Consider the following 72,089-nt stretch of genomic DNA (forward strand, 5'->3'; position numbering starts at 1 on the left):
TTTTGCTTGTACAATCTATGCTGCTGGCACTTTTGCAGAATGAACCAGAAGATGAGAGTCCAGTTAAGGGAAGGAGGAAGAGAGGATGGGAGTGTGTGAGAAGAAATACAGGGATAGGCTCCAGGTCAGAGTAAGGGCTGTGGATTGAAAGTTTATAACTGTGTTTGTTGAGCATCTATTATCTTATTAAATCTTTATCATAAATGCTATGGAAAAAACCCACTATTTATTATTCCTGTTATCAGAGAAACCAAGCTCCCATCATGCTTGGATCTGGAAGCCCTTGGTTGTTTGTTCAAAGGCTGACAGGGAAACCTGTGCTAGAACCCATACTACTCACACAGAGAAACAAAGCTGGTGAGTTCCTTTACAACATAAACGAAGAAATTCCATTTCCTACACCAAATCTATTACATAAATTAAATAAAAATATAATGTTTCCACGTACTTACCCCAGAGTAAGAGTCTCATAGGAAGAGTCTTTTTTTGACTATTGTAAAACATAGTTTCTTTTCTCCTTCAGTTCAGTTCAGTTCAGTCGCTCAGTCCTGTCTGACTCTTTGCAACCCCATGAATCGCAGCAAGTCAGGCCTCCCTGTCTATCACCAACTCCCAGAGTTCACTCAAACCCCATGTCCATCGAGTCAGTCACGCCATCCAGCCATCTCATCCTCTGTCGTCCCCTTCTCCTCCTGCCCCCAATCCCTCCCAGCATCAGGGTATTTTCCAATGAGTCAACTCTTCACATGAGGTGGCCAAAGTACTGGAGTTTCAGGCTCAGCATCAGTCCTTCCAATGAACACCCAGGACTAGGCTCCTTTAGGATGGACTGGTTGGATTTCCTTGCAGACCAAGGGACTCTCACAACAATCTTCTCCAACACCACAATTCAAAAGCATCAATTCTTCAGCACTCAGCTTTTTTCATAGTCCAACTCTCACATCCATACATGACCACTGGAAAAACCATAGCCTTGACTAGATGGACCTTTGTTGGCAAAGTAATGTTTCTGCTTTTGAATATGCTATCTAGGTTGGTCATAACTTTCCTTCCAAGGAGTAAGCTGAATCAAGTTTTCTGTTTCTTAAGTTCTGTTTCCTCACCACTTTACATATAAGAATATTATAGCTTAGAGAGGGAGCATCTACACAAGTTCACATAGATCTAAATTGCCAGGTCAGAACTTGAAGCAAGGTCTATCTGATTCCCAGTCCCCTGCCCTGACCTTCCATATTACTCTATATCTTAGCTAGCAGAGCAGCTAAGGCAACCGGAAGTTCAATGTAAATAAGAAGTGCCAAGGGGCCAGCAGTCTGTATATATTTACACATGGGAGATGACTTTTTAGATTCAAAGCTTTGTGTGGTTTCCAGTATGGATGGGGGGGTGGGGGGTGGGGCATGGTTGTATTGGGAGTTTGGGACTAGAAGATGCAAACTATTGTATATAGAATAGATAAACAACAGGGTCCTACTATAGAGCACAGGGAACTATAGTCAATAGCCTGTAATAAATTATAATGGAAAAGAATAGGAAAAAGATAAATACATAAAACAGAGTCAATTTGCTACACACCTGAAATTAACACAACATTATAAACCAACTATGCTTCAATTAAAAAAGAAAAAATGCTTTGGTAAACAAAGGAAGTTGAACAGGATCTGTTTCTGACCCTGTTTTTGTACCCAAAATGTGCCTTACATATTTAAGCAACTGCGCAAAAACACCAAAGACACGAGAAAGCTGTGCCCCTATGTTCAATCTGAAAAGGCCAATTCCCTAATAAAATAGTCAGGGCACATCAAGCACCAAGTTATCAGAAATGAACCAATGATGACTCTATTGGTGCCCTCTAGAGGGAGCACTGTGTGATGGTTGTGAAGACAAGTTTCAAAGTCAAACTACCTGAAGGAGAATTCCTGATCCACCTCTTTATACTTGTGTGTCATTGGCCAAATTGCCTAAGTTCTTCAACCTCAGTTTCCTCATTTATAAGTATATTATCTATTTCACAGGTTTATGGTGAGGATAAAATAAGTTCATATACATATAATATAAAATTACATAAAGTATGCTCACATCTTAGTATCAGTTCAGTTCAGCTCAGTCGCTCATTCATGTCCAACTTTTTGCTACCCCGTAGACTGCAGCACATGAGTCCTACCTGTCCAACACCAACTTCCAGAGTTTACTCAAACTCATATCCATTGAGTCAGTGATGCCATTCAACCATCTCATTCTTGTGTTCCCTTCTCCTCCAACCTTCAATCTTTCCCAGCATAAGTGTCTTTTCAAATGAGTCAGCTCTTCGCATCAGGTGGCCAAAGCACTAGAGTTTCAGCTTTAGCATCAGTCCTTCCAATGAATATTCAGGACTGATTTTCTTTAGTATGGACTGGTTGGATCTCCTTGCAGTCCAAGAGACTCTCAAGAGTCTTCTCCAACACCACAGTTCAAAAGCATCAATTCTTCAGCCCTTAGCTTTCTTTGCAGTCCAACTCTCACATCCATACATGACTACTGGAGAAACCATAGCTTTGACTAGGCTGACAATTTTTGATAAAGTAATGTCTCTGCTTTTTAATATGCTAAGTTGGTCACAGCTTTTCTTCCAAGGAGCCAGCATCTTTTAATTTCATGGCTGCAGTCACCATCTGCAGTGATTTTGGAGCCCCCCAAATAGTCTGTCATTGTTTCCACTCTTTCCCCATCTATTTGCCATGAACTGATGGGACCGGATTCCATGATCTTTGTTTTATGAATGTTGAGCTTTAAGCCAACTTTTTCACTCTCCTCTTTCACTTTCATCAAGAGGTTCTTCAGTTCTTTGCTTTCTGCCATAAGTATGGTGTCACCTGCTTACCTGAGGTTATTGATATTTCTCCCGGCAATCTTGACTCCAGCTTGTTTTTCATCCAGTCCAGCATTTCTCATGATGAAACACTCAGTAAGTAACTTTATCTTCAATGGGTAAAATGGAGATGAGAAGCCAAAGGCATCCTCCCTCCACCATCTGCTCTTATCATCTTAGGTTGGCAAGTTTGAGACCCTTAAAGCACAATGAATGACCAAAAGCAGTTAACAAAGACAGGTTGTTTTCAAAAACACACGAGCTACTTTTCCATGTGGGTTAAGTACACAAAGACTGCTGGCCACACTGGACTCCTTTATTAAAAGTCTAGCAGACCTGACAGATGGTCTGTATATTTCAATGGAAGAATCCAGCCAGTGGCCAGAGGAATGTATTATTGGCAAGGATAAGGGTCAGATTGTGGCTTGGTACACACATTGGTGCTTATATTGGTCATGTTGAATGCTTGGGTTAGGGGCATCAAGATTTGTCCAAATAGACTGACTACTGAGGGGTGCTGAGAGTCAGGAAGTCTGGTTTAGGATTTTCTTAATTCAGTGAAGATTTGTTACTTGCCAACCAAGCATTTATCTGTTCTTTAGGGTACCATACTTTAGACAAGATTTCTCTAAGACTCTCTAGAGAATCATCCCTTACTAACTCTGTCTGTCTCCAACAATGATCCAATCTCAAAAATAAATTAATAAATAAAAGGAGCATAACCCCTGCTCTACTAGTCCTTTAGTTCATGGTTAGGCATGTAACCCAAACTGCTCCATCAAAATGAATGCCAGCATTTGATGGGAGTTCCCAGAGAAAGTTTTCAGTTCTACTGTGTTTACGTAGGATGACGTAGGCTTAGATCTTCTAAGTGACGTTCTCTTTCATGTAGAGATGAAGAATGAAGGCAACAGAACAGAAGATAAGAAGGAAAGAGGAGGATGAAGTCCTGATGACACTGTTTGATCCCCTGACCAAACCACACTTAAAATGAAACTATTCTCTGGATTTTCAAGCTATGGGAGCTAATAAATTTCTCTCTTTTTTTTTTTTTTTTTTTTTTGCAAGTTGGAAAACAGCTTTATTAATCATTCACCAGAATCCATAGAAGAATCTTACAACCCAAGTCACAGCAACTTCAGGCTTCAATGTGAAACCATCAAACCATCTTGAACAGGTTTTCTTTCTGAAAGCAGCATTCCTGTCCAGAAGATGCTTAAGGCACACCAACCTTTCTTCTTCCAACTACCCAGTAATAGTTAAATGCCTCAGATGCCCTCAGAGGTCCCGATATTTAGTCAAAGCAAGTATGAAACAGGGTGCATGCTACCTTCTAGGTGTAATGAATTATCAGTTTTGAGAAAGACATTGAAATCATCATGGAATCCTTAGAGGACTGAGATACCAAAGCACCAGTGCAGAGAGTCTCATGCAATAGGAGGTCCGGAAGCAGGGCTTCCTTCTTCAGTACCAGGCCCTTCTAGACTCTGGTCTAGAAGAAGGTGATTTTTTTGTGCTTTGAGTTGGGAATTTGCCCCTTCGACTTTAACCTCCGAACAGCCTCCCTCATGTGTCTGGGTTGCAGCGGTGGCATTTCTCCCCACTTCTCACACACACCCAGTGCTTCTTCTACCACCTCCCCGACGAAAACTTTGGAAATACCAGACATAGCAATAACAACATTCTGAGACACAGAGGTGCCTGTGATGGACTGGATCAGCCTCTTAATGGCTGCCTTAGGGAAAGCTGACCGGCGATACATTTCATAATGGTTCAGCTGCTCCTCAGAAAAAGAAACCAGGATTTGCATCTTTTGAATCTCATCTTCATCCACTTTCTGCTTCTTCTCTTTCTTCTCTTTGGTATCTATTTTCAGTTTTTTGGCTGCAGGAGTAAGTAATGAGTCTTCTCTTTCAACTGCTGTTAAATCTGCAATATCCTGACTCTTGAGCTCGCCTTCTTCAGCGGAGGCCTCTTTCAATTCCCCGTCTCCGTCACCGTCGGTTTCCTCCGGGATTCCTTCCGTATCCGTAACCCTGGGGCCTCCAGGAGCCACCGTCGTCTCCTCTGATTCCCCGGTCTCTCCACCTTTTTCCGTGAGCAATTCGCAGGCATTATCCACCGCGGCTAGAACCTGGGAGAGGAGAACGCGCCGCTGTCAGACTCCCGAGCTCAGGACGCCGCGCAGACCCGCGGCTCCGCAGCTTACTTCCCAATTTCTCTTATTTTTTAAGCCAGTTAGGATTGATTTTCTGTCACATGCAACAGAATCTTAACTGATATACTTAGGGAACTGAGAAAGACTAAATCTGCTGCTTGAAAGCATCATTTCTATAGCAGGCAAAAACCGAAATAGTCGAATCTGACAGATTCATAGCAAGCTTAATGGCTCTCTTCAATGTCTTTGATTGGCTTTGTATATCCTTACTCATGTTTTTGATTAGCCTACATCTGATTTTGGCAGTGTCTTTTTTCCCAAATATTCCAAAATAACCTTTCCAACAGAAGGAATAAGATATCTTTAGCTTTACACATGTGGATGCCACGTCTCCATTTGCTTTTAAGTATCTCTATAAGGCTCACAGATCAAAACTGTTGTTTTACGACAAGTCTTAAGCAAAAACAAAACCAAAAAACCCATAAATATCTAATCTGGAATACTACCCAGATTGAAAGTAAACACAACAATTTTATGGCCAAGAATTAAATAGTGAAAGTTCTTTCTGAATTTTCTCTAGGCTCCAATATATTTTGATAAACAAACAAATGTGGGGATCTAGTTTTAGGTATGCCACTTAGGCTAACCTGTCAAAGGTATGCCGCAAAACAGATTGCAGCAGTCTGAATGCAAGGAAGATGTAGAAACCACACAGAAGGTTTAAAGGGGGAAGATGAACATAAAGAAGCTTTAAATATGAGAAAAGAGTAACCATAAGATACAAGGAAAATGCTCTATGGCACCCTAGGGCAGAAGGAGAGCACCAAGGAAGCCCAAACTTGGAAGGCATTCAGACTTGGAGGAGGTATGTTTTGGCCACTGGATAATAAAGAATTTCACTGGTTCCATCAGTCCTGGGCTGGGCTGGAGTTGCTGGGCAAGAAACAGGCAACTTCCGTAATACAGGTGGGGAATGGGTGAATAGCAACCAGTGACATGGGAGTCTGAGTTGCTGGTGGGAGGAAGAGGCCTTCAGAGATACAGGCACATAGTAGCTCTGGCTTCCATGCCAAGATGACTATGGAAAGCTGGTGGCCCCACCAAGGCTGTAAGAACCGTGTTTGGGGCCTATGGCTGGGTCAAGAGGCACCCAGTGTTCTGATACCCACACCACCAAGCCCCACTGCCACCCAAGAAACTGCAAGATAGCTTCTTCCTCCTGCAGTGTATGTCCAGTGTTCTTTCCTGGGTGGGAGCTTAACATTATACTCACTTTAAAGGAGATATAGGGAAGGAATTTCCTTAATACAAAGGATATGTTGAAAGGTGCATGAAGAGCCGAGAGGCAATAAATTAATAACTGATAGTCAAAAGCTAAGTCAACTCTTCTCTAGCCTGTGAATCCTTCTTTTTCTATTTTTCTTGCCGTCTTCATTTTTTACATTCTTTCAAAAAGCAATATTTATTGAGTATCTACTATTAATCAAGAAAAGATGGAAAAATACAATCTGTATCCTCAAGGGACGATCAAGGACACAAAACAAGGAAACAAACAATTGAAATGTAATGTGATGAGATTGTAACAGAGGTCTGTTCGCCAAATCAAGCTCTGCCCAAGGATCTCAAGGAAGGCTTCTAGCAGGCAGATTAACTGGACTATGCTGTAGCATAGCAGTATTGTGAGGCTTATAGCAAGTAACTTATTGCTAAGAATGATCAAAGTATTGTTTGGAATGATTTTTTTTTTAAATTTCAGTGCAGTGATATTGCCTATAATAACATCACTTTCATTTTCTTGAACACTGATAGGCTTTCTCAATAAGATGAAAACTTCAGAAACTATACAAAACTCAAGTCTATGTGATTTATGCTGCTGTGCACAATCTTGATGTGTCCATAGGAAGATGTTATACTCACAAGACCATTTCCCTGACAGGCTACAGTCCATGGGGTTGCAAAGAGTCAGACACAACTGAGCAACCAACACATATAACACACAAATAGTATATGAAGCTTTCAGTTGACCTCAGACTTCTATGATCCTAAAATTTCTAATTCACTGCAATTAAAAAATACCAAAATATAATCTCTCCCAGTGAAAAGAGGTAGTCCTTAATTTAAAAAAAATCTAAAAAAGTAGTCAGTTGTCCTTCTCAGTCTGGAATTTAGACAAGAGATATGAGTGGGAGAATATTAGTTTGAAAGGCAGTATATTGGCTTTTATTGAAGTCACAGGATTGCTTAGAGAAGAGCTCTATGGAGAGACTAAAATGACTGTCTCAGGTTGGGTTTCCTAGGAACAGTCCAAGATAGGAATTCTTGTTCAAAGTATTTACTGAAGAATATTCTCAGGAAAAGGGGAGTAGAAGAAGCAGGCTGTGCAGGGGGGGAAAGCTAAGGAGGATATAGTCTCAGATGGAGCCAAGCTTCATCTTAATCCTACAGTAAAGTCTGAACCACCAAAGTATTACAGAGTTGGCCCCATTTTGAGGCAAGAGTCAGTTTTATGGAGTCCTTCTCCCATCAGAGATGTTAGGTACAGGCTACTCTGGGAAGGGAGCAAATCATGACTTCCAAGACAGGTAGCTCTATGCAGACAAGTCTTCAGAGAAGAGGGTCAATTGTGAGCCATTGGTAACCAAGACAAACAACAGCTGAGAAACTGGATGACCTGCAGGTAAAAGGGATCTGAGTAGAGCAGCAACTGTGTCCAACATAAAGATCAAGAAATGAACCCTAAGAAGTCAAAATAGAGGAAGAAGCCCTTGAGGGAAACCAAGGAGAATTCTAAGATGAAAATAATCCAAAGAGAATGGTTACATGAACAACAAGGTCCTACTGTATAGCACAGGGAGCTATATTCAATATCCTGGGCGGGGGTGGGGAGGGAGGAAACAGAGACTAGCAACAGCAGCAGCCAGAGTGGTGGGTTTGAACATCACCGCAGAAACTGCAAGACTGAAAATACAGCAGAGTGGAGCAATTGAAAATAATTCTCCGTCGTCAGCTCATTGTCGGGTCCTCAGATTAGCACTCTAAATAGAATACTTTTTAAAGATTACACATATTTTGTGTGGCTTTCATTCATTTTTCTACGATTTGTATAAAATAAAGCAAAATTAAAGTCTACACCAGGAGCAAGTACAACGTCTACCATCTTGTTCTTGCAAGATGCCAGTCTCAAGAGAGTATGACTCAATAATTAAGCAATTCAACTGGAATGCAACATATCACATGGGGAAGATCTTGGCAGTGACTTGGCTTCAGGGTCTACTGGCTTCCCCACTTGCTGTCACTGAAAGGTTTGGGGGATTAATAAAAAAAAAAGTCTTCTTATGTTTAAAAATGATATGCTAACTTACACTACAATAAAATAAAATGGAACCTTGATAATACAAAATTAAGTAAGAAAGTGCTAGATTTATGATTATTCCATCTTGAAAAAATGTATACTATAGGTAGTTTTGTTTAGATTATGTTCCTTTATTATATGAAGTCAATTAAAATTCATACCAGTTAAACATTTAAAATTTTTGATTTCTAGTTGTTTAAGCATTGCTTCCTTAAAACAGCTGAAGCAGTAATAATTAACTCCTGATTAATTAAGCAAGTCTTAGGAGTTATGCATATGATTTTTTACCAAGTAAGACCAATGGAATTTAATAGGAATACAATGTCATGCCTTTGTCTCCCACCACCATTTACTGGATTCATTGGGCTACTTTATTCTCTGCCCTTGGCTGAAAACAGCCAACTCAATGATTTCCCTAGCACTTGTTGACTGCATGGTCCTGAACTGGCTTCATCCTCTCTTGATACAACAAATGTTTACATCTGACTGTCTCTAATGGAGCCAATCTGTGGATTCTTTGGAGATGTCCAGCACTAGAGTGGACACTTAGAGGTGATTTCTTGTTCCAGGTGAATCTAACCTCTTCCAGGGTTTCTACCCTTCTCAGTCTCTAACTTAGCAGTCACTTCTAACTTCCCTCTGGGCTGCCCTAGAGGTAGTATTAGGAACACTCCATTCTAGCTCCCTTTAGCTTGTGGCCCACTCCAGTCCAGGAAAACACTGCCTCAGCCTTTACATCCACAACTGAACCTAGTGGACCTAATGTCCTCTTTGTTTCATTTGCCGACAGATATCCAATCAAGCTTTCCTGATAATCTCCTTGAATCCCTTCTCTCGTAACATAAAAAGAAGAGGGGCATGCCCCATGGGAAGAGAAACATTCTGAAGGTTTGTAAATTTCATTTTAAACTTCCTACAGCGTCCTCTGTTTCATGACCCACTTGGATATCTTGCAGATATATCTATGCCACCATTAAAATCTCCAGTTTAACATCATTTTTTACATTCAAAAGTCAGTGGGAAATAAGCCCCATGTCTTATCTAAAAGCTTCAGGTACTTGCAATAGTGAGAACACCTCAATTCTAGTCAACAAAGCGGGGAAGAAAATGGGCAAAGTTCAGGCATAAAGCCTGGCTCCTGGGAACAGTTCCATAATGGTCTTCAGGAGATCCCCAAAGTCCTGGCAGCCCCATCATGCAGGAGAACTTATGCCACATGAAAGAAACCTGCTTCAGAGGCTCGTGTGGGAAATTGGGGGCATAAGTAGCTGGTATTCTAACTAGAATGTTACCTTTTCTCTAATTCTTTGTCTAGTATTCCCTGTTAAAGGCCTCATTTCTTCTTTTTCAAAAATTGCACTGAATACTGAATTTGGTTGGCCATGAAGGGCTGATGAAGAAAGAGTGGCTCAGCAGTCACTTAAACAACTTTTTAGCCTCATTAAACTGGATATTTAAGGAGAAGCACTTTTTCCGTTGAAGTATTCAGGTAATTATTTTAATTCTCTGTTTCCCTCTACCAGTATGGAACTATCCCAAGCCAACTACCAAGAAAGAAATCTGTAATAGAAATACATCCAGTCTTAATAAGATGTGGATAATTAGCTTACAGGATGGAGCCAACATGCTTCCCAAATTAACTAATTTTTGCATTCAGCCACAACTCATAATGCTTCTTTATAATTAGCATTTTCTTGTTTTTAAAATGCCAACAATATACTCAAAGCTGTACAGTTTATAAACCAAGAGGCTGAACTAATGTTTTAAGTTCTTTCTTTGGTAGAAAAGACTACCTTGGGAACTCATAAGGATATTAAATCTTTCTTCCAAAGTAATAAGTTTATAGTATTACACAAGATGGGTAAAATATCACAACCATACATATCACAATTCACCAAAGTCCATGTATGCCTGAAAAGGCCTTCACTTTCATCTACTATAGTTACAAAAATCAATAGAATCACTTTGCATAAATATTCAGTCCTCAATACTTTTTCTTTAGCTAATTATCATTTTAAAAGAATTAGAGGAAAATCTAATCCTTCAATCTAGTGTAAGAGAAGATTATAGGGCTTATCAAAAATGACCCTTTAATTTATTAGCAAACTGATGGAGAAATTGGTTGGCCATGCCTTCATCACATGAACAGACCATGCAGTTTGAAAATGCAATTAATCTCAGCCACTATAAAGGTTTAGATGAAAAAACAATCAAGTTTCAGGCAGATTTAAACATTCCCTTTTCTCAAAAAGAAATAATTAGTGTTCTGTTATACTCAGAATTCAATAAGCAATCAAACTGCTTGGAAATCACATTTGAAGCATTTACAGAAGGATAATTTCATTGAGGTAGCAGTAACCAATTCTAGTTTTTGAGAATACTATCAAAAGTAAAATAAATATGTAAAACTTTTATAAAAGATTTTTTCCCAAATAACCTTTTGCATAATCACAAAAGTAATGAAAGCAGAGCTCAATTTTCAGGGAGAAAAATTTTATAGGGAAAGAGGCAGGGTGATGAAAGATGTGCAAGATAGGAAAGAAAAAGGACAGGAAGAAGAATAATTAAATTTTTATTGACATTCTCGTGGAAAATTCTGAAAGAGATGGGAATACCAGACCACCTGACCTGCCTCTTGAGAAATCTGTATGCAGGTCAGGAAGCAACAGTTAGAACTGGACATGGAACAACAGACTGGTTCCAGATAGGAAGAGGAGTATGTCAAGGCTATATACTGTAACCCTGCTTATTTAACTTATATGCAGAGTACATCATGAGAAACGCTAGACTGGAAGAAACATAAGCTGGAATCAAGATTGCCGGGAGAAATATCAATGACCTCAGATATGCAAATGACACCACCCTTATGGCAGAAAGTGAAGAGGAACTAAAAAGCCTCTTGATGAAAGTGAAAGAGGAGAGTGAAAAAGTTGGCTTAAATCTCAATATTCAGAAAACGAAGATCATGGCATCCGGTCCCATCATTTCATGGGAAATAGATGGGGAAACAGCGGAAACAGTGTCAGACTTTATTTTTGGGGGGGCCTCCAGAATCACTGCAGATGGTGACTGCAGCCATGAAATTAAAAGACGCTTACTGCTTGGAAGAAAAGTTATGACTAACCTAGACAGCATATTCAAAAGCAGAGACATTACTTTGCTGACTAAGGTCCGTCTAGTCAAGGCTATGGTTTTTCCTGTGGTCATGTATGGATGTAAGAGTTGGACTGTGAAAAAGGCTGGGCCCTGAAGAATTGATGGTTTTGAACTGTGGTGTTGGAGATGATTCTTGAAGAGTCCCTTGGACTGCAAGGAGATCCAACCAGTCCATTCTGAAGGAGATCAGCCCTGGGATTTCTTTGGAAGGAATGATGCTAAAGCTGAAACTACTTTGGCCACCTCATGCGAAGAGTTGACTCATTGGAAAAGACTCTGATGCTGGGAGGGATTGAGGGGAGGAGGAGAAGGGGATGACAGAGGATGAGATGGCTGGATGGCATCACCGACTCGATGGACGTGAGTCTGAGTGAACTCCGGGAGTTGGTGATGGACATGGAGGCCTGGTATGCTGCGATTCATGGGGTCGCAAAAGTCGGACACAACTGAGCAAATGAACTGAACTAACCTGAACTGAACTGAGTGCTGTCATTGAAAGAAGCTAAGCATTCAGCATTGTCATGTTTTGTTTTGTTTTGTTTTCACAGCGTAAGGAGAATGTAGAAAACAGTAACATATTCACCTTAACCTGTTGTTTGCCTTCTGAAAGCAGTCCTCAGAATATCTTCCAGCTTCATTTTTCTAGCTTCAACACTTAACACTGGTATTCCAAAAAGGATGTATACCTAAAATCAGAAAAATGTATTACTTTTAAGTTTGTATTTCTCTACAGCAATGTATCTCAAGTATTAAAGTATATAAAACTCATCATGTAAATTTGTTAAAAATTATAGGATTTAGCACAAAGATCATCACCACAATCATTACCAAAGATTCTTAATCAATACGTCTACATTTTAATAAATATGTAATTTTTTCCAAGTTGGAAAAACACTGATCAAATAATTTGAGGTTCTCATTCACATCTAGAAAGAAAGCTGAGTGCCAAAGAATTGATGCTTTTGAACTGCGGTGTTGGAGAAGACTCTTGAGAGTCCCTTAGATAGCAAGATCAAACCAGTCCATCCTAAAGGATATCAGTCCTGGATATTCATTGGAGGGACTGATGCTGAAGCTGAAACTCCAATACTTTGGCCACCTGCTGCAAAGAACTGACTCATTGGAAAAGACCCTGATGTTGGGAATGACTGAAGGCAGGAGGAAGAGGGGATGAGGATAAGATAGTTGGATGGCATCACTGACTCGATAGATATGAGTTTGAGTAAACTCTGGGAGTGGGTGATAGACAGGGAGGCCTGTCATGCTGCAGTCCAGGGGGTTGCAAAGAGGTGGATATGACTGAGTGACTGAACTGAACTGAACTGAACTGAACTCACATTCTCAAGAAGCTATTGTTATGAAGAAACATAACATCTTGAAGGAATTGATATAAGAATTAAACTCAAAGGGAGAAGAAAATGGCAAACCACTCCAGTATTCTTGCCTGGAGAATTCCATGGACAGAGGGTCCTGGTGGGCTACTGTCCATGGGGTCACAAAGAGTCAGACAAACTGGGCAAATTTCACTTTCACTTTCAAAACACATAAAGTTGAAGAACAAGAAGGAGAAAGATAGATATATTCACAGACAGACTGGAATCCAATGGGAAGAAATGCAAAGGCAGATGGGAAGTGAGAAAGGAAACTGAAAAGAAGAGAAAATGGAAAATTTTTAATACATAAAAGTCAGACATGACTGAGCGATTGAACTGAATTGAACTGAACTGAATGTTAAATCCCAAAAATGAAAAACAATAATTTAACTTTCACATGAAATTGTTTGGTAACATATAGACACTGCCTTTGGCTACTATACAACAATACACAGTCCTTTACGATCTATTTTTTATTCTCTTTATCTCTCTCTCATAATCAGTTCACCTGTCTTTCCTCAGCTTTCTTTTCCTTTTTGGATTTTGTTCACCCTTTCCAGTCATTTTCTCCTGGTCACATTATAAATTTCCTATTTTATTATATCTTGCTCCTGTGTCCACCAGAAGTACAGGTAGTCACTTTATAGTGTGATTAAAAGGACTTCTGTCCATATTGGCTTCCCTTCTCCCTCTAGCAGAAATTTTAGAGCTTCTTTCTTTTAGGTTAAGTATTGCTTTATCCCTATCAAGTTTCCTTTTAAAAATCTATATGCTTCTAGAAGGGATATATATTACCAGATGATCAAGTCACTATCAGCTAGAAAGCCTTTTTCCCTGACAGTCAGGAACTAGGAGGCTTGAAAGAATTTGAGCTTCCAACAGACATAAAGGGAAGACATCTTGGCCTAATTTAAAATTTGGAGACATGTCACACTAGGTATAAAATACGTACTGAGTAATAGATTTTCCATGTTCCATCAATTGTTTTGGACACACTTTTGATTGGTTGGAACAACAAACTTTAACAAGACATTTTCCCAGATTTTTTCCCCTAGACTCGTGGACTCAGAAAAGCTGAAGAAAGAAGTTGAGGAGAACAACAATCCACGAATTAATGAAATTAAACAATGAACTGAAAAATATCTTAGAAAATAGTTTAAAATACACACACACACACACACACACACTAAGGCTAAGGACCCTCAGAATTATATACCCCTATCTCCCTTCTTTATCACTTAAAGAATGTTCCCAAACCTACCTTAATAAAAGTCCAATGCAGGGTCATATTAGGCGATAATCATTGTTGGGAAATCTTTCCAAGTATCAACTAAAAATTCTTCATGTCATGACTTAATTGCTTTTCTGTTCATTTTCTGCACAGTGAAAATGAATAGCTAATCACGATCTGTCATTTAACACTTTTCTTTAGTCTGTACTTAGGTACAGAGTCTATCCTTGTGTTTGTTTCCTATTGAAAGGCTGTTGCTGAACCATGAAAGACACTGGGATTCTTAGCCTCCAGAGGAGAAGAATTCAATCCGGGCCAGAGACAAGGCTTGATCACTCAGAGCTTTTGTGTAATAAAGTTTATTAAAGTATAAAAGTCTAGTCAAGGCTATGGTTTTTCCAGTGGTCATGTATGGATGTGAGAGTTGGATTGTGAAGAAAGCTGAGCGCTGAAGAACTGATGCTGTTGAACTGTGGTGTTGGAGAGGACTCTTGAGAGTCCCTTGGACTGCAAGAAGATCCAACCAGTCCATTCTAAAGGAGATCGGTCCTGGGTGTTCTTTGGAAGGAATGATGCTAAAACTGAAACTCCAGTACTTTGGCCACCTCATGCGAAGAGTTGACTCATAGGAAAAGACCCTGATGCTGGCAGGCATTGGGGGCAGGAGGAGAAGGGGACAACAGAGGATGAGATGGCTGGTTGCCATCACCGACTTGATGACTGTGAGTTTGAGTGAACTCCGGGGGTTGGTGATGGACAGGAAGGCCTGACGTGTTGCGATTCATGGGGTCTCAAAGAGTCGGACATGACTGAGTGACTGAACTGAACTGAACTGAAGGAATGTAGACAAAAAAAATTTGTCCTTTCCTCCTCCTTGAGAATTCCAGACCCCTATCTCCACTTTGAAAGTCCTAGACCCCTTTCTCCTCCTTGGGGACCCTGGACTTCTTTTCAATCTGCCTAGGAATTGACTCATTATTTGGTGATTTATGCAATGACTCAGCAAAAGTCCTCCTAAGAATTTTCATTGCTTCTCCTACCTTACAACCATTCACAACCAGAATCATTATTAAAGCTCATCTTCATATACTGCTTATATTTTCAGGAAAACTTCAGCATTTAAAAAATATTTTTAATACTTGGCACTTAAGAAACAACATTTTTCAATATAACTATAGAAACAGAAAATGATTAAAGTTTAAATTCATTAGACATTCAATAAATGCTTATTGAATTCAGCTGAAGTGTCATGAATTTTTCTATTTTTAATCTTCACTATGATTTATTTTCACTTATTATGAGAAAACATTTCCATATTCCAATAGTTAGATGTAATTTTTTCCTCTCTTGGATAATTTTTTATTCCCTGTTATGTGTAATGTTTCAAACTAAAGTGTTCTTATTGCAAGTCGCTTGTCTCCATGTATCTTTTTTCTTGCAATGAATAAACATATTAAATTTCTTCTCCTCTTAATAGAAACTCTTACCTCCTAAGTGACTTACAGGAACATTGTGAAGATTGATAAGGCCATGAATAAAACACTTGAAATTCCTTGCTTTTGGTTTTAAAAGATGACTGTATAATGAAAGGTAGTAGGGTTGCATTTGTTTTTCTCTTTTTCTAAACATCCTACGATAATCCCTTGAAGAATTATTTTCTCTCTTTTGTCCTTGTAATAAAATTAGGAGTAAGCATGAGCTTGATAGAATACACATGCCTTTTAATAAGAGTCTGTTCATTTCTATTCAGTACAAAAGATAGGCTCACCATTGTCCATTCAGATACCAACTAAATGGGGCATGACCAGACCAACTGATTTCAAATTCAGATAGAGCAGTTTAATGGTATATCTCAGCAGTTGGCTTTTTCATAACTAGCCCATCAACCAACGGAACAGAGTAAATGCTCTCTTTTTAAAATCAGAATTATGAAACTTTCTTGCTAGGAAATCAGAGATTTTCAGGTTAAGTTTTTGTATTCTTCTCTGTGTTGCCTCCCCACTTACACAATTTCCAATGGGTATTTCTCTGTCATTTGCATGTGTGATATAACAAGACTAAACTTGACATCAGTAACCTGGGTCCAGATCTTTCCACACCACTTACCAACTGAGTAATCTTGAGCAAGTGTTCCTAAATCTAAATTCCCTTGTATGAAGTAGAATAGGTTTTTGAGAGAATGGAATTAGAAAATGTATGTAAAGACACTGTATACATTTTATATTGCTTTATATGTTTAAGATATTGTGATACTAGCCTATCTAGATTTATTGACACTTTACAATTTTATTTTTCAATTACCTCATAATTCTCATATAACAAACAAGTGCAGGAAGAAAGTCATTGTCAAACTGAATATTTTGTTTGGTAAATATTCTCATTTACCCAGCCTTGATCTGCAAGTAGATCTAAAGACACTGTGATTTTACAATGGGTTTATAATACCTCTTAATATCTCACATATTCCTTCCAATGCATTAAACAACTGCCCTGTGTCTGTTGACCCCTCCACTGGCCAGCCCTGGTCCTTCCACCTAGAGTGTCTTTCCAGGCCTATTGAAATCCTACTAATTTTTCAAAGACTAGAATAAAAGTCACCTCCTCTATTAAATGATCCTCAATTCCTCAATTAAATTTTTCAAATTTCTTTTGGTTCTTCTAGCATACCTCTCTTTGTATTACTTGTACTCCAGTCTCCTCTTAAAAGACTGTGACCAAAGTGAATTGAAGAAAGAAATTATCTTGTATTCATTGCTGCGTCTTAGTGCCAAATAGAGGAACTTGAATGTGAAATTTATTGAACAATTCTCTGTTACTCTTATCATCTGTGTCACACAAATTAGTCTTTAATTTGTTTTCACTGCAGCTGCTACACAGAAACATGTAAGCATATAATTTTCCACTGCCTGTAAATCCAATTTAAATGCTTCAGTCTTTTACTCAAGACTTTGCATTATTAGCCATTGTTCCCTCCCATCTTTCTTAGCTCCTGATATGTAACTCATCCCAGTGTTCCTCCTTCTTGACATCCCGGAGTTTTTATATTCCAGTCTTTACTTTCTCATATCTTGCATCCCATGTAGTATCCTTCTTTACCAATGGTTTCAGGATCTAATGTAAAAGTTTCCTCCTCCAAGAAGTGTGGAGAAAAAGGGAACCCTCCTACACTGTTGGTGGGGATGTAAACTGGTGCAGCTACTAGGGAGAAGTTGGAGTTTTCTTCAGAACTGAAAACAGAGTTACCATATGATCCAGCAACACCACTCCTGGGTGTATATCCCAAGAAAACTCTAATTTGAAAAGATGCATGCACCTTGAAGTTCATTGCAGCACTATTTACAGTAGCCAAGACATGGAAGCAACCTAAATGTCCATTGACAGAAGAATGGATAAAGAACACGTGGCACAGATATACAGTGGAATAGTACTCGGCCTTTCAAAGAATGAAATAAACGTCACTCGCAGCAACATGGATGGACCTAGAGATTATTGTACTAAGTGAAGCAGTTTTAGGGAAAGACAGATATCATATGATATCACTTATATGTGGTATTTAAAAATAATGACACAATAAACTTATTTAAAAAACAGAAACAGATTTACAGACAGAAAGCAAACATGATGACCAAAGGGGAAAGGGAGGATGCAGGGATAAATTAGGGATTTGGGATTAGCAGATATAAACTATATGTAGAGAACTGATTTAAAAAACAAGGTTTTACTATATAGCATAAGGAACTATATTTAATATCCTGTAATAAACTATAAAGGAATAGAATCTGAACCACTTTGCTGTATACCAGAAACTAATATAGTAAATCAACTATACATCCATTAAAAAAAAAAAAAAGTTTGCTCCTCCAAGAAGCCTTATCTGATTAATCTTTCCATGTAGTTCCAAGCTCTCAGACACTAGGGCAGTATCCTCACGAAGTGAAGGAGAATGCATGACTCCACACTAGAAATGAATTAGGATATACTGCCGAAAAGAAAAACTGCCTTAAGGCAATTTATCACTACCTTTCAGGGTTTGTTTCTAAAGCATAAAACTAACAACTGCAGAGACTTATTTTTTTAACAGTATATATACACAAACATTTTTCATCCTTACATTTGTGTGTGTGTGAATAGTGTGTCTTAAGAGCAGACAGTTTTGCATGATGCCAAGGGTTACACCATGAAGACAAAATGTACAAGCAACTCTTGTTTACTTATCATAATGTCTTCCTGGAAATTATTTTGTAAACTAGATTGCCATAATGTGAATCAGAATTGTTCATTGAGAGTCTATCACATCAGTAATGAATCTCAACAAAGAACCCCAAATCAAGTAAGTCATAGACATAACTAATGATACTTTAAAGATGTATTAAGAAATAGAAAGTTCTTGGGAATTTCCTGGCAGTCCAGTGATTAGGACTCAGCACTTTCACTGCTACTGCCCTAGGTTCAATCCTTGGTGAGGGAACTAAGATTCTGCAAGCTGTGCAGCCAAAATAATTATTTTAATGAATAAAATTGTAGATTAAAAAAAGAAAAATGAAGTACTTTAATAATTCAAAAGCTTTAAAATTTTTAATTTTAACAATAAAGCATAATTTATATTCTATAAAATTATAAAAAGAAAGATCTAGATTATATATTAATTACCAAGGATTCTGAATGTACATGGGAAATACATTTGAAAATTGAATCAAAAAATCAAATCTACTATGTTGATTATAATAAACAATCATTTTTCAGAAATTTGTGAGGCAACCCCGCCCCCCACCCTAAGCTAATGGCTACCCTTGGGTCTGGCAATACCATTCCTTCCTGAGAGTGGCCAAAACCCTTTGATCTGCGCTCTGATCTGAGACCTACAGTTTGCAGATGCTGAAACTGAAAGGCAAAGCCAAATACTGCTGGTGAAGCGGAAAGAACACAGGCTTTGGAATAAGTCCACAGGGGCGAATGTTCTACTTTGTAGCAGTGAGAATGTAGATAAGCTGTTTAAAATTTAAACTTCAGTTTCTATAGCTGTAAATTAAGGACAATTATACTTAATATTGGGCTTCCCAGGTGGCGCTAGTGGTAAAGAACCGGCCTGCCAATGCAGGAGACATGAGGCGCAGGTTCGATCCCTGGGCTGGGAAGATCCCATGGAGAAGGAAATAGAAACCCAATCTGGTATTCTTGCTGGAGAATCCCAAGGACAGAGAATCCTTGTGGGCTACAGTCCATGGGGTCAGAAAGAGTTGGAAACAACTGAGAAACTAACACACTTATGCTGCTGTGCTGTGCTTACTGCTTCAGTCGTGTCTGACCCCAGAAGCTCAAGAATACTGAAGTGGGTAGCCCTTCTCCAAGGGAACTTCCTAATCCAGGAATCGAGGCAGGGTCTCCTGTATTGCAGGTGGATTCTCCACCAACTGATCTACCTGGGAAGCCAACCCACTTCTACTACATTTTATCAACTAAATAGTTGCTGAAGATCAAATGAAATAATGTATATGATGTGCTTAGCAGATTTCAAGTATATAGTTAAATAGTAAATACCATTAAATGGTCACCATTATTATATCCCATTCATTGTCATTGTATTAGAGTATACACACCACTTACATGTGGTAGGTAATCCAACATATGCTGTCTATCCATAGAGAACTCCTCAAAGAATAATTAAGTGCTCTCCTCAGTGCTAGGGATATGATATATAGACCCAGGCAGGCCTCAGCAGTTGAAGAGCCTTGTGAGCTAACTAATAAAAGAAAGAATATTCATTATTTGTATTATTTTACTCTTTGTGTGTGCTCGGTCACGTCCACTTTCTGCAGCCCCATGGACTGCAGCCCAACAGGATCCTCTGTCCATGGAATTGTTCAGACAAGAATACTGGAGTGGATTGCCATTTCCTACTTCAGGGGATCTTCCCAACCCAGAGATCAAACCCATGCCTCTTGCTTCTCCTGCTTGGCAGGTGGGTTCTCTATCACTAGCACCACCTGGGAAGCTGGCTATCATAATTTTGACAGATATCTGTCATATGAATTGATATAATCTCCCTTACTTACTGAAGAGTAATTTAATCTGTGTTGTCACTAGCCCACTACTCTACTTAAAGATGGATATCCTAGAGAAATTTGTTTACAGCCTTAATAAGCAATTTATTTTCACACAGGAAAATGATCAATGACAATAGTCTCACAGATCCTCTAAGAACTGGAATTTGAGGTCCTTGTTCTTTCTTTTGTTCAGGTGTTGGAGCCAAGGGAAGACAGTCCAGTTTTAAACACTTTTGACTGTGCCTGTGACGAGGCCTACAGAGTAGTTATCTCTTTAATACAGCATTTTAGTTAAACTTCTTAATTTTAATAAAATTATGAGAAATCTATCCTCCATTTAGTAGATATTTAAGAATAGGAATCTTTCCTCAATCACTATAGAATAGCTCCACTCAAGGATTTTTGCCAGAAGTTATCAGCTCTATCTGTCTGCCAGAGATGCCCTTGTGGAGCATGGACTAAAGAAGGTGCAATTCTATTTGGCTCCTGTGTGTGTCATCCAAGAAAAAATCCAGGCTACACTATCTGGGCCTTCCATATAATCCTTTTTATTAAATTATGCTTTAGTTTGATGGTTGATCCTACATTGAAAAATGCTAGCAGGAAATCCTGTAAGAAAATTTTATTATCCACTCTTTCACTCTATAGCTCTATTATAACAAGTTTGGAATAAATTTTCTCTAGACTTCAAGGCCAGGGCCTCCCCTCAAGAAGTTATGTCGTGTCATCTGAACATGATTCACCCAATTTGTCCTAATTCCAGCTTTGTTTTGACTATTGGGAAACTTAGAATTGATTTGTTGTCCTATCTTGACACACAGTGAGAAAGTTGGAGCATATGTAGGAATCTATTTACTTTTCTGGTAACCCATTTTATTTTTCTTCCTTATTTCCTTTTACTTTGTCTTTTATGTGTGTGTATACAGTAAAGAATCTGCCTGCAATAAAGGAGACTCATGTTTGATCCCAGGGTCAGGAAAGTCCCCTGGAGAAGGGTATTGCAACCCACTCCAGTATTCTTGCCTGGAGAATTCCATGGATAGAGGAGCCTGATGGGCTGCGGTCCATGGGGTCTCAAAGGAGTCAGACATGACTGAAGTGACTTAGCACATATGTGCATGCACACACATACATACTTACATATGTCTATGTATTTTATTCATCATAGTGCATTATAATTTGATTGTCTCAGAGCTTAGACGTATTGGAGGAAATGCCATATTTTTTTAAAGCTATGTTATTAATTTACTGGTGGCAAGAAAAAGATTCTGTCATCACGTAATTCATTTCTGTTTCCCAGATTCTCACATATATCTGCCAACAAGCCTTTTCTGGCAGTCCAAATCACCAATCATGACTTCTAAATAATCTGTACTAAGATAATATATCAATATCTAACTAGAATTAGATTGAGGTGAGTCCTGGGTTACTTATAGTTATTTATAGTACTTACAGTCTCTAAAGTCTTTTTTTTTACCACCATAATCACATCAAATTCTTGCTGTTTTTATCAGAATTCAACTGGTATTCTGTCTTGAATGGATGGAACACCTATATCAGCAATGTCTTCATCAATCTGATTTCAAGTATCATTGCTTCCAGAATATTTTCTGTTGCTAGGCCAGGATCAGCCTGATACCAATCAGTTATCATGATGGTATTTTGGATGGTCCAGTCTACACCTGCCTCACATGTTATGCACTGTACATTTGACCAACCTACTGCCTTATGAGAAACAGCTTGTAGAGGCTGATTAATTTCCTCAGCACCTACCTTACCTGGTTCATGCTCTATTCTTCCACATTAGAATGAAATTGTTAAATGTCTGGCATCCAATTACCACTGCTACCACCCAAATTCAAAAATGTGATATTTACCACCATAGAGCTCTATTGAGAGGTGATAACTGATATTAAGAAATAACTTGTAATTCCCCTGCAGCCTACTTCAACACTAAATAGAGACTGGATTCCTGATCTTGATAAAAAGATATACCTTTGTTATTAAAATGAAAATGAAAGGTGAAAAGTGACTAAGTAGAAATGGATTACTTCAATGCATATGTAACTATGAGATATATACGTAATGGTATAAATACATACAGTTATAGTTTTAAAAGCACACCTTAACATCAACAGTAAGGGGAAAAAATAGTAAACTCATGATATTTCACATAATGTGTTTCCCAAGTTAACATTTGGGTGTACTGTGGTGTTGGAGAAGACTCTTACGAGTCCCTTGGACTGCAAGGAGATCCAACCAGTCCATTCCGAAAGAGATCAGCCCTGGGATTTCTTTGGAAGGAATGATGCTAAAGCTGAAACTCCAGTACTTTGGCCACCTCATGCGAAGAGTTGACTCATTGGAAAAGACCCTGATGCTGGGAGGGATTGGGGGCAGGAGGAGAAGGGGATGACAGAGGATGAGATGGCTGGATGGCATCACTGACTTGATGGACATGAGTTTGGGCGAACTCCGGGAGTTGGTGATGGACAGGGAGGCCTGGCGTGCTGCGATTCATGGGGTCACAAAGAGTCGGACACGACTGAGCAATTGAACTGAACTGAACTGAAGCTATAATGTCATGATTTTGGCCAAGACTGTCTACTATATATAAAACTTTAAAGATTTCACAAAAAAAGAGCAAGGTTCAGCCAACATATTTATGTAATTAAAATGTCTAATAAAAGTAGAAGGCCTTCTAAAAGCCACTGTATTACTAATATAACTATGAAAATTACCCATTTCATTTTTAGTCATAAAACAAACTTACACAATGTTAACTATGGAATTTAATTCATCAGGTCCCAGTTCTTTTATAACAGGACACACCAGAAAGGACCAGAATCTAACATTAGTTCCATTCCCTAGTGTAGTTCTTAAGTGTGACCCACAGATCATGTGCTTCAGAGTTATCTGGGAAGTCTATTTAGAGCACGAATTTATGGCAAACATTCAGACTTCTAGAATTAGAATTTCTGGGGTTTGGATTCTGGAATCTAATTTCTTTCAAAGATCTCTTGATTCTAAGTACACTAAAGTTTGAGAATCACAGCACCAGGAGAATAAAGATGAAAAGCAGACAGTCTAAGCTACAAGTGGGGAGATTCTTCATAACAGGCAGTGGATAATATTCAAGGAAGCAGGCTGTGAACAAGATATGTTGGGGTATCTTCCATGAGTGCATCAATGCAATTGGGTTTGAAGGTTTCCTATGCGCTAGCTATGACAACTGTAAAGTTTTAAAAATCTATAGTACTCTCCTACACTGTTGGTAGAATAAATTGGTACAGTCACTATAGAGAAAACTATCCAGATTCCTTTAAAAACTAAAAATAGGGACTTTCTTGGTGGTCCAGTGGGTAAGACTGCCTTCCAATGCAAGGGGTGTAGCTTTGACCTTGGTTGGGCAGCTAGGATCCCACAAATCTCATGACCAAAAATCCAAAACATAAAGAAGCAATATTGTAACAAATTCAATAAAGACTTTAAGAAAAATGATCTTAAAGAAAACCTAAAAATAGAATTACAACATGATCTTTCAATCCCACTCCTGAGTATACAGCTGGAGAAAACCATAATTTGAAAGAATACATGCACCTCAGTGTTCACTGGAGCACTATCTACAATAGCCAGGACATGGAAGGAATCTAAACATCTCTCAACAGAGGAATGGGTAAAGAAAATGTGGGTTATATACAGTGGTATATTACTTAGCCATAAAAGGAATAAAATGATGCCACTTGCAGAAACATAGATGGACCTAGAGACTGTCATACTGAGTGAAGTAAGTCAGGCACACAAAAAAACAATATCATTTACCACTTACATGCGGAATCTAAAGAAATGGTACCAATGAACCTATTTACAAAACAGAAGTTGAGATAGAGATGTAGAAAAGAAACTTGTGGTTACCAGAGGGGAAAGGGGAAGAGGAATAAATTAGGAGATTAGGATTGACACATACATACTACTCTGATTAGAATAAATATTAATAACTAATAAGAACCTACTGAATAGCCATAGGGAACTCCATTCAGTACTCTGTAATGACCTATATGGGAATAGAATCTAAAAAGTTAATAAATGTGATGTATAACTGCCTCCTTTTGCTGTACAGGAGAAACTAACATAACACTGTAAATCAAAAATATGCCAATGAAAAATAATTTTTAAAAATTCAAAAATAAAGTCTATGGTTCAGTTTCCACAGTCATAAAATAAGGATGACAGTCTCTAACTCATAGAGTAATTGGGGAGGATTAAACAATTTAAAACCTGTAAAGCAATGTCCAACGCTCAATATATGTTAAGTCTTATTGGTCACAAATAGTCTCCTGAGAGAATAAAATCATTGACTCAACTTTGAAAATGCTTATTATCCAATTCTTTGAAACTGAGTATAAGTCATTATTGTTGTTGTTCAGTCGCTAAGTTGTGTTGAATTTTGCAACTTCATGAAGGGCAGCACGCCAAGCTTCCCTGCCCTTCACTATCTCCCAGAGTTTGCTCAAACTCATTTCCTTTGAGTCAGTGATGTCATCCAACCATCTCATCCTCCATCATCCCCTTGTCCTCCTGACCCCAATCTTTCCCAGCATCATGGTCTTATATTTAGTGTTAATTTCCTTTAGGGTTGACTGATTTGATCTCCGAGGTATCCAAGGGACTCTCAAGAGTCCTCTCCAACACCACAGTTCAAAAGCATCAATTCTTCGGTGCTCAGCATTTTTTATGGTCCAGCTCTTACATCCATACATGACTACTGGAAAAAACATAGCTTTGACTAGACAAACCTTTGTTGGCAAAGTGATGTCTCTACTTTTAATATGTTGTCTAGTCTTTTAATTTCCTGGCTACAGTCACTGTCTACATTGATTTTGAAGCCCAAGAAAATAAAATCTGTCACTGTTTCCATTGTTTCCCCACCTATTTGCCATGAAGTGATCGGACCAGATGCCATGATCTTTGTTTTTTGAATGTTGAGTTTTAAGCCAGTTTTTTCACTCTCTTCATTCATCGTCATCAAAAGGCTCTTTAGTTCCTCTTCACTTTCTGCCGTTAGAGTGGTATCATCTTCATATCTGAGGTTGTTGATATTTCTCCTAACAATCTTGATTCCAACCTGTGAGTCATCCAGCCTGGCATTTTGCATGATGTACTCTACATATTAGTTAAATAAGCAGGGTGACAATATACAGCCTTGACATTCTCCTTTCATTAAAATACAGTAGTTTACACAGAAAAAAGTCATGAGTATTTTATACAACCTATTTTTGATGATTCCTTGATTAAAAGAAATTCATATACTTTTCTCCTAAAAAGTAAAAATTATTATTCCCCCAGAGTTTGGCTCAGTTGCAAACTCCCTCCAAAAAATTAACCCAAATCCATGAAATAGAATGTTTATGGGAAAATTCTAGCACCAAGTAATAGAAACTTCATCAGGCTCGGTGGATAGACCTTTTGAAGTCAAGCCTTTTTCCCAATTCTTCATCACAGTTGCAGCTTAGAATCTTTTTTTTTTTAACTTTTCATTTTTACTTTATTTTACTTTATAATACTGTATTGGTTTTGCCATACATTGACATGAATCCACCACGGGTGTACATGCGATCCCAAACATGAACCCCCTCCCACCTCCCTCCCCACAACATCCCTCTGGGTCATCCCCATGCACCCCAAGCATGCTGTATCCTGCATCGGACATAGACTGGCGATTCAATTCTTACATAATAGTATACATGTTTCAATGCCATTTTCCCAAATCAGCCCACCCACTCCCTCTCCCTCTGAGTCCAAAAGTAGAATCTTTTCTTTTAAAAACTGATCATCTCAAAATCAGAGGGCTTCTGAATAAGATGTTGTCACAGGAATTTCAGTACTTTCTATGACTTATTTCTTCTAAAGAAAAAATTGATTAGCCCTGGGATAACATTGTATAGGTGGGTCATTCTAAAAGTTCTGAGACCTTATCCATGAATATTATACTGCCATCATTAGCCATATCCTGGGTTGTTTCTAAGCAAACTTGAGATATGAGATTCATTCTTGACATCATCTTCTCCCTATTTAATATCTTTCTCTCTTGAATCTCTTTCATTTCATTTTCCTTCTCCATCTGCCTTTCCTAACCTAGATACTATGGTGTTCTCATCTTCCCACAGCTTGCTGTTACATTTTTACCCCACTGGATATTATATGTTCTATACTATACTATCTCATGACCCAGTATTTCCAGTCACAGATCTAAAATTATATGCTACCACATTAGAAGGAATGTTACCAGCTATGTATAACTGAGATTTGGTGGACGAATCCTTGTCCCTATAGTTTTCTACTATACTATAAAGACTACTGGTAGAAAAGAATACAGAAAGGTGAAAAAAGCTATTTAAGAGTAGGCAAATTGCTTAGCAATCATTCATGGCTCAATGTTCTACACCTGCAAAACAAAACTTTGGAAAGAGTAATACACCAGAACCAAAGCTACTTTAACAGATTAATTTTATCATGTAGATTTTACCTTTCATTAGTTCCCATTCCTATTCATTTCAAGGACTAGTCATAATTTTGCCATTCCTCTTGAATTCCACACCTCTACTCTGAGTACACGATATTGAAAATCAAGTAAGATATCTGTTGCCTTCCTACTTTCCAGCGTTAAAAGGTACCTGTGCTGCTCCTAGCTATTTCTCCTTTCCTGAGTATGAGGGTAGAACACGTTCTTCCTCCTACTGAAGGCTGATATCTCCATTTGGACTCTGAGTGTTTTGTACAATTTTACTCTCTCTTTTCAAATGGCTTCCTCTCCTTATGCTCACTCTTAAAAATTTCTCCCTTAGTCTTGTATCCATCCTTAACTCCTTTCCCATATATTTCTCTTTTTTTAATTTTTATTTTTACTTTATTTTACTTTACAATACTGTATTGGTTTTGCCATACATTGACATGAATCCACCACGGGTGTACATGCGTTCCCAAACATGAACATTTCTTTTTTTTCTATCCAATTATCTAATTCCCAACATTGTCATGCAATTTGCATCCATCCTCCCATCTTGAAAGTTGAACTTTCTTGGCGATAGCCACATTGCCAAATCCAATGGACTGAAATTTCTAGCACTTGACACCATTGATTAGATTTTCCCTCTGAAAATATTGCCCTTCCTTTGCTGCCATAAATAACACCATCCTAAATAAAAGAGATTTACTTTCGGTCTCTTTTAATGGATCCTTTCATTCTGCTCATGCCTAAAATCCTCTACTCCAGACCCACTGGGGTTTTCATCTACATTTCTTCCTTTGTGCTTCAATCTAATCCCACAAGTTTACAAGTATAAATTTGAGCCCCAAATCAGAATCTCTAGCCTCAGATACTTCTGAACTCCACAATCAAATATCTGATAATCTTTCATTATGTCTACCTTCATATCTTTTTCCCCAATAGTCATGTTTTGATATAAGAAACTGCTATCTCTGCTATCAATCATACCAGAAATCTGGGAATCATTTTTGAACCCTCGTATGTTGTCATTTCCCATATCTTCAGAGTACTAAGTCTTGTCAGTATACATCCCAAGTTATCTCTAATTTATCAACTTCCCTCCAACCCTATGAGCTAGCACTGCCTTTGTACAGATTACATCATCTCATCCCTTAGGACAGACTTGCTAAAGAACAAAATTTAAAGATTAAGATGATGAATTTTATACAAATATAGAATAATATTTATCAAGGATTTTATTTAATTGACTAATTAATGAGGCAACTGATAAGATGCTGGAATGGGTTCAAAGGAGTTGTCAAAGAATCACACTTATATAGGCTAATCAGGAATGCTGAACTGAATTTATAAATAGTTGCAAAACTTTCTCTTTCCACAGCAGGGCGGGAAATTGATTTTCCTTCCACCAGACAGAATTCATTTGCACATCTATGGATAAGAGTCATTTTCATTGCCGTGATCTTCAATTTACAGTTTTAAATAGCTCAGACAATGAAAGATGCAAATTCTATAAAATCAAAATTACCCAGAAGAGTGTGCTCTAGACAGCACATACATTTTGATTGAAGACACCTAGTAATGTGTTCGGTTTACTTCAAAGTCTTTCATAATTTTTTTCTGACAGACTTTAGCATCTTACTAAAACTAAAGTGTAATAGTATTTCTCTCCTGTTCAAAATTTCTTATGGCTTCCTACCAACCACAAAATAAAATCCAGTCCCACCTCAACTGGGTGGGATGGCCACCATCATCTCCTGACCTCTACTCACCCCACCCTTACATCTACAGGTACTTCATGCCAGTGGAAGCAGTACCAAAATTAGTAAGCTTTCCCCAAAACACCTAGCTGTTTCATATTCATCACCTTGCACAGTCCATAACCTCTTCCTAGAATGTGCTTTTAAAGGGTTATTAATTTCAAAGCCAAGTTCAGAGGCCTTATTTCCCAGGAATGTTCTTGCCTCTCCAAATAAAATTAATCATTTCCTATCAGTGCAAATTGTTTTCATGTATGATTTCCCTAATAGACCAAGAACTGCCTTGGGGACAAATATTGAAAATATTTATTGTGTTGCTGTTAACGATAGAGACTTTAAAGTCAGATCTGAGTTCATGTTCTGAATCCATCACCTACTAGCTGAATGACATGGGCAAGTAAGTTAACCTCTCTCTTCCTTAGTTTCTTCACCTGTAAATGGAAGCATTATAGCTTTGAGTGCCGGCTTTAAATTAGATGGGGTCCCTTGTGGCTCAGCTAGTAAAGAACCTGCCGGCAATTCAGGAAACCTGGGTTTGATCCCTGGGTTGGGAAGATCCCCTGGAGAAGGAAAAGACTACCCACTCCAGTAGTCTGGCCTGGAGAATTCCATGGACTGTATAGTCCATGGGGTTACAAAGAGTCGCACACGACTTTCACTCCACTTTGAATTAGATTAGCTGTTTGAATACTTGTTCTATAACTTACTAATCCTGTTATCCAAGGCAAACCCCTTTTCCTTTTCCTTCAATTCTTCATCTGTAAAATAGCATTGGTAATAATATCTCATAAGGTTGTTGAGAGATGTAAAGATATATAAAAAGTGTAACAATTAAGTTTTTGTGTCAACTTAGCGAGGCCACAGTACCTGGATATTTGGTCAAATATCAGTTTGATATCACTCAGAAGGTTATTTTTTAGATGAGATTAACGTTTAAATCAGTAGACTTTAAGTAAAGCAGACTACTCTTCATAATATGGGTGGGCCTCATCCAATCTGTTGAAAGCATTAGGAGAAAAAGATTCATGTACCGAAAGGGAGATTTCTGTCTCAATACCGCATTTGGACTTGAGCTGCAACATCAGCTCTTCCCTGAGTCTCCAGCCTATCAAACTGTCCTACAGTTTTCAGATTTGCCAGCCAGTTCCTTAGTGTAGTTAGTTTTGTTACTAGAGCTCTGGCTTGTTTGTTTTCATGTAATTATTTTGTTACATGAATTACTATATGCAAAACACTTATTACAACATCTGGAACACAACAAGCAGTCAACAGATTTTGTATAGTATCATTTCCAGGGTCAAACATAGTACCTGGCCAAATAAATATTTGGGGAGCCTGGTGGGCTGTCATCTCTGGGGTCGCACAGAGTTGGACACGACTGAAGCAACTTAGCAGCAGTAGCAGCAGTTATCTGAATGGGCGGATGAATGGATGAAAAAAAGGATAGTATTAGGTAAAACGGGGCTAGTGGTAAAGAATCTGCCTGCCAATGCAGGAGATATAAGAGATACAAGTTCGATCCCTGGGTAGGGAAGATCCCTTGGAGGAGAGCATGGCAACCCACTCCGGTATTCTTGCCTGGAAAATCCCATGGACAGAGGAGCCTGGCAGACTACAGTCCATAGGGTCACAAAGAGTCAGACACAACTGAAGTGACCTAGCACACACACATGCACACATCATGTAAAATATAGAAGACACATTAATCTCACATATATTATGTATTTTCATGTTAATAATATGATTTAAACATGAAATGTGTGATTCTGAATACACTTCTTGTAGAGTACAAGAAACTCAGAGAAAGGGAAAGTGCTTAAGGAAAGACTAACAAGTTTATTGTGTTGGAAATCTCTTTTGCCATATCACTCAATGAACCTACTTTCACTAGAGTTTCACATACTAAAGCTAATATCAGTATAACTTAATTTTTATTTTCCTCATTCTGTCTGTTGTTATTGATTGATATCTCTTTGAGGTGTTCTCCTCTTAGATGTCTTTACAACGTGCTTGCCTGGTTCTTCCATCTTTTCAGATATTTCTTGGAGCAACTGGAAGTCTTTCTCTGTTGATTTGCTTTTTAACTTGTTACACAGGTTTCTTCTCTCACTTCCTTTTTTTCTTCTATTTATACGGTAACATTCTGTTATAAAAATCACTTCCGCCATCCCAAAGCAAATACCGTAACTTCTCAGGAAAAAAAAGTATTTCTTGTTCACCAGATACAGGAAAACCCCAACTGAGTATTAAATGAGCTGCCAATTTGTGAAGCACCAACAGCCGTTCTGTGTGTCTTGTGTCACTATAAAATTTGCAATTCTTCATCAAAATCAAAAGTAGCACAATAGAAAAACTGCCCTTTTGACAAAATCTACCACTACGTTCGTTGGAAGGACTGATGCTTAAGCTGAAACTCTAGTACTTTGGCCACCTCATGCGAAGAGTTGACTCATTGGAAAAGACCCTGATGCTGGGAGGGATTGGGGGCAGGAGGAGAAGGGGACGACAGAGGATAAGATGGCTGGATGGCATCACCGATTCAATGGATGTGAGTTTGAGTGAACTCCGGGAGTTGGTGATGGACAGGGAGGCCTGGCATGCTGCGATTCATGGGGTCGCAAAGAGTTGGACACAACTGAGCCACTGAAATGAACTGAACTGAACTGAACTGATCCACTACTATAGCAGTTTAATTCTGTTAGCACAATCACCATCACCATGTTAGTTTCACTGTTCCTCTGCTCCCTGGTTGATATCATCTAGTTCTCATTTCCATTTGAATATCACGTGTGCTGCTAAGTCCCTTCAGTCATGTCCAACTCTGCATGAACCAATGGACCCTAGCCCACCTGGCTCCTCTGTCCATGGGATTCTCCAGGCAAGAATACTGGAGTAGATTGCCATGTGCTCCTCCAGCAGATCTTCTCAACCTAGGGATCACATTTAAAACTCAACATGCCCCCAATTCAGTGTATCTTCTTACCCCAAACATGCTAATCTCACTATGATTTCCCATCTTATAAGTGACGCCTCCATCTATACAGTATTCGTAGACCCCTCTTTTTTCCCCTACCCAATCTATCAACAAGTTTTGTCTACCCCCTCTCCCTAATAGCTGGTCAGTCTTTCACTTCTTCTCCATTCCTGCAGTCAGTGCTTTACTTCCATCCTCATTGCTCATCTGAATTATTTCAGTAGCCATCCAACAAGTTTCTCTATGTTACAAATCCTCTCACTGAAATACAATCTTTATGCTTCTATCAGAGAAATTCTTTCTAAGCTGCACGTCTAATTGTTAGCTTCCTGATTCAAATCCTTCAACAGACATCCTCTCACTTCATGATAAAAATCCAAATCCATTATGATGACAAATAAGCTCTTTCAGAATCTTCTGCCTGCTTCTTTAGTAGCAAAATCTCTCACCACTCTTATCCTCAAAATATACGCCCTGAACAAACAACTATCTAAAGCTGCAAGAATGCAGCGTGCTTTCTGTCACCTGCTAGCTTTCCTCTCATATTGTTCCTTCTGGTTTCAAAGCCACCTGCCCATCATCACTACCACCTCATTTGCCTAGGAAACCTCTCTCCTTAGCATATCCCTTGGTTTCAGATATCTCCTCATTAAATCCTTCCCTATGCCATCCCCAAACTGACCTGGTAATCTCTCCTCTCTGAGCTCATGGTGACCTGCACTAACCTCTTTCAGTTCCCCATCATATTGTATAGTAATAGTGCATTTATTCATTTTTCCCCCACTTCAGTAAGAGCTCTGAAAGTAGGAAATAATCTCTTACATCTTTATCCCCAGTCCATGGAAACTGCATTCATGTAGTCAAATCTCGGCTTCTATAAGATGTAATTTTAGAGCTATGAAATCACATTATATGATATATATAAACATTCAGCCAAAAGCATGATAAAGCTGGGTTGGTTACATGACAACAAAGAGAAATTGTTATATGTCTTAGTATGATCCCCTACCTAGATACTTAGGGAAACATAATCTATTAGACAGCCTAGCATTTGTAGAATTCAAACATACAATTTAGTGTTAAAAGTTTAAAAGAAAGGGAGAAAAGTCCTAAAAACTATATGGCCTGCAATAGGGCATATCATGTTATACAAAGTTTCTACATCACCTTATAGTCCCTGGAAGTTCAGTGATATCCGTGATTTCTCAGTGTCTCAACACAAACAATTTTCTCAAGATCTCCCATCAACCATGGGCCTAGAAGGCTGAGGCTCCTGTCCTATGCTCCATACGCAGGTAAGAAATAGGAACACTATTGATGATCCCATGTGGATCTGCCAATTTCCTCTTCTAGATGATGTCCCTCTGTTGTGTAGGAAATATATAGCTCTTTTTGGATACCCTCCATCTCAACAGAGGTGATCCCCATGTTCTAGCCCTCTTTAATATCAATTATTCTCATGCCTGTACTAACTACCCCCTAGCTTCAGATCCTCACTAGTTGTGTATACTTGCTCCCTAAAATGAATTCTCAGGTTTTGTGATTCACTAAGACAGTGATTCTGAAAAATGCACATACATGAGAATAACCTGCTATCACTTATTAAACCAAAGACTTGCTGAGTCCCATCTCTGGTGATTCTGTGTTTTTAATAAATGCCCAATATAACTCAAGTGGATCTGATCCCAGAACCAGAATTTTAAAGCCACTGCTAAGGAATATTTTCAACCCTACTTCTTCATTTTATCACTGATATTGTTGGTTACAGATTTTTTTTCTTTCTGTATTCCTTCCTTACTGGTGAGAGACAAAATGATCTAAGGAAAATTTTGTGATTTGGGATACAAAACACGAGTTTTCTGGTAACTACAATGAATACCCCTTCAGGAGGCCAAACATATTTTTCTCTGAAATGTCCCTATGTCGAAACAACCACAGGACACTGAACTAGGCCTCAAAGACAACCAGCTAAAAGTCTGAATGACAACTTTTTACTGTTCTTTCTTGCTGACTAGATATATTTGAAAACATTTTGGAAAATGCAAAGAACTATGCAACACAAGGTATCATTATTACTACCTTCATATTAATGCCTAATGTACGCCTTTTGCTTGTGACAGGGTTCAGTGAGCCCTACTTATCTGAGAAAAGTATTTCTTAAAAAGGCTATGATAAATGGGGCTCACAGAATTAGACATTTCAAAGAAGCTCAGTTCACTTTTCACCAAGAAGTTTTCCAACTCTACTGTTTATGATCTAAGATATTTGGGGACTACTGTATTATGATTTTGTTTTTTCAGCTTAACCTAGAGGGACTATTTGCCCATTAATAAGCCTCTTTATTGCATGTCTTAAAACTATTCAAGTCATTCAACAGCTACTAGGACTGATAGGCCATAATAATTTCAATAAGTTTAACTATAAAACTATACAAGGAGAAAAGAATCATAGTTTATGTGGAGAACAGGAGATGAAGACAATGCTCTTGTAAAATGAAATTCATTTTGGTCTGACAAGTAATATGCAAATTTTATCACTGTTTAAAGAGTACGACCAAGAGCTTTTTATAAAGTCACAAATGATTCTCCAAGTTCTAGCAGTTTTTATATTTAGAAGAAATGTTCTGTAATACTGATATAACCTAGAATAATCTTCCTGATGTTATTGTACTCAAGTGTCAGTAGAAGTACAAAAGTATATATTCTTGGCAATTAAGAAATCAGTAAGACAGTGCTCTTTTGAAAAAAGGGACCATCATGACCCATATGTTTTTTTTTCAAATTCAGATGGTAAAGTAGTCTGTCAATAACACGAAAATCATGAACCATTGGATGAAACAAATTTTTTGGTTTGCCATATGGACTTTCATTTTAGACACAAAAACATGTTTCTCAATTTCCTTTATCATGACAGGCTACCAGAAATATTTCCAAGCATTTTCTGAGTCTCCACAACTCACTGGAAATATTTTCCAAAGGCTATTTATGTCTTCTAAGCCAATTCCAGGGTCTTATGAATACTACCTTCCATGACATCATACAGCTTTGAAAGAATGAGAAATCACAGGACCTAAATAATTAGGCTTGACTCCTGGCTTATTAAGTACTGGCTGTGTGATTTGGATCAGGTTACTTGTGGTAATTTAGAATTTTAAATTAAATTAATTTTTTTAATTTAAAAGTTAAATTTTTTAGTTGAATAATAGAAAAGGACTGGTCTTAGAAAATGGAAGACTTCAGGTTGGTAAGTCATATGTTGCATAATAACAGACAAATCCAGCTACTATTTAAACTGGAGGACTTTAAACTTGTTTAAATTTTTAAAAATTAAAATAATAATAACACAACATGTAAGTTCAAATCTGAGTCAATTGTTTATAAGCTAATGTAAGGATTTTAGAAAAGAATATGTGTAAAAACATCTGAAGCATAGTGAACCCTCAATAATTTACACACAGATATGTCAAACTCAGCCTATACAAGTTTCCATCACTCAACTATGGGTACCAAAAAATTTGGCTTTGTCCAAAAACAGATCTGACTTTGCATTCAACTTTTGGAACACAATCTATGACATACCTGATAGGGGTATCTTTGTTTAGGGGAGGGGCTGGCTATGCTTGAAAGGCCAGCCATGTTTTAGGGTGTGATAGTTGGGTCATAAGGCATCTGCAATCAAACATATGGGCAATCAATCAATCAGTTAATTCTGGGGAGAAGGCAATGGCATGCCACTCCAGTACTCTTGCCTGGAAAATCCCATGGACGGAGGAGCCTGGTAGGCTATAGTCCATGGGGTCGCTAAGAGTCGGACACGACTAAGCAACTTCACTTTCACTTTTCACTTTCATGCACTGGAGAAGGAAATGGCAACCCACTCCAGTGTTCTTGCCTGGAGAATCCCAGGGATGGGGGAGCCTGGTGGGCTGCCGTCTATGGGGTCGCACAGCGTCGGACACGACTGAAGCGACTTAGCAGCAGCAGCAGCAATGGAGCCCCAGATGAAAACCTGAACACTGAAACTTGGGTGAGATTCCTTGGTTGGCAACACTATGTGCTTACGTCACATATCAATGCAAGGAGGGTAACATATCCAGAGAACAATAGAGGCTTCCCATTTGGAACCTACTCAGACTCTGCCGTATGGGTCTCCACCCTTGACTAGATCCTTTCCCTCTCATAAGCCATATTTGTGACTATAATCATTTTCAGTGAGTTCTGTGGAACTTTCAGGTAAATTATCAAAACTGAGGATGTCTTAGAAAGTCTCTTCAAATTTGCAATTGGTCTCAGATGTAAGAGCAATATTAGGAACACTCAAACCTCATAGTTTGCTAACACTGAGTAAAAATGGTCTCTATTATTTAAGTTCATGTAAATAACAATCCTTAACTAAGAATTTACCCTTTGTGGTAAAATCTCCAAGAAAAACAAGAAAGAAAAGATAAAATAAGCAAATTATTAAATCTTTCTTAAATACTACTATTCTATCATGTATTTTATTACAATTGGGAGTTACCTAATTTAAAAAAATACCTCCAAGTACAATACTTAATGCTTTTTCTGATAGAAAATACTCTATATCTGTGAAGACGGATGTAAAGGCCATGCCTATATCAGCTATCCAAATAGTCAAGGTTTTTGCAAATTAGAAGTGTTACCCTATTATCAACGTTTTGGCTTTTTAGAAAATTATGATAAATTGGTCTAAATCACAATGTCCAGGCCAGAGTCCTACAATACCTAACCTACAGATATCTTAAATTCAAGAAACAATATCCCACCTTTTCTGTATTTGGAAGCATATATATCCCACCAATATCAAGCTTGAGAGTATATACCGTATCCTGGGACATCCAGAGAGGCCACAGTATAAAAGACCAGGTCATTACAGGAGCCCTTTTTATTGATAGTATAAAGCTTTTCAAAGTTTGATTAAATTACAATCAGTGCTCTAACCTTTCTCTAGAACAGTGGTATTAACTGAGTGTGATTGTATCCCCGGGGATATGGCCGTGTGTAGAGATACTTTTTAGTTGTGGTAAGTGTGAGGCGATAATATTGGCATCTTGTGGGTAGAAGCCAGAGATGCTGATAAACATTCTACAAGGCACAGGGAAGCTTCCCACAGCAAAGAATCATCCACCCTCAAATGTCAATAATTCTGAGGTTGAGAAACCCTGCTCTAGAGATATCACAGTCTCAGTCAAACTGAATTTTTATCAATGACATCAGTTCAGGAGGATTTCATCTTGGTTCTTTCTGAAGATATCACTGTTCTTCCTATATTTAATGGGGCCACCATTCCTATAGGCCTAAATCAAATGTTCTTCCTTATCTGAAGACTGGCTACACTCAACAGTCTTTTGGAGAAACTGAAAATACGTATTTCACAAGCTCTTTTTTCAGCGATTCTTAATCAATATGTACGGGCTAGGACTTAAGGATTTTCATGTGTGATCACTCTCGAGATGATGCTAATTAGAAGCCACCACTGAGAACTGCTAATCTAGAAAGTCATCTGCAGTCCTTGTTGAAAATACTGATTATCATGCCTGCCCTAGTAGAGACATGAATCAGAATTTCCAGAGGTGAGACCTAAGAAGTTGTATTTTTAACATGTCTTCAGATGACTCATCATAGACAGGTTTGGGAAACACTGGTTAAGAGAATACCAAAAAATCAGGATCTGTGATCAAAGCTGACAGAAAGGGCAGCATCCTCTCATAGGATGACGCAACTAAAAGAAAAACATGTTAAAAGCTAAGCTCAGCCCATCACATCCCAGAGCAGCAGCAATCACGGATTTTTGGTTACAAACTAGTCGAAGTCTGACAGGACTTCATGGGGGACAGTACTTGACCTCTCCTCTGTGGAAATACTAGCCTTAGAAATGTTGGAAATGGACTTTGTAGAGAGAAGTGTCATCAGTAAACTTCTCTTTCTGTGGATATTAGAGACTATTCTCAGTCACTGCTTTGTATTCGACATCCAGATTTGTAAATGTTAACATAATGGTAAAAGCAAAGGCAGACCAGGGCAGAAATGAATCACTGGCTTGATGCTCCCCAACTCCTTGCTCCCCAACCTCTATACTTATTCCTTATTCACTCATGTCTTAGAGGAAGAAGCCCTCTAAGATATTTATTTACACTAATCAGGTGCCCTGAATATCATCCCCTCAACTATCCTTTTCATTATGCCCTCTGATACAGTTTTTACCTTATTATGTTCTCCTTTATTACACCCTCTATATAGCTTCACCATATTCCTATCTACCAGCATTTTCAAGTTACCATATAAGTATATCTATTCTCTCCCATATTGAAACTATTCCTCAATACATTTTTTTTTTATCTCTGAGATACCTAATAGTCCCTTTTTCTTTACTACAACTAAAATTCTCAACACTTATTTAGATGTAAATTTGTGGCTGTTACTCATCAAATGGGTATTTGGGTGCTTCCTGAGCTATAGAAGACATTTTTCATTGCCAAATAAATAACTCCATCTGTGTGTCAGATAAGTGCCTAAAGTTCAGAATGTCCTAATCTGAAATTGTCACCCCTAACTCTTCCCCAACATGTGTTTTCTGTGTCTGTATCCCCATTTTAATGAATCAAATATACATATAGCTAGATTTCCAAACTAGAAATCATGTGAAATTCCTCTTTCTCCCTGTAGCTCAAGTGGTAAAGAATCTCCCTGCAATGCAGGAGACCAGGGTTCGATCCCTGAGTTAGGAAGATCTCCTGGAGAAAGGGAACGGTAATCCACTCCAGTAATCCTGCCTGGAGAATCCCATGAACAGAGAAGGCTGGCAGGCTACAGTTCTTGGGGTTGCAGAGTCAGACACAACTGAGCAACTAACACACACATTTGTCTTCATGATAAATCTCAAATCCATTTCCCTTTCACTCCCCACAAACAACACATCAGTTCAAGACTTTGTCATTTAAGCTCAATAATGCAACATCTCGATCAAGTCATATCCAGCCCAGAGCTCTCCATATTTTCCGGTCATCAAAAGAAATCTCATCAAATCTTGGTGAAAGGATTCAAGTCTAACACATTTCCTCATCTGCTAGTTCAAAAACCTCAAAAGTAAAGGAAATGAGCCAGCAATATGGTAATATAATTTATGTGATATTATTTGGATACTACACATTTTGTCTGTTTTTCTTTGTTGCTTTTGTTTTGGTGGGTTTTGGAGGTTTTTTTTTTTTTATCTCTATGCCAGTTCAAACCCATAGTCACAGGGTTTCCATAGAGCTTTCTGATTCTCAATTTCCATAACATTTTTAAACAAGTTTTAGGGGGAAAATATCAAGATTTGTTTAAAACTCCAAATATGTTATAGTTTTCTCAGGGTATATGCCAAGTAGTGGGATTGCTGGTTATATGGTGGTTGGCTGTTTTTTTAGTTTTTTAAGGAAGCTCCAAAGAGGCATGTTTCCCAATAATCATTGCAGCACTATTTAAAATAGCCAGGACATGAAAGCTACTTAAATGTCCATAGACAGATGAATGGATAAATAAGATGTGGTACATGTATACAATGGAACATTACTTAGCCATAAAAAGAAATAAAGTTGGGTCATTTGTAGTGATGTGGATGGACCTAGAGTCTGTCATACAGAGTGAAGTCAGTCAGGAAGAGAAAAACAAATATTGTATATTAACATGTATGTGCGCAATCTAGAAAGATGGTACAGATGAGCCTGTGTGCAGGGCAGGAATAGAGACACAGACATAGTGAATGGACATGCGGACACAGAGGAGGAAGGAGAAGCTGAGACAGATTGGGAGAGCAGCACTGTCTATACACGACCATGTGTAAAATAGAGAGTCGGTGAGAAGCAGCTGTATAACATAGGGAGCTCAGCTCAGAGCTGTGATGACCTAGAAGGGTGGGATTGAGGGTGGAAGAGAGGTTCAGGGAGAAGGGACATATGTGTGCCTGTGTGTGTGTTCATATATATATTTATATTTATATATGATTTACTTCACTGTACAGCAGTGTACGACATTGTACGTACACTGTACGACATTGTAAAGCAATTATGCCTGCATGCTAAGTCACTTCAGTTGTGTCTGAATCTGCTACCCCATGAACTATATAGACCACCAGGCTCCTCTGTCCATGGGATTCTTTAGGCAAGAATACTGGAGTGGGTTGCCATGCTCTCCTCCAGGAGATCTTCCTAATCCAGGGATCAAAACTGCATCTGTCTCTGCCCGTGCACTGGCAGGTGGGTTCTTTACCACTAGCCCACCTGGGAAGCCCAAAGCAATTATACTCCAATAAAAATTTTTTAAAACTTCAAATACATAATTTGGGTTGTTCCAGCAAGCAAAAACCTCTCTAGGAGAGTCAAAAGTTATAATTTCTTATTGTAGAAATCATGTCCCTTTATTGTTGGAATTTAATTTTCAGAATTTCTTAGCAGTTTCTAAGTGGTTGGAGAGCTATCAAACAAAGTTTATGCTCTTTTACTTAAACAGCAGTGTTCACTGAGGACAATGTGCTTAATAGCAAAGAAAAAGTAAAAATGATACCCATAATCCCACACTCAAAGTTAACAAGAGTTAAAGTTGGAGTTCTCCAGAGAAACAGAATCAATAGGATAGATGCAAATATAGACATAGATATATATATTGATATATATATATATATATATACATATACATATGGTATCTTTTATCATAGCTCCATGTATATGTATAAAGAGAATTACTTTAAGGAATTGGCTCCCATGATTGTGGGACTGGCAAGTTTAAAATCACAGAGTAGGCCAGCAGGCATTCGTGTGTCAGTCTTGAGCCCAAAATTTGTACGAGAGTCTGGGAGGCTGAAAACCAAGATAGGCACCAATGCTTCAGTCTTGAGGAAAAATTTCCTCACCATGAAACTTCTATTTTTGCTCTTAAGCCCCTTCAAAAGATGGGAAAAGACTCATTCACATTATCAAGGGTAGTCTCCTTTACTTGAAAGACAGTTTATTACAGCTATTTATCACAAGTTCAAAATACCAGCACAACAACACTTGGATAAGTATTTGATGAAATAATGGGTACTATAGCCTAGCTAAATCAACAATAATATTAGCCATTCAACCATATAACACTTCCCTCTGTCTTTTTCTAGGCATAAATGGGATTACACATACAAATCCTATGATAGAAACTAACAAATAAAAGCATTTCTAAAGAAGTTTCTTGTGTCAAATTAAACTGCCATTCTAATAACCAAGAGTTTATTATTAACTTTTAAAGTGTTTACTTATATGCTATTATACAAGGAGACTACAACATCTCCACATTCACAGAGATATGTTTAGTTTTGCCAGTTCAATCGTGTGTAATTGACTTCACAAAGAAATCTTGGGATCTGCTCTGAGGGGCCAGGTCAAGATGGCAGAATAGGAGGATATGGAGCTTACCTCCTCCCATAAATACATCAAAAATACATCTACATGTGGAATGCTTCTCACAGATTACCTGGTGAATACTGGCAGATGATAGTATAAAACTCAAATTGCAATAAAGATCACCGCATACCCAGCTAGGATGAAAGAGAAAGAAAAAAGGAATTGGAATGGGAGCTTGTATGCTGGGAAAGAGCTGGGAAAGAGGAGAGGTTCCCTCGCCCTCGGAAGCCTCCTAACTGGCAGGGACATGAGCTGGAACAGAAAGGGAGCTTCAGAGGCTCGTAGGAGAGTACAGCAGCCATCTTGCAGCAAGCAGAACAGAGAGAGACCAGAGCAAAGGGACCGTGCCACCTTCCTGCACTCCCCAGCCTGAGACAAAAGTCTGTTAGTGTGTGCAGGGGCTGGGTGCTGAAATCCAGGCTTCAGAGGACACACACGGAGAGAAGACTGGGGTTGGCTGAAACCTGAAGAGGGCAGAGTATGGCCCAAGCTACATACAACTGAGGGTATGTGCAGAAAGGAGCTGAGGTTGATCATTGAAGCCTCATTACTAATGCAAGCACTCAAAGGCGGGGAGGGGGCAAGGCACACCATAGCAGCCTCATTTTCAATCACAGTGAGCATGGCTCCACCTCTGCATGTTCAAGGAGCAGGCAAGTGCTTGCCCACACATGTAGGCAGGGCTGAAATTTGAGCTCTCTTCCGGCATGGTTGTACAATATATAGATTTATGCCACCACCACCAGGACCAGTTTAAACTCAGCACCTGTGGGACATCTGAACAGAATACTCAGAATACTCACGTCCCTGTGGCTAAGGCCAGTCCAGTATTAGCACCTATGGGCCGGGTCACAGTCTGGGCTGCTTCTGTAGCTCCCAAGGTGCATCCAGGTGCGTGACTACTGTGATCTTGGTACCTGACTCAGTGGATCTGGGCAGGCGGTTTTGTGACTACACCAGGGTCTGCTGCCTGCCTTTCCATGACTGAGGAGAGGTTGAGGGTGGTGTCAAAAAGAGTGTACTTTGTCAGCCCATACAATGGGTGGCAGGCAACACCAGAGTGCACACTTCCCAGTGGAAAGCTCCTGCAGAGGAAGGTTCAGTGGCTCCTCTCCCGGCAGGAGTGCTCCAGTCCCACCTACCTCACAGTACAGCTCAGAAGGGAATCTGGGGCCTTGTACACCAACAACTGGGGAGTCGAACCTGCCCCTGCTAGGACTGTGACAATCACAGAGCAAAGAGCAAGCCTCTCTCAATATCCACGGCAGGCTGTAGTCACCAGAGCAGTCATACCCTCTTATCAAAGGGGAAACAACCAGCATACACTGAGGAAAAATGCAGCAGATATCCTTACTAAAAACAGCTCTTGCACCAAAAATATTAGACATACACAGGCTACATGGGGATGCAACCCTCCATGACCACAGTAGATAACTGTTTCCCCTAAACTCATAGAGACAGAGAAAATAAGTAAAATGAAGAAACAGAGGAACCACTGCCAACTAAATGATTAAGAAAATTCCCTTGAAAGAACAAATGATGAAACAGTCCTCTTCACTCTAATAGACACTGGTTCGAAAGGAGGTAATAAAAAATAATGAAGGAATTAAGAAAGGCTATTGATATACATGCAGATTACTGTAAAAAGGAACTAGAAACTATAAAAAGGAACCAAGTAAAATTAGAAAATTCATTTGCTGAGATGAAAGCTGAGCTAAAGCCTAGGTAGAGCAAACTGAATAATGTAGAAAAATAAATAAGTGATCTGGAAGATAGAATAATGAAAATTATCCAATTAGAACAGAGGACAGAAAGACAAATGAAAAAAATGAAAGCAACATATGAGACCAAAGCAATAATAAAAAGCATGACAGTCATTCATAGTTGGGATCCCAAAGGGGAAGAAAGAGAAAGGGGGATCAAAAATGCATTTGAAAAAATTATGCCTGAAAACTTCCTAAACTTAAAGAAGGAAACAGATATCCAGGAGCAGGAAGCACAGAGAGTACCAAACAAGATGAACTCAAACAAGACCTACAATAAGACATACTATAGTTAAAATGGCAAAAGTTAAAGAGACAAAGCTAAACGCAGCAAGAGAGGGGACTTGCCTAGTGGTCCACTGGCTAGGACTCTGTTCTCCCAATGCAGGGGGCCCAGGTTTAATCCCTGGGCAAGGAACTAGATCCCACATGCCACAATCAAGATCAAAGATTCCACATGCCATAGCTAAGGCCTGGCACAGCCAAATAAATAAAAAAAAAATTTTTTTTAATAAATGCAGCAAGAGAAAAACAAAGAGTTAGCTAAAAGTGATATTGGCTGATTTCTTTACAGAAAAGTTGCAGGCCAGAAGGGAGTGGCAAGATATATTCCAAGTCCTAAAAGGGAAAAACATGCAACTTAGGATACTCTACCCAGCAAGATTAGCATTTAGAATAGAAGGATAAAGAATTTCTCAGACAAGCAAATAGCTGATGGGACACTGCTCTATAACACAGGGAGCTCAACTTGGCGCTCTGTGATGACCTAGAGGGTCAGCTCAAAAGGGAGGGGATATATGTGTTCTTATAGCTGATTTACATTGTTGCACAGCAGAAACCAACACAACACTGTAAAGCGATTATGCTTCAATTAAAAATAAATTCAAAAAAAATAATATAACAATGCTAAACCTAGCCTAAAAGTAATACTGAAAGGTCTTCTCTAAATAGAAAATAAGCAAGAATCCATAGGAAAGAGAAAATTACAATTGGAAAGTAAATCACTTAAATAAGCCACTACACAGATTAAAAAATAAAAAATGTTTATGAAAGTGGGGATAACTACAATGAATAGCAAAAGAATAAATATGATAATATAAAAGAGTACATCAAAATCATAAAATGTGGAAGAGGAGAGTAAGAAAATGCAGATCTTTTTCTAGAATGTGTTTGAGCCTATATGATTACCAGTCTAAAGCAAGCAGATATAATAATGGATTAGCATAATTGAAAAACAGGATAACCACAAATCAAAAACATACAGTAGATTAACAAAAAAAAAAAAAAATAAGAGAGAGAGAACACAAGCTTAAAACAGAAGAAAATCATCAAACCACACAACGAGAGTCTCCTGAGGAGACAGGCGACAGCTGTGTCTCACTGTGGGGACAAGGACACTGGTGTCAAGACATACTGTGCTGAGCTGATCAGTCATGTCTGACTCTTTGCAACACCATGAACTGTAGCCTGCCAGACTCCTTTGTTTATGGGATTCTCCTGGCAAGAATATTGGAGTGGGTAGCCATTCTATTTTCCAAGGAATCTTCCTGAACCAGGGATAGAACCCAGGTATCCTGCATTGCAGGCAGATTCTTTATCATCTGAACCACGAGGAAAGCAAAGTTAGACATACTGGACTGAGGAGTACTAACTGGCATGATCTCTCCTGGGGCTTCCCTTGTGGCTCAGCTGGTGAAGAGTCGCGAAGAGCCAGACACGACTTTTTTTTCCTCAAAGTGAAAATGAGCGACTTTACTTCTCCTGGAAACTACCATTTTAACACCAAGACCTGGTCCCACACAGCATACTGCAGGCTCCATTGTTGGGATGCCTCAGGCCAAACAACCAAAGGAGTAGGAACACAGCCCCACCCATCGGCAGACAGGCAGCCTCAGTTCAGTTCAGTCACTCTGTCATGTCTGACTCTTTGCGACCCCATGAATCGCAGCACACCAGGCCTCCCTGTCCATCACCAACTCCCGGAGTTCACTCAGATTCACGTCCATCGAGTCCGAGATGCCATCCAGCCATCTCATCTTCTGTCGTCCCCTTCTCCTCCTGCCCCCAATCCCTCCCAGCATCAGAGTCTTTTCCAATGAGTCAACTCTTCACATGAGGTGGCCAACGTACTGCAGTTTCAGCTTTAGCATCATTCCTTCCAAAGAAATCCCAGGGCTGATCTCCTTCAGAATGGACTGGTTGGATCTCCTTGCAGTCCAAGGGACTCTCAAGAGTCTTCTCCAACACCACAGTTCAAAAGCATCCATTCTTTGGCGCTCAGCCTTCTTCACAGTCCAACTCTCACATCCATACATGACTACTGGAAAAACCATAGCCTTGAACAGACAGACCTTAGTTGGCAAAATAATGTCTCTGCTTTTCAATATGCTATCTAGGTTGGTCATAACTTTTCTTCCAAGGAGTAAGCATCTTTTAATTCCATGGCTACAGTCACCATCTGCAGTGATTTTGGAGCCCCAAAACATAAAGTCTGACACTGTTTCCACTGTTTCCCCATCTATTTCCCATGAAGTGATGGGACCAGATGCCATGATTTTTGTTTTCTGAATGTTGAGCTTTAAGCCAAGTTTTTCACTCTCCTCTTTCACTTTCATCAAGAGGCTTTTTACTTCCTCTTCACTTTCTGCCATAAGGGTGGTGTCATCTGTATATCTTAGGTTATTGATATTTCTCCTGGCAATCTTGCTTCCAGCCTGTGTTTCTTCCAGTCCAGCGTTTCTCATGATGTACTCTGCATTAAGTTAAATAAGCAGGGTGACAAAATACAGCCTTGACGTACTCCTTTTCCTATTTGGAACCAGTCTGTTGTTCCATGTCCAGTTCTAACTGTTGCTTCCTGACCTGCATGTAGATTTCTCAAGAGGCAGGTGGTCTGGTATTCCCATCTCTTTCAGAATTTTCCACAGTTTATTGTGATCCACACAGTCAAAGGCTTTGGCAGAGTCAATAAAGCAGAAATAAATGTTTTTCTGGAATTCTCTTCCTTTTTCCATGATCCAGTGGATGTTGGCAATTTAATCTCTGGTTCCTCTGCCTTTTCTAAAACCAGCTTGAACATCAGGAAGTTCACAGTTCACATATTGCTGAAGCTGCCTAAAGTCTTCCAAACCCACAGCCACCTGGTCAATGGCTAAAGAAGATACGGTACATATATACAAAAGGATATTACTCAGTTGTATAAATGAATGAAATATTGTCATGTGCAACAACATGGATGGACTAGAGATTATCATACTAAATGAAGTAAGTTAGAGAAAAACAAAGATCATATCATTTGTATGTGGAATCTTAAAAAAAGAGATGAACTGACAAAGCAGAAAGAGATTTGTGGACTTGGAAAATAAACTTATGGTTAACAAAGGGAAAATAGGGAGGGATAAATTATGAGGTAGAGATTAACATAAACACAGTCTCATATGTAAAATAGATAATCAACAAATACCTACTGTATAGCACAGGGAACTCTACTCAATACTCTGTAATAATGTATATGGGAAAGAATCTGAAAAAGAGAACATATACATATATATATAACTGAATCTCTTTGCTGTATCCCCTGAAACTAATACAACACTGTAAGTCAACTCTAGTCCAATATGAAATATTAAAAAAAATTAAGTAAAAAAATAGTATACTAAGAGAAGATCATAACAAATTCTGTCTTCATGTTCTCATATTACAACTACAGAGGCTGAAACTGCAAGAGACAACGTTGCTGGTAAACATTTCATGGATTCAGCAAGTATGCCAGATTTCATGCTGGAAACTGAAAGTACATTTAGTTAAAAGGACTAATGCAATTTCTAATATAGTGGCAGTGACCAAGGAAAATTTGCATTTTGTATCTCAGTCAAGATACTCAAAAACCGGAAACAGTGGCAGATTTTTTTTTCCTTTGGGCTCCAAAATCACTGTGAATAGTGACTGCAGCCATTATATTAAAAGACACTTGTTCCTTGGAAGGAAAACTATGACAAACAGCATATTAGAAAATAGAGATATCACTTTGCTGACAAAGGCCCATATTGTCAAAGCTATAGCTTTTCCAGTAGTCATGTACAGATGTGAGAGTTGGACCATAAAGAAGGCTGAGTGCCAAAGAATTGATGCTTTCAAACTGTAGTGCTGGAGAAGACTTGTGAGAGTCCCTTGGACAGCAAGGAGATCAAACCACTCAATCCTAAAGGAAATCAACCCTGTATGTTCACTGGAAGGACTGATGCTGAAGCTGAAGCTCCAATACTTTGGCCACCTGATGAGAAAAGCCGATTCATTGGAAAAGACCCTGATGCTGGGAAAGGTTGAAGGCAAAAGAAGAGAGTGACAGGATGAGATGGTTGGATAGCATCACTGACTCAATGCATATGAGTTTGAGCAAACTCTGAGAGATAATGACGGACAGAGAAGCCTGGCATGCTGCAGTCCATGGGGTCGCAAAGAGTCAGACACGATGACGAACAAGAATAACACCAATTCTGTTCAGAGTCCATTCTGGATATGAATTCTTAAGTTTATGTAATGTAATTAAACAAGTTTTCCCCTCTATGCTTTGTGCTTTTGAAATTCAAAAAGTCCTCTCATCATGAAAAAATTTTAACATATCTTACAAATATTTTTATAGTATTACCTCTAACATTTAATATTTAATTATTTTGGAATCATTTGGCCGGGGGTGGGGGGCGGATGCCATGCCAGCTGTGGGATCTTAGTTCCCCAACCAGGGATTGAACCCAGGCCCTCAGAGCAAAAGCACCTAGTCCTAACCACTGGACTCCCAGGGAATTCTTTGGGATTATCTTTTTAACGTGCTGATAGGTAGGGATCCAATCTTGTTTTTATTCATATAATCAGGTAGATTATTTAATACTATATACTGAAGTAATATATCTTTTATTTTTTAAAAAAAGAAACCATTTTGTCAATTAAATTGCTAAAAATACTGTCTCCCAACAGCAATTTATATTTATTTGATCGCTAAAGTTGCACATACTTCCATATATTTATTGTTCAGTCACTTTTCTTCCATTATGAAACACTCTTCCTTGTCTCTTGCTTATTTTCTTCTATTTATTTATGTCTTCTTGATTTGTGAGTGTTCTCTCTATTTAAAATTAAATATTAAACTTCTTATTTTTACATAAAAAATAACAAAGTTTTGATGCAATCCTTATCAAAATACCAAGTGCATTTTTCACCAAACTAGAACAAATAATTCTAAAATTTGTATGGTTACACAAAAGACTTCAAATAGCTAAAATAATATTGAGAAAGAAAACACAGCTGAAGAAAACATGCTCCTAGATATCAGACTAAAGCTATACTCATCAAAACAGAGACACAAAAAGAGACACATAGATCAATGAAACAGGATAGAGAACCCAGAAAGAAAAAGGAAAACTTACGGTCAATTAATCTACAAGAAAGGAGGCAAGAATATACAAGGGAGAAAAGACAGGCTCTTCAATAAGTGGTTCTGGGAAAACTGAACAGATGCATGTCATAGAATGAAATTAGAACTTTATCACCATACACAAAAATAAACTCAAAATGGATTAAAGACCTAAGTATAAGACAGGAAACCATAAAACTCCTAGAATAAAACATAAGCAGAACATTCTTTGACATAAGTTACAGCAAGATATTTTTTGGATCTGCCTCCTAAAGCAAAGGAAATAAAAGCAAAAATAAACAAATGGGACCTAATTAATCTTAAAAACATTTGTGAAGCAAAGAAAATCATTGATGTAATGAAAAGACAACTTACTGATTGGGGGGAAATATTTTCAAGTGATATGATGAATAAGGGGTTAATATCCAACATATGTAAACAGTTCATACAACTCAAAATAAAAATTTTTTTAAAAAGCAAGCATTACTCAGCCATTAAAAAGAATACATTTGAATCAGTTCTTTTTTTTTTAATTTTTTTTTATTTATTTTAGTTTTTATTTTTAAATTTTAAAATCTTTAATTCTTACATGCATTCCCAAACATGAACCCCCCCTCCCACCTCCCTCTCCATAACATCTTTCTGGGTCATCCCCATGAACCAGCCCCAAGCATGCTGCATCCTGCGTCAGACATAGACTGGCGATTCAATTCACATGATAGTATACATGTTAGAATGTCATTCTCTCAAATCATCCCACCTCTCCCTCTCCCTCTGAGTCCAAAAGTCCGTTATACACATCTGGGTGGATGAAACTGGAGCCTATTATACAGAGTGATGTAAGCCAGAAAGAAAAACACCAATACAGTATGCTGCTGCTAAGTCGCTTCAGTCGTGTCCGACTCTGTGCAACCCCATAGACGGTAACCCACCAGGCTCCCCAGTCCCTGAGATTCTCCAGGCAAGAACACTGGATTGCCATTTCCTTCTCCAATGCATGAAAGTGAGAAGTGAAAGTGAAGTCGCTCAATCGTGTCTGACTCTTAGCGACCCTATGGACTGCAGCCCAACAGGCTCCGTCCATGGGATTTTCCAGGCAAGAGTACTGGAGTGGGGTGCCATTGCCTTCTCTGCCAATACAGTATACTAACACATATATATGGAATTTAGAAAGATGGTAATGATAACCCTCTATGCGAGACAGCAAAAGAGACAGAGATGTATAGAACGGACTTTTAGACTCTGTGGGAGAGGGAGAGGGTGGGATGATTTGGGAGAATGGCATTAAAACATGTATACTATCAGGTAAGAAACGAATAGCCTGCCAGTCTATGTTCAATACAGGATACAGGATGCTTGGGGCCGGTGCACAGGGATGATCCAGAGAGATGATACGGGGTGGAAGGTGGGAGGGGGGTTCAGGATTGGGAACTCATGTACACCTGTGGCTGATTCATGTCAATGTATGGCAAAACCAATACAGTATTGTAAAGCAAAATAAAGTAAAAAATAAAAATTAAATAAATAAACAAGCAACCCAATTAAAAATGGGCAAATGAACTGAATGAGCTTTAAAAAAAAAAAAAAAAAGTACATGCAGATGGATAATAGGTACATGAAAAGATATTCAACATTGCTACCCATCAGGGAAATGCAAATCAAAACCACAGTGAGATATCACCTCACAGCTGTCAGAATGGTTATTACCAAAAAGGACATAAACAACAAATGTTGGCAAGGATGTATAGAAAAAGAAACCATCATACACTGTTGCTAGGAATGTAAATTGGTGCAACCACTATGGGAAATATCATGAAGGTTTCTCAAAAACTACAAATAGAACTACCATATGACATAGCCATTCCACTCCTGGGTGTATATCTGAAAAAAAACAAACTTACTAATTCAAAAAGATACATGCATCCCCAGTTTTCATATTTGCAGTATTTATAAATGCCAAAATATGGAAACAACCTCAATGTCCATCAACAGATGAATGGATAAATATGTGGTGTATATATACATATATACACAAACATACATACGTACATACACAATGGAATAGTGCTGCTGCTAAGTCGCTTCAGTTGTGTCCAACTCTGTGCAATCCCATAGACGGCAGCCCACCAGGCTCTGCCGTCCCTTGGATTCTCCAGGCAAGAACACTGGGGTGGGCTGCTGTTTAAAAAGGGACTAAATTTTGCCAGAACATGGATGCACTTGCAATAACATGGATGGACTTGGAAGGCATTGTGCTAAGTGAAATAAGTCAGAGAGAAAAAGGCAAAACTGTATGATCATTTATATGTGGAATCTAAAAAATAAGACAGACTAGTAAATACAACAACACCAAAGGAAAAAAAAAAAAAGACTCACAAATATTGAGAAAGCACTATTGGTCACCAGGCAGAAGAAGGAAGTGCAGAGGGACAAGATAAGTGTGGGGGGTTAAGACAAACTTCTATGGATAAAATAAGCTACAGATATAGTCAATATTTTATAAAAACTATATTCCCAACACAGTGAATGTAGCCAAGATTTTATAGTAACTATAAATCGACTATAACCTTTAAAAATTGTGAATCACTATATCATACATCTGAAACTTACACAATATTTTGCACTGGCTATATCTCAATCAAAAACAAAAAAATTCTTCTTTAATGAACAAATATAACAAAATAGAAACAGAGTCATAGATACGGAAAACAAACAGGTAGTTGCCAGAGGGCAGGGTATTGAGGTGATGAGAGAAATACATGAGGGAGATTAACAGGTACAAACTTCTAGCTATAAAATAAATGAATCACAGATATGAAATGCACAGTGTGAGATATATAGTCAATAATTATATTACATCTTTGTATGGTGATAGATGGTAACTAGACTTACTGTGATGATCATTTTGCAATGTATAGAAAAACTGAGTCACTATGGTGTATACCAAGAATGAATATAGTTTTGCAGGTCAATTATAACTCAAAGCCACCCAACCAAACACACACACAAACTGATTGCTAGAAACAGAGATCAGATTTCTGGTTATAAGACATGGAATGTGGGGGAAGGGAGAATTAATAAAGGTGGTCAAAAGATATGAAAGATACAAACTAAGGATATAAAGTACATGATATAATTAATACTGTAGCATATTATTTATGACAGTAAATCCTAAGAGTTCTCACCACAAGGAATTTTTTTTCATTTTTTTAAAATTTTATATCTATATGAGGTGATTGATGTTCACTAAACTTATTGCAGTAATCATTTCGTGATGTATCTAAGTCAAATCACCATGCTGTATACTTTAAACTTACATGGTGCTGTATGTCTGGAGAAGGCAATGGCACCCCACTCCAGTACTCTTGCTTGGAAAATCCCATGGATGGAGGAGCCTGGTAGGCTGCAGTCCATGGGGTCGCTAAGAGTCGGACACGACTGAGCAACTTCACTTTCACTTTTCACTTTCATGCATTGGAGAAGGAAATGGCAACCCACTCCAGTGTTCTTGCCTGGAGAATCCCAGGGACGGGGGAGCCTGGTGGGCTGCCGTCTATGGGGTCACACAGAATCGGACATGACTGAAGCAACTTAGCAGCAGCAGCAGTGCTATATGTCAGTTAAATCTCAATAAAATTGGAATGTAAAAAACTAAATAGGAATATGCCCTCAAGGCTATCTCAGTATGTTTTAATTTATAATTATACACTTGTTAAAATACTTCATCCACTGTTACCTTCATTGAAGTGAAGATTTTTATCAAGGAAGTGTCCTTATCCAGATGGCGAAATGTGCAAGATAGAAACAAAAACAAAAAAGAAATAATGTCTCAGAAGGAACCAAACAGAAAGAGAATAATAGACATGATGAATTTTAAGGAGAAAGAAAACACTCCATAACTTTAGATGTGTGACCAAAACGCAAGAAACTTAAAGTTGATGAGAGAACTGCAGAAAAGAAAATGCCTTTTCCACTACAAGCACAGGTGGAAAAAAGAAAAAGAAAAAAATGACTGTGGAGAATATTTTACCCTTGTCAACAGAATTTAGTGTGAAAAGGATATTGTAATTCTTTCAATTATAAAATTACTTCATTTCAAAATAGATATTTTATTCCACTTTAGATTTGAATAAAAATAGTAGAGTAATTTTAAATCACTAGTTTTTATTGCTCACTTTCCAAACTATACTCCATGTCTTAGGATTTCCATTCACTTCCTTCTTCACAAAGCTCTCTCCAAATACCTTCAAATATACCTACCATTTTCTTACGTATGTACTTCCCAGAACCTCCTGGTTTCTGATTGTTAACTTAGTTACGATCAGACCACAGCTGAGGAGGAGGCCCCTGTTCCAGTTCTATATGTATCACACCCTGTATTTCAAAAGAAACCCCTTCATTCTTGGTATCAGATGAATCTTTAGGAACAGTATCCCGTTCTAAAGGCTCTTCAGATTTTGGCTTATCATCCAAAGTCCCTGATTCTAATTTTACTACCAGGACGTCTGCTTCCTTTGGAGCCTGATCTACTGGAGACACATTTTCTACAAGAGCCTCATCTGCAGGGGTTTGCTCAAATGGTGGAAGCAGAACCTCAACAGAGATTTCTTCTAAAGAGATTGGTGTAATAAAGGGCTCTCCAGTGAGTGAAGGCTGTTTCTCAACAGAGACCATTTCTGAAGTAGTTTCTTCAGCTGATGGAGGCTGCAGTTCAGCAGGGGCCTCTTCTGCAGGAGCCTCCTCAGTGGGTAGAGATTGAACTTCTTCTGTGGCCTCTTCTGCAGAGGCCTCATCAGCTGGTAAAGACTGAACTTCTGGAGCTGCTTCTGCAGGGTCCTCCTCAGCTGGTGGAGACTGAACCTCTGGGGGCTCTCCTGCAGGGACCTCTTCAGCTGGTGGAGGCTCAGGTTCAGCTGGGGCCTCTTCTGCAGGGGCCTCCTCAGCTGGTAGGGAATGAAGTCCTTGACCCTCTTCTTCAGGGCCCTTGTCAACTGGTGGAGACTGAACTTCTGGGGCCTCTTCTTCAGGGGCCTTGTCAGCTGCTGGAGACTGAAATCCTAGGCCCTCTTCTGCAGAGGCCTCATCAGTTGGTAGAGACTGAACTTCTGAGGCCTCTTCAGTGGCCTCAGCTGGTAGAGGCTGAACTTCCAGGGGCTCTTCTGCAGGGGCCTGCCCAGGTGGTACAAACTGAACTTCTGGGGCCTCTTTTTCAGGGGCCTCCTCAGCTGGTGGAGACTGAACTTCTGGAGCTGCTTCTTCAGGGGCCTCTTCAGCTGGTGGAGACTGAACCTCTGGGGGCTCTTCTGCAGGGGCCTCCTCAGCTGGTGGAGACTGAGCCTCTGGGGCCTCTCCTACAGGGGCCTCCTCAGCTGGTGGAGACTGAACTTCTGGAGCTGCTTCTTCAGGGGCTTCTTCAGCTGATGGAGACTGAACCTCTGGGGACTCTCCTGCAGGGGCCTCTTCAGCTGGTGGAGGCTCAGCTTCAGCTGGGGCCTCTCCTACAGGGGCCTCCTCAGCTGGTGGAGACTGAACTTCTGGAGCTGCTTCTTCAGGGGCTTCTTCAGCTGATGGAGACTGAACCTCTGGGGACTCTCCTGCAGGGGCCTCTTCAGCTGGTGGAGGCTCAGCTTCAGCTGGGGCCTCTCCTACAGGGGCCTCCTCAGCTGGTGGAGACTGAACTTCTGGAGCTACTTCTTCGGGGGCCTCTTCAGCTGGTGGAGATTGAACCTCTGTGGGCTCTCCTGCAGGGGACTCCTCAGCTGGTGGAGACTGAACCTCTGGGGCCTCTTCTACAGGGGCCTCCTCAGCTGGTGGAGACTCAGTGTCAGCTGGGGCCTCTTCTGCAGGGGACTCCACAGCTGGTGAAAGTTGAAGTTCTGGGGCCTCATGTATAGGAGCCTCTTCAGCTGAAGGAGGCTGAACTTCAGTAAGAGGCTCTTTTAAAAGAGTCTCTTCTGATGAGGTGGCCTCTACTTTAGCATGGGCCTCATATCCAGCAGTGTCTTCCACTGGGGAAGGCTGTATTTCAACAGGAGCCTCTTCAGCAGGAGGCTCTTCTGAAAGAGGCTCTTCATCTGGCATAGGCTCTACTTTAGCAGGAGCCTCATCTCCAGGAGCCTCTTCAGTTGGGGAAGGCTGTACTTCAAGAGGAGCCTCTTCAGCTGGTGGAGGCTGAACTTCCACAGGAAGCTCTTCTTCGGTAATCTCATCTAGTGGAAGTTGTTCTTCAGCAGAGATCTCTTCTGCAGCAGGAGGCTGTACTTCAACTGGAACATCTTTCTCATCTTCTAAAGGTACAGGAGACTCTTTTTGGTTGGTGAAATAGATAATGTTCTGCTAATACTTTGCTGCCTAATTTCTTCATTGCTACTTGTTGTGGGTTGAAATTCAGGATGTTCACTGACAAAAATATTCCCTGAAGATTTGTGCTTCTGTGCACCTTCCTTTGACTTTGAAAAAGAATTAGCCGGCCATCCAATAACCACTACTTCTGATTCACTGAAGTATGTCTGCTGTTCCTTGTCTACTTTCTCTTTTTGAGGAAAGTTCATCATTGTCCAGTCTCCAGTACAAGTAGTCTGCTGAGATCTGTCTGTTTTGACTTGAACAGAGTATCTGCTTGGTGGAACTTCTACTTCCTGAACACTCTCTGGAAATTCAGGACCTACTTCAACAGCAGCTGGCTTTTCCTCAGGTACCACTGCTTCACAAACTAACTTGATTTCTTCTTTTTTCTCTTCTGCAATAGCTTCTGTCTGCACAGACTTATCAGCCATATCCTGTACATGCTTTCTCTTTATCCAAGTTTGCTGAAGTTGAGAAGATACTCTATGATATTCATAGTTTAATTTGCTTCCAGGAATATTACCAATACTAAAGGCAGCTTTGGGGCAAGATGATTGTGGTATAGACAATTGTTTCTTTTTCTCTGTCACTTCAGTCTGCTGGGATTTATCTACCATGGGCTGGCTAGGTCGTCTTCTCTTTCGAATTTCTTGCCTGCCTGCTGAGATAGACTGTTCAGATTCATCCTTTTCTTCCATTTCTAAGACTGGTAGATTTCAAACTTATTAACCTTCAAGTAAATTAACCATCAGGAATGACAAATGTACCAGATACTTAAGCCTTTGCCTTCCTCATTAAGTGCTCTTCTGTTGAGCTACCTCAGGAAAAAGTTAGTTCATAAATTATTACATTCTGTACTACACTCCTGTTGGATCCCACCTCATTTAGTAAGCATCTTTCCTGTTTAATCTCTGGTATGACTAAATATAACTTCTAGAAGTTTTACTAAGAGTCTATGACATCACAGCCAATGGTCACTGCAAGGTTCCATCAGTGATATATCCAGAACCTTTTAACCTGGTAAACAACTCACAGATGCTGGCCACAAGTGAGAAATCTACTGCCTGAAACAAGTTGAAAACAAGCATTTGTCTAGCAGAGGAATATGAAGTAAACTCTGGTAATGCTGCTTTGTTTTAGTTGGAGTTGATGCTTTTGAACTTTTAATTCTGTTTGCTTCATCCTACTGTTAAAGACAGATATAATGCAGAATTCAGAATTCTATAGTGTACTTGCAATTGTTTGAGAAAACAACTGGTAAAATATTCGTGGCAAAGTTCTATCAATATGTATTCATATAATTTGAGGGAAAGTTAATATTGTTTGAAAAACTTGAGTTCTGAGATCCATACCCATGTAAGTTCATTATCTCCTTAGTATTCAGTAACCACAGGAGCCTACTATTAATGTTTATATACATGCATGACATGTTTGCCTTCTCAAATAACTTGAGATAGTCTAATTTTCAATTATCTCAGAAAATAGTTCCACCCAAAGTTTGACAAATAAAATAATGTTGAGTCTAAATACATGTCAAGTGGGAAAAAAATGCATTTTTTTTGATGCAACCAGTATATACACTGCTGAATAACTACATGGGAATGAATTCCCATCGAAGATGAAATCATTTAATTGAAGCTTTGAAAAAGAGAAATCCCAGTTAAGCATACTGTAAATGGAATTGTAATAGATTTAAAATATAAATAAACTTTAACATACATCACACAAAAATTTTACAAGAAAGATGAATTGGTCAAAAGATGTGCAAAATCCTATTCCTTTAGTCTAAGAAATGTTCAGTTCAGTTGCTCAGTCATGTCCAACTCTTTGCGACCCCATGAATCACAGCACACCAGGCCTCCCTGTCCATCACCAACTCCCGGAGTTCACTCAGACACGTCCACTGAGTCAGTGATGCCATCCAGCCATCTCATTCTCTGTCGTCCCCTTCTCCTCCTGCCCCCAATCCCTCCCAGCATCAGAGTCTTTTCCAATGAGTCAACTCTTTGCATGAGGTGGACAAAGTCCTGGAATTTCAGCTTTAGCATCATTCCTTCCAAAGAACACCCAGGACTAGGCTCCTTTAAGATGGACTGGTTGGATTTCTTTGCAGTCCAAGGGACTCTCAAGAGTCTTCTCCAACACCACAGTTCAAAAGCATCCATTCTTCGGCTCTCAGCTTTCTTCACAGACCAACGCTCACATCCATACATGAACACTGGAAATACCATAACCTTGACTAGACGGACCTTTGTTGGCAAAGTAATGTCTCTGCTTTTGAATATGCTATCTAGGTTGGTCATAACTTTTCTTCCAAGGAGTAAGCATCTTTTAATTTCATGGCTGCAGTCACCATCTGCAGTGATTTTGGAGCCCCCAAAAATAAAGTCGGACACTGTTTCCACTGTTTCCCCATCTATTTCCCATAAAGTGAAGGGAGCAGATGCCATGATCTTCGTTTTCTGAATGTTGAGCTTTAAGCCAACTTTTTCACTCTCTACTTTCACTTTCATCAAGAGACTTTTTAGTTCCTCTTCACTTTCTGCCATAAGGGTGGTGTCATCTGCATATCTGAGGTTATTGATATTTCTCCTGGCTATCTTGATTCCAGCTTGTGTTTCTTCCAGCCCAGCGTTTCTCATGATGTACTCTGCATATAAGTTAAATAAGCAGGGTGACAATATACAGCCTTGACGTACTCCTTTTCCTATTTGGAACCAGTGTGTTGTTCCATTGTCCAGTTCTAACTGTTCCTTCCTGACCTGCATACAGATTTCTCAAGAGGCAGGTCAGGTGGTCTGGTATTCCCATGTCTTTCAGAATTTTCCACAGTTTATTGTGATCCACACAGTCAAAGGCTTTGGCATAGTCAATAAAGCAGAAATAGATCTCGTTTTGGAAGTCTCTTGCTTTTTCCATGATCCAGCGGATGTTGGCAATTTGATCTCTGGTTCGTCTGCCTTTTCTAAAACCAGCTTGAACATCTGGAAGTTCACAGTTCACATATTGCTGAAGCCTGGCTTGGAGAATTTTGAGCATTACTTTACTAGCATGTGAGATAAATGCAATTGTTAATGAAAAGCAAATAGACTTTAAAAAAATGTAGTCACAAGGGACAATGTAATAAACATACCTAAACAATTATTATGACTTCATTAACCTAAGAATATGTTTAAATTCCTAATATTTTAAAAGTTTAGTCATAACCAGAGATTAACACGGAAGGAGGAGGTGGGATACTAAATGAGGTTGGACTCTAAATGAGGTGGGATCCAACAGGAGTGCAGTACAGAATGTAATAATTTATGAACTAATTTTTTCTGAGGTAGCTCAGTAGAAGAACACTTAATAAGGAAAGCAAAGGCTTAAGTATCTGGTACATTTGTCATTCCTGATGATTAATTACTTGAAGGTTAATAAGTTTTTAATCCTAGCCAAATAAATAAGCACCTTCCACACTCTTTGATCCAGCCCCTAAAGCACCCTCTCTCTAAACAAGGAACAGTGAATACTTGTTGGGTGTAATTGGGAGGAATGCAATTAGAAACCACGCTGCCTGTCCTACATCTCAACTTGCTTTGCTTTCATTTTTGTCTTTTTTGTTCCGCTACATTTTATCTTTCTAAAATTTAACAAAATGAAGTAAAACCAAAGTCACTTTACAGAAGTATTGATGTAGGTTTTAATCTGACCTGCTGAAAACTAGATTGTTAATCAGCCTGTTTGTGATCTGGTTTTCCACTCAATTGCATCTGTCAAACACTGAATGTGTATTTTGCAATCAAGTTTCTGACATTTTATGTGGTATCTTCAAAGCCTGTTCTGGGCCAACTCATAACAAGAAATAAATGTCAAAACCAACACTGCCTTAATTGAGTTAATATAACATTACAAGTACTGAATTAATTTTGCTGCTTCAACTTAAATAAGATTTTGCCAAGATTTCCATAGATGTAAACCAACTTCTAATTATTTGATTTTTTTGTTTTCCCCTCTAAGTAATAATGAAGAACTTGATCTTTCTTAATTGCACACCAAACTATCATAGTAAACAGCCTGTTGCTACTAGCTTATTCATAGAAGCAAATTAGCATTCCTAGTCAATCAATCTACTTGCTATTCCAAATAGAATTATGAATGATTTCATAAAACAATTTCTCATCATATTTTTTAAGATCCACAAATGATCCTTTTGTTCTACTAATCTAACCAACAATTACATTATTGAATATCTGGTCAATTTTAGGTTTGGTGTTCTAACTTTTGTTTAGGAAATCTCACATGATCAGGTCTCTCTCCTTGACTTGGTTCATATCTGTTGCAGGTTCAATTACGTATCCCCTGAAAGATAAGTTGAAGTCCCAACCTGTAGTATCTCTGAATGGGACCTTATTTGGAAATAAGGTATTTGCAAATGTAATCAGGGTAAGATGGAATCCTAAAAAGAAGAAAATTTGGACAAAAAAATACACAGAGAAAATGGCCATATGAGATGGAAGCAAAAATTAGAGTTATATTGCTACAAGGCAAGGAACACCTAGGTCTACCAGAAGTTAGAAGAGGCAATGAAAGATCTTTTTGAGGCTTAAGAGGGGGCATAATCCTGCCAACACCTTGACTTAGGGGCTTTAAGCCTCTAAAACTAGAGTACATTCCTGTTGTTTTAACCTTGTTTTTGATACTTTCTTATGGCAGCCCTAGGAAAACAATAGAACATTTCATAACCCCATGTTTCTGACTCCCACTTGACATGATATACTTCTGACTCTCTCAATCTCTAATACTAGTTTCCTTATTTCTGATTCAGGCTTGACATTTAGTTTCATACAATATTTGACCAATTTCTGCAATTATAAAACCAGAGGGATTTGCTGAAAGACCTCTACCTGATGACTTGTATTTAATTTTACCAAAAACAAATTTGTTGAGTAGCATGTAATTTCATTTATAATTATGATGACTTTGAAAGATATGATTTGGAGATAGCAGAGATATTTCAAATCAATATAGACCAAACATCTGAACTGTGGTCTACATTGCTTTGTTCTAAACTGAACAGACCAAATAAGATGAAGTCTGAAATATGTCCATTGGATATGGTAACTATAAGGAAATTGGTAATTTGAGTAAGAGCAATTTCAGTGGAAGGGTGGGAAACAAGTGATAAAACAGTAGGACTTCTGTGAATTAAGTTTTTTAAATTAAATTGCAGTTAAAAAATAAGTATAAAATACCACATGGACAAAGAGCTATACTTAAAACACTAAAAAGTTTTAGAAAATCAATATACAAATAACACAATAGAAAAAAAAATGAAAGAACATGAATAGAAGATGTATAGAGGAAAAATAACTGACCAATAAGCCTATAAAAGAGATCAACTTCACTTCTAAAATTAAGATTAAAAAAAATCAATGTAAAACTAGCAAAAATTATTTTAAAGATAATATACCCTCCCCTCAAAAATGAAAATATTATTAAATGGATGGTCTCCTACATTACTGACAGGAGTTTGAATTGATACAATCCTTACACAGAATTTGAAAGTAAATATGAAAAATTTCTAAAACATGCATACCATTTGCCAATAATTCTGTTTCCAAGAAACTTAAGTTTTAGAAATAATTATTTCCACAAGAAATATTTACTGAATACCTATATATTCCAGGAGCAATTTCTACATGTTGAGAAAACAACAGAATACAAAAGGACATTGTTTCCTGTCCTTATGAATCTCACAGTCTAGTGGAAGAAACTAAATAGTAAAAAAAAAAAAAGTGAAAATAGTGTTAATTAGTGAACAGGGAATATACTGTACCTAGAGTAATAGGACCAGAATGGGTTTATAGTAGAGAGCACCAAATTGAGAAAGAATCCAAAAGAGAAACAGTAAGAAGAAAGTGACATGTTCTCGGAATTATGAGAAATCTGCTGTGGCAAGAGGAAAGGCAAAGCAAAAAAGAAGGCATGTTTTAGATGTGCTTGAAGAAGTAGATAGCAGCCTGATGGTGCACTGATTTAAGACTCTATAAGGTATTGTTATTTTGGATATAACTATTGTAAATATTTAGGCACCCAATATCAGAGCACCTAAATTTAAAAAGCAGATATAAAGAGACCTGAAGGGATGAGTAGACAACAATGCAATAATAATAGGTGACTTGATTATATCACTTTCATTAAAGAGTAGATAATTCAGATAGAAAATGAATAAGAAAACACTTAACTTGAATTACACTTTTAACAGACATGTATAAACATCCCTTCCCATAACAGCAAACTAAACATTCTCTTCAAGCATACTTTGAACATTCTCTAAGACAGATTATGTTATCTAATAAAAAAGTCTTTAAAATTTTATTAAAACTGAAATGATATCAAGCATCTTTTCTAACCACAATAGTATTAAATTAGAAATCAAGTACAAGAAGATAACAGCAAAATTCATAAATATATGGAAGTTAAATATCTCACTATTGAGGCAAAACTATGGGTCAAAGAGGAAATCAAAAAGGAACTTAAGAATATCTTGAGACAAATAAAAATATAAATACAACATACCAAAATAAATGGATGCAACAAAAGCAGTTCCAAAAGGGAAATTTATACCAATAAACACCTACATCAAAAAAGGAAGATCTCAAACAACCTAACTTTATACCTCAACAACTAGTAAAAGAATAATAAAAGAAAAGATAGTAAAAGAAAGAAAATAACAAAGAACAGAGCAGAAATAAATGAAATAGATTAGAAAGACAATAAAAAATAAAACATGATTTTTTTTAAAACATTAAAGTGATAAGCTTCTAGCTAGACTGAGAGAAGATTCAAATAAAATCTGAAATGGAAGAGGAGACATTACAGCTGATACATAGAAATACTAAGGATCATAAGAGAGAATTATAACTCTGTGTGTGTGTGTGTGTGTGCGTGTGTGCACGTTAGTCACTCAGTCATGTCTGACTCTGCAACCCCATGGACTGTAACCCACCAGGTTTCTCTGTCCATGGAATTTTCCAAGCTGGAACACTGGAGTGGGTTGCCATTTCCTTCTCCAGGGGATCTTCCTGACTCAAGGATCAAGCCTGGGTCTCCCGCATTGCAGTCAGACTCTTTACTGTCTGAGCCACTGGGAAGCCCTCAAGGACCATAATTATACACCAATAAATTGGACAAGTGAGAAGAAATTAATAGATTCCCAGAAACAGAGAAGGAAATGGAAACCCATTCCAGTGTTCTTGCCTGGAGAATCCCAGGGATGGGGGAGCCTGATGGGCTGCCGTCTATGGGCTCACACAGAGTCGGACACGACTGAAGCGACTTAGCAGCAGCAGCAGCAGCAGAAATAGAACCTATCAAAACTGAATCATGAAGAAATAGAAAATCTGAACAGATCAATGAATAGTAAGGAGATTTAATAGTTATTAAAAACCTCCCAACAGAGAAAAGCCCAGAATGAGATGCCTTCACTAGTGAATTCTATCAAACATTTAAAGGGAATTAATATCAATTCTCTCAAAGTCTTCCAAAAAATTTAAAACAGGAGAAAAATTCCAAATTTCTCTTCATGAGGCCAGCATCGTCCTAACACCAAAGCTTGTGAGGACAGTATAGGAAATGAAAATTACTGATCAACATCCCTGATGAACATAAAAGAAAAAATCCTTAACAGAATATTAGCAAACTGATTTCAACATATGAAAGGGATAATACATTATGATCAAATAGCATTTATCTCTGGAATGCAAGGATGCCTCAACATATGCACATCAAGAAATGTGACTCATCATACTAACAAAATGAAGGATACATCATATGATTATATCCACAGATGCAGAAAAGCATTTAACAACAACAAAAAAATTAACAAAACATATTTCCATGATGAAAATACTCAACAAATTAGGTACAGATGAAAAATACCTCAACATTATAAAGGCCATATCTACTCTACCAAGTCGCTTCAGTAATGTCCGACTCTGTGTAACCATAGACGGCAGCCCACCAGGCTCCTCTGCCCCTGGGATTCTCCAGGCAAGAGCACTGGACTGGGTTGCCATTTTCTTCTCCCCTAAAGGCCATATATGAAGCTAATGATATAGTCAACAGTGAAAAGCTAAAGTTTCTGTTCTGGCATCAGGAAAAAACAAGGATGATTACTCTCACCATTTCTATTCAACACAGTATTAGAAGTACTAATCAGCAATTAAGCAAGAAAAAGAAATAAACAGCATTCAAATTGGAAAAGAGGAAATAGAACAGTCTCTGAAAACAACATATTTAATATATAAAAACCCTAAATATGCAAACTGCAAACATGTTAAAACCAATTTTAAAATTCAGTAAAGTCACAGAATTTTTTAAAAATCAATATACAAAATCAATTACATTCTTATATGCTGACAATAACTATGAAGAAAAAGAAATTAAGAAGATAATTCATTTTATCATACCATCAAAAATAATATACTTTGAAATAAATTTAAACAAAGAAATTAAAGATCTGTCCACTGAAAACTATAAGGTATTGATGAAAGAAACTTAAGAAGGCATAAATAAATGGACAGACAGACTAGAAGAATCAATATTTTTAAAATGTCTATACCACCCAAAGCCATCTCTAGCTTCAATTAGCTTCCCTGGTGGCTCAGATGGTAATGAATCTGCTTGTAACACAGTAGACCCAGGTTTGATCCCTGGGTCAGGAAAATCCCTTGAAGGAGGAAGTGGCAACCCACTCCAGTACTCTTGCCTGGAGAATTCCATGGACAGAGGAGCCTGATGGGCTACAGTCCTCTGGGTCACAGAGAGTCAGACACAACTGAGCAACTAACACACACACAATCTTTATAAAAATTTCAATGTCATTTTTCACAGAAATATAAAAAACAATCCTAAAATTCATTTGGAACCATGAAAGATGGTAAATTGCCAAAGCAACCTCAGGAGAAACAAAGGTGGGGGCATCACACTTCCTAATTTCAAACTATACTACAAAGCTATAGTAATCAAACACTGAGGTACTGACAGAGAAAAAGATTAATAGATCAATGGAGAACCTAGAAATAAACCAAAACATATATGATTAGTTAATTTTTGAGTCGGCACCAAGAATACAATGGGAGAAAGAGTCACTTTAATAAGTGGTGTTGGAAAAACTAAGTATTCATGTGCAAAAAATGAAATTGAACCCCTATCTTACAAAATTACACTCACAAAAATTAATTCAAAATGGATTAGAGTTGAATATAATACCTGAAACCATTTAACTCCTAGAAGAAATCTTGGAGAACAAAATCCTTGACGTTGGTTTGGCAATGATTTTAGGGGATTTGACACCAAAACAAAAGCAAAACAAATGCAAAACTAAGCAGATGGAACAAAATCAGATTAAAAAGCTTATACACAACAAAAGAAGCAGTTCTAATGAGGTGGATGAAACTGGAGCCTATTATGCAGAGTGAAGTAACCCGAAAGAAAAACGCCAATACAGTATACTAACGCATATATATGGAATTTAGAAAGATGGTAATGATAACCCTATATGCGAGACAGCAAAAGAGACACAGATGTATAGAACAGTCTTTTGGACTCTGTGGGAGAGGGAGAGGGTGGGATGATTTGGGAGAATGGCATTGAAACATGTATAATATCATATATGAAATGAATCACCAGTCCAGGTTCGATGCATGATACTGGATGCTTGGGGCTGGTGCACTGGGATGACCCAGAGGGATGGTACGGGGAGGGAGAAGGGAAGGGGGTTCAGGATGGGGAACATATGTATACCTGTGGCAGATTTATGTTGATGGCAAAACCAATACAATATTGTAATTAACCCCCAATTAAATAAATTTATATTTTAAAAAAATTTTTTAAGAAACCATTAATAAAATGAAAAAGTGACTTATTGAATGGTAGAAAGTGTACACCAAATCATTTACTCAATCAGGGATTAATATTAATATTGCTGTTGTTAAGTTGCTAACTCTTTGTGAGCCTATGGACTGCAGCATGCCACTCTTCCCTGTCCTTTGTCATTTCCCAGAGTTTGTTCAAATTCATGTCTATTGAATCAAAGATGCCATCCAACCATTTCATTCTCTGTCACCCTCTTCTCCTCCTGCCCTCAGTCTTTCCCAGCATCAGGGTCTTTTCCAGTGAGTCGGCTCTTTACATCAAGTGGCCAAAGTTTTGGACCTTCAGTTTCAGCTTCAGCATCAGCACTTCTAATGAATATTCATGATTGATTTCTTTAGGATCAACTGGTTTCATCTTCTTGAAGTCCAAGGGACTCTCAGGAGTCTTCTCCAACAATATAGTTCAAAAGCATCAATTCTTCAATGTTCAGCTTTCTTTATGGTCCAACTCTCACATCCATACATGACTACTGGAAAAACCATAGCTTTGACTAGATGGACCTTTGTTGGCAATGTAATGTCTGTTTTTTAATATGCTGTCTAGGTTGTCCATAGCTTTTCTTCCAAAGAGCAAGCGTCTTTTAACTTCATGACTGCAGTCACCATCCGCAGTGATTTAGGAGCCCAAGAAAATAAACTCAGTCACTTTTTCCATTGTTTCCTCATCTGTTTGTCATGAAGTGATGGAATCAGATGCAATGATCTTAGCTTTTTGAATGTTGAGTTTTAAGCCAGCTTTTTCACTCTCCTCTTTTGCTTTCATCAAGGAGCTCTTTATTTCCTCTTCACTTTCTGTCATAAGGGTAGTATCATCTGCATAGCTGAGGTTATTAATATTTCTCCCAGAAATCTTGATTCCAGCTTGTGCTTCATCCAGCCTGGCATTTTGTATGATGTACTCTGCATATTAAGTTAAATAAGCAGGGTGACAATATACAGCCTTGATGTACTACTTTCTCAATTTTGAACCAGTCCATTATTCCATGGTAAGTTCTATTTAATATTAATATTAAAATTATGTAAAAACTCATACAACTTGGTTGCAAAAAAACAGAAATTCACCAATTGAAAAGGAGCAAATGATTGGAATAACATTTTTCCAAAGACATACAAATGGTCAACAGGTAAGCAATATCTTTTAGATCCATCTCTAGATTAATGAAAATACGAATGAAAATAAACAAATGGGACTTAATCAAACTTAATAGCTTTTGCTATTAAGCAAAGGAAATCATAAATAAAATGAAAAGACAACTTAAGAATTCAGAGAAAATATCAAATGATATGTAAATATTTGCAAATGATAAGACTGACAAGGAATTAATCTCCAAAATATACAAACAGCTCATGCAGCTCAATACGGAAGAAAACAAACAACCCAATCAAAAAATGGGCAGAAGTCCAAACAGACATTCCCCAACAAACACATGAAATGGCTGACAAACACATGAAAAGATGCCCCATGTCACTAACTATAGAAAAATGCAAATCAAAATTAAAATGAGGTATCACATCACAGCAGTCAGAATGGCCATCATCAAAACGTCTACAAATATTAATGCTAGAAAGGGTAAGGAGAAAAAGGAACCCTCCTACACTGTTGGTAGGAATGTAGATTGGCACAACCATTATGGAGAACAGTACAAAAGTTCCTTGAAAAAACTAAAAATAGAATTAACATATGATCCTGCAATCCCACACATGGGCATGGTAGTGCTTAGTGGCCTAGTCATATCCCACTCTTTGCAATGCATGGATTGTAGCCTGGCAGGCTCCTCCGTCCTAGGGATTCTCCAAGCAAGAATACTGGAGTGGTGGCCACTCCCTTCTCTAGGGGATCTTCCTGTCCCATGGATTGAACTCAGGTTTTCTGTGTTGACGGCAGACTTTTTACCATCTGAGCTACCATGGAAGCCCACACATGGGCATATATCCAGAGAAAACCTTAATTCCAAAGACACATGCACCCCACTGTTGACAATAGCCAAAATATGGAAGCAAATTAAATGTCCATTGATAGATGAATGGATAAAGATGTGATACACACACACACATATATATGCAATGGAATATAGGAAGGCTTTTTTTTTTGGTTTTTTGCTTATTTGCTTAGTCACTAAGTCATGTCTGACTCTTTTGTAATCCCATGGACTATAGCCTACCAGGCTCCTCTGTCCATGGGATTTCACAGGCAAAAATACTGGACTGTACTACCATTTCATTCTGCAGGGCATCTTCCTGATGCAGGGATCAAACCCACATCTGCTGCAATGCAGGCAGATACTTTACCAGTAGGCACTAGGGACTATTACTCATCTGAATTGGAAAATTCAGACTTAAATTGAAGAAATTAGGGAAAACCACTAGACCATTCAGGTAGGACCTAAATCAAATCCCTTGCAGTTACACAGTGGAAGTGACAAATAGATGCAAGGGATTAGATCTGATACACAGAGAGCCTGAAGAACCATGGACAAAGGTTCGTGACACTGTGCAGGAGGCAGGGATCAAGACCATCCCCCAAAAAAGAAATGCAAAAAGGCAAAATGGTTGCCTAAGGAAGCTGTACAAAGAGCTGAGAAAAGAAGCAAAAGGCAAAGGAGAACAGGAAAGATGTACCCATTTGAAAGCAGGGTACCCAAGAATTGCAAGGAAAGAAAAGAAAGCATTTCTCAGTGTTCAGTGCAAAGGAATAGAAGAAAACAACAGAATAGGAAAGACTAGAGATCTCTTCAAGAAAATTCGAGATACCAAGAGAACATTTCATGCAAAGATGGGTGCAATAAAGGACAGAAATGACATGGGCCTAATATAAGCAGAAGATATTAAGAAGAAGTGACAAGAATACATAGAAGAACTATACTAAAAAGATCTTCATGACCCAGATAACCACGATGGTCTGATCACTCACCCAGAGCCAGACACCTTAGAATGCAAAGTCAAGCAGGCCTTAGGAAGCATCACTACAAACAAAGCTAGTGGAGGTGATGGAATTCCAGTTGAGTTATTTCAATCATGAAAGATGATGCAGTGAAAGTGCTGCAGTCAATATGCCACCAAAGTTGGAAAACTCAGCAGTGGCCACCGGACTGGAAAAGGTCAGTTTTCATTCCAATACTAAAGAAAAGTAATGCCAAAGAATGTTGAAACTACCACACAATTGGACTCATCTCAGTTTGAGTGCAGTCGCTCAGTTGTGTTCAACTCTTTGTGACCCCATGGACTGCATCACAACAGGCCTCCTTGTACATCACCAACTCACAGAGCCTACTCAAACTCATGTTGATCCCATCGGTGATACCATTCAACCATCTCATCCTCTGTTGTCTCATTCTCCACCCGCCTTCAATCTTTCCCAGCATCAGGGTCTTCTCCAATGAGTCAGTTCTTTCCATCAGGTCACCAAAGTATTGGAGTTTCAGCTTCAGCAGCAGTCCTTCCAATAAATATTCAGGACTGATTTCCCTTAGGATTAACTGGTTGGATCTCCCTCCAATCCAAGTGACTCTCAAGAGTTTTCGGTGCTGGACTTTCTTTATAGTGCAAATCACACATCCATACATTACTACCGAGAAAACCATAGCTTTGACTAGAAAGAACTTTGTCAGCAAAGTAATATCTCTGCTTTTTAATGTGCTGTCTAGACTGGTCATAGTTTTTCTTCCAAGAAGCTAGCATCTTTTAGTTTCATGGCTGCAGTAACCATCTGCAGTAATTTGGTACCCCCCTAAAAGAGTCTCTCACTGTTTCCATTGTCTCCCCATTTATTTCCTGTAAAGTGATGGGACTGTATCATGATTTTAGTTTTCTGAATGTTGAGTTTTAAGCCAACTTTTTCACTCTCCTCTTTCACTTTCATCAAGAGGCTCTTTAGTTTTTCTTCATTTTCTACCATAAGGGTGGTGTATCTGAATATCTGACGTTATTGATAATTCTCCTGGCAATCTTGATTCCACCTTGTGCTTCATCCAGGCCAGCATTTCAGATTATGTACTCTGCATATAATTTAAATAAGCAGGGTGACAATATACTGCCTTGACAGACTCCTTTTCCTATTTGGAACCAGTCTGTTCTATGTCCAGTTCTAACCGTTGCTTCTTGACTTGCATACCGATTTCTCAGGAGGCAGGTCAGGTAGTCTGGTATTCCCATCTCTTGAAGAATTTTCCACAGTTTTTTGAGATCCACACAGTCAAAGGCTTTGGTATAATCAATATCAGAAATAGATATTTTTCTGGAACTCTGGCTTTTTCAATGATCCGACGGATGTTGGCAATTTGATCTCTGGTTCCTCTGCTTTTTCTAAAACCAGCTTGAACATCTGGAAGTTCACAGGTTACATACTGTTGAAGCCTGGCTTGGGAATTTGAGCATTGATTTCCTAGTGTGTGAGATGAGTGCAATTGTGCAGTAGTTTGAGCATTCTTTGGCATTGCCTTTCTTTGCGATTGGAATGAAAACTGACCTTTTCCAGTCCTGTGGCCACTGCTGCATTTTCCAGATTTGGTGGCATATTGGATGCAGAACTTTCACAGCATCTTTTACAATTTGAAATAGCTCAGCTGGAATTGCATCACTTCCACTACCTCTGTTTGTAGTGATGCTTCCTAAGGCCCACTTGACTTCGCTTTTCAGAATGTCTGGCTCTAGGTGAGTGATCACACCATTGTGATTATCTGGGTCATGAAGATCTTTTTGTATAGTTCTTCTGTGTATTCTTGCCACTTCTTAATATCTTCTGCTTCTGTTAGGTCCATACCATTTCTGTCCATTATTGAACCCATCTTTGCATGAAATGTTCCCTTGGTATCTCTAATTTTCTTGAGGAGATCTCTAGTCTTTCCCATTCTTTTGTTTTCCTCTATTTCTTTGCATTGATCTCTGAGGAAAGCTTTCTTATTTCTCCTTGCTATTCTTTGGAACCCTGCATTCAAATGGGTATATCTTTCCTCTTCTCCTTTGCCTTTAGCTTTTCTTCTTTTCTCAGCTATTTGTAAGGCCTTGTCAGACAACCTTTTTGCATTTCTTTCTCTTGGGGATAGTCTTGATCACTGCCTCCTGTATAATGTCATGAACCTCCATCCATTGTTCTTCAGGCACTCTGTATATCAGATCTAATCCCTTGAATCTATTTGTCACTGCCACTGTATAATCATAAGGGATTTGACTTAGGTCATACCTGCTCACACAATAGTAAAGCAATGCTCAAAATTCCCCAAGCCAGGCTTCAACAATATGTAAACCGTGAAATTCCAGATGTTCAAGCTGGTTTTAGAAAAGGCAGAGGAACCAGAGATCAAATTGCCAACATCCATTGGATTATCAAAAAAGCAAGAGAGTTCCAGAAAAACTACTACTTCTACTTCTACTTTATTGATTATGCCAAACACTCTGACTGTGTGGATCACAACAAACTGTGGAAAATTCTGAAAGAGATGGGAATGCCAGACCACCTGACCTGCCTCCAAAGAAATCTGTATGTAGGTCAAGAAGCAACAGTTAGAACGAACATGGAACAACAGACTGGCTCCAAATAGGGAAATGAATATGTCAAGGCTGTATATTGTCACCCTGTTTATTTAACTTATATGCAGAGTACATCATCTGAAATGCCAGGCTGGATGAAGCAAAAGTTGGAATCAAGATTGCTGGGAGAAATATCAATAACCCCAGATACACAGATGACACCTTCTTATGGCAGAAAGCGAAGAACTAGAGAGCCTCGTGATGAAAGTGAAAGAGGAGAGTGAAAAAGCTGGCTTAAAACTCAACATTCAAAAAATGAAGATCATGGCATATGGTTCCATCACTTCATGGCAAACAGATGGGGAAACAATGGAAACAGTGAGAGGCTTTATTTTGGGAGGCTCCCAAATCACTGCAGATGGTGACTGCAGCCACGAAATTAAAAGACACTTGCGGTGTTAGAAAGTGATCTAGTTTCATTCTTTTACAAGTGGTTGACCAGTTTTCCCAGCACCACTTGTTAAAGAGATTGTCTTTACTCCATTGTATATTCTTGCCTCCTTTGTCAAAGATAAGGTGTCCATATGTGTGTGGATTTATCTCTGGGCTTTCTATTTTGTTCCATTGATCTATATGTCTGTCTTTGTGCCAGTACCATACTGTCTTGATGACTGTGGCTTTGTAGTAGAGCCTGAAGTCAGGCAAGTTGATTCCTCCAGTTCCATTCTTCTTTCTCAAGATTGCTTTGGCTATTCGAGGTTTTTTGTATTTCCATACAAATCTTGAAATGATTTGTTCTAGTTCTGTGAAAAATGTGCCTGGTAGCTTGATAGGGATTGCATTGAATTTGTAAATTGCTTTGGGTAGTATACTCATTTTCACTATATTGATTCTTCCAGTCCATGAACATGGTATATTTCTCCATCTATTAGTGTCCTCTTTGATTTCTTTCATCAGTGTTTTATAGTTTTCTATATATAGGTCTTTAGTTTCTTTAGGTAGATATATTCCTAAGTATTTTATTCTTTTCGTTGCAATGGTGAATGGAATTGTTTCCTTAATTTCTTTTCTACTTTCTCATTATTCGTGTATAGGAATGCAAGGGATTTCTGTGTGTTGATTTTATATCCTGCAACTTTACTATATTCATTGATGATCTCTAGTAATTTTCTGGTGGAGTCTTTAGGGTTTTCTATGTAGAGGATCATGTCATCTGCAAACAGTGAGAGTTTTACTTCTTCTTTCCAATTTGGATTCCTTTTATTTCTTTTTCTGCTCTGATTGCTGTGGCCAAAACTTCCAGAACTATGTTGAATAGTAGCGGTGAAAGTGGACACCCTTGTCTTGTTCCTGACTTTAGGGAAATGCTTTCAATTTTCACCATTGAGGATAATGTTTGCTGTGGGTTTGTCATAGATAGCTTTTATTATGTTGAGGTATGTTCCTTCTATTCCTGCTTTCTGGAGAGTTTTTATCATAAATGGATGTTGAATTTTGTCAAAGGCCTTCTCTGCATCTATTGAGATAATCATATGGTTTTTATTTTCAATTTGTTAATGTGGTGAATTACATTGATTGATTTGCGGATATTGAAGAATCCTTGCATCCCTGGGATAAAGCCCACTTGGTCATGGTGTATGATCTTTTTAATGTGTTGTTGGATTCTGATTGCTAGAATTTTGTTGAGGATTTTTGCATCTATGTTCATCAGAGATATTGGCCTGTAGTTTTCTTTTTTTGTGACATCTTTGTCAGGTTTTGGTATTAGGGTGATGGTGGCCTCATAGAATGAGTTTGGAAGTTTACCTTCCTCTGCAATTTCTGGAAGAGTTTGAGTAGGATAGGTGTTAGCTCTTCTCGAAATTTTTGGTAGAATTCAGCTGTGAAGCCATCTGGACCTGGGCTTTTGTTTGCTGGAAGATTTCTGATTACAGTATCAATTTCCGTGCTTGTGATGGGTCTGTTAAGATTTTCGATTTCTTCCTGGTTCAGTTTTGGGAAACTAGATCACTTTCTAACACCGCACACAAAAATAAACTCAAAATGGATTAAAGATCTAAATGTAAGATCAGAAACTATAAAACTCCTAGAGGAGAACATAGGCAAAACACTCTCAGACATAAATCACAGCAGGATCCTCTATGATCCACCTCCCAGAATGCTGGAAATAAAAGCAAAAATAAACAAATGGGATCTAATTAAAATTAAAAGCTTCTGCACAACAAAGGAAAATATAAGCAAGGTGAAAAGACAGCCTTCTGAATGGGAGAAAATAATAGCAAATGAAGCAACTGACAAACAACTCATCTCAAAAATATACAAGCAACTTATGCAGCTCAACTCCAGAAAAA

The 72,089-nt window shown here is 38.5% G+C and overlaps 2 protein-coding genes across 2 annotated transcripts; both read right to left on the minus strand.

The window, feature by feature from the left end:
• Positions 1-3,948: 3,948 nt before the first annotated feature.
• On the minus strand, positions 3,949-35,039 carry LOC101104431 (transcription initiation factor TFIID subunit 11). Its single transcript, XM_060401525.1, has 2 exons — positions 34,983-35,039; positions 3,949-5,006 (listed from the first exon to the last, which is right to left on the minus strand). The coding sequence occupies exons 1-2, from the start codon at positions 35,037-35,039 to the stop codon at positions 4,344-4,346; spliced, it is 720 nt and encodes a 239-aa protein (XP_060257508.1). The 3' UTR covers positions 3,949-4,343.
• Positions 35,040-52,318: 17,279 nt separating this feature from the next.
• FSCB (fibrous sheath CABYR binding protein) lies at positions 52,319-54,984 on the minus strand. Its single transcript, XM_027957267.2, is given in 4 exon segments — positions 52,319-52,867; positions 53,015-53,611; positions 53,711-54,312; positions 54,315-54,984. Coding segments are annotated over 4 exon segments (2,403 nt in total). The 5' UTR covers positions 54,970-54,984.
• Positions 54,985-72,089: the final 17,105 nt, after the last annotated feature.

This window comes from Ovis aries, chromosome 18 (genome assembly GCF_016772045.2).
Source record: "Ovis aries strain OAR_USU_Benz2616 breed Rambouillet chromosome 18, ARS-UI_Ramb_v3.0, whole genome shotgun sequence".
Lineage (NCBI taxonomy): Eukaryota > Metazoa > Chordata > Mammalia > Artiodactyla > Bovidae > Ovis > Ovis aries.

Coding starts and splice junctions, on each gene's coding strand:
- LOC101104431 (XM_060401525.1), bottom strand. CDS start 35,039: ATGGCTGGCCTTTCAAGCATAGCCAGCCCCTCCCCTAAACAAAGATAC. Junction 5,007..34,982: donor AACAAAGATACCCCTATCAG/GTATGTCATAGA, acceptor GGAGTCTGACAG/CGGCGCGTTCTCCTCTCCCA.